Raw genomic sequence first — 72089 nt, forward strand, 5'->3', positions numbered from 1 at the left:
AACTCCCGGAGTTCACTCAAACTCATGTCCACAGAGTCGGTGATGCCATCCAGCCATCTCATTCTCCGTCGTCCCCTTCTCCTCCCGCCCCCAACCTTTCCCAGCATCAGAGTCTTTTCCAGTGAGTCAACTCGTCGCATGAGGTGGCCAAAGTATTGGAGTTTCAGCTTTAGCATCAGTCCTTCCAAAGAACACCCAGGATTGATCTCCTTTAGAATGGACTGGTTGGATCTCCTTGCAGTCCAAGGGACTCTCAAGAATCTTCTCCAACATCACAGTTCAAAAGCATCAATTCTTTGGCGATAGCTTTCTTCACAGTCCAATCTCACATCCATACATGACCACGGGAAAAACCATAGCCTTGACTAGACGGACCTTTGTTGGCAAAGTAATGTCTCTGCTTTTTAATATACTATCAAGTTTGGTCATCACTTTCCTTCCAAGGAGTAAGCGCCTTTTAATTTTATGGCTGCAATCAGCATCTGCAGTGATTTTGGAGCCCCCCAAAATAAAGTCTGACACTGTTCTGTACACTTAAAAATGGAGAAGGAACTGGCGACCCACTCCAGTATGCTTGCCTGGAGAATCCCATGGGAAGAGGACCCTGGCTAGCTACAGTCCATGGGGTCGCAAGAGTCGGACATGACGTAGTGACTAAATGACCACCACCACCACACTTAAAAATGCTTAAGATGCTGAATTTTTTTTTCTTTACTACACAGAAAAGTTTTTTGAAGACTCCTTTTATCTTATAAAATGTAGGTATTTCTGATAAGGGCAACTAATCAAGATGAAAATGTATTAGTGAAAATAAAAATAAGTTAATATGCAAGAAGTTCTTCATACAATTTCTGTTCATAAAATATAAATACTATGCCATTTTGTATTCATTAGATATCAAATGTGTGAAGTTAGTAGAAGTAGGTGTGTATAATTTAGCGAAGAGAAACTTTTGGGACCAACATGAAACTTGTAAATTCAAACACATTAAAATGGAAAACAGTGTTAAGTTATGACATTCTGATCACAAGAAGTGGTGAGCCAAGAATATAGCTGGACGTCTACAAAACAGAGCAAACATTTAGACTGTATGCCAGCTCATATGGGTTGGGAAGATCCCATGGATAAGAGAAAGGCTACCCACTCCAGTATTCTGGCCTAGAGAATTCTATGGACAGTATAATCCATGGGGTTTCAAAGGGTTGGACACGACTGAGTGACTTTCACTTTCAAGCTTATATATGCAAGCTCCATGCTTGGTTATTTGTGTTAACAAACCCTGAATTTATGCCAGTAATATCACATGAACCAATTTTTAATCAATAATAGAACAGTAAGCTTTTGGAATGACATGTATATTTGTGGATATTCCTGTTCAGTGAGATCTCAAGTGGGGTTTAAAAGTTTACAGAGAGGACAGTGGCTGAGAAGATAAAGTGGGAGAATTTGGATAAAAGACAACATAGTTAAACACTGGCTAGCCTGGAAATCTGTGTGCTTCATTAACAGGGTTTATATCTCAGAAGTATATTTAAAATGTAATAGACGCATAAATACATATATATAATTGAACATTGCAATTAACATGTGCTTTTCTTGTGACTAGTCAGTATCATAGTATATATACTATCATCAGTGCTCAGTCTATTTTTTTTCTTGGATTATGTTTCCATCTTTTCATGTGTGTACTAAGTTTTTCTTGAATTGCGTGTAAAAGTTATAGAGGTACCAGGTGATACTATCATCTGTAGAGTAGGTTTCCCTTCCATCTGCTGGAGATGGACTTGCGATCAATCACCTTAAACCCTTCCTACTGACCCTGAGTCCCAAAGTCATATTAAGGGGAAAGTTCTTCACAAGCAACAACACTATATATATATATATATAAATTATAAAATTAGTCCATAATCAACTGCTGGCCCACAGAGTAAAAGACGGAGGAAAGTGGAACAAAAGCTTAATAAATGGATGCCATTTCTAGTAGAGTCCTTCACACTGTGACAAGGAATATAACAGGGATAAATAGTAGAATCAGTTCAGTTCAGTTCAGTCGAAATATAGCTAAGACTAATTGATGGAAAGAGACTGAGTTGAACTTGGGTTATGACCTTGCCGAGATCCCTTTTTTATCTGGTTCACCTGGGCCTCCAGAGTTCTAATTAAGAGGCTTGTGTATTTCCACAACTCTTCTTTCTGATAGGTTTTACACCCTGGTATTTGCTTCTTAAGACTATTGAGTGTGATAAATAGTTTTTTGGAGGCATTCTTCTTAGGTTTTTGGCTGTATGTCTGCTTCACCCAGGCTCAGAATTCAGCAAATACCTTGAGAAAAAACTTGGCCATTTTGTTTTTTTCTCCCCATAGAAGCATAGCTCTGAGGGTGCAAAGCCTGGGATCTCAGCCTGCTAAGTGACTCCTAATGGCAAATACTCCTGTTCTGCAAATCAGAGCTGACCTATAAATTCAGCTCATCTTTTCAAAGTTCTTTGCACTCTAAAATCTTAGCCTCTACAATTACAGGCTTCTCAGCCGTGCTCAGCTGTTTTCTAAAAGATGATTTGTGTTTGTTAATACGATATGTACTACTTGCTACCCCTCATTGGCAGTGTGGTCTTGGCTTACTACTCCACCTCCTAGGGAAGTAAAAGGCCTTGCCCACTGAATTCTTCCATATACATGGTTTTAGTTAGATATATCTTGGAGTGCATTTTTTTCTCTCAGTAACCTACAGATGTCATTTTGGAATGTCGTATCTTTCACTGAAACAGATAGGAAGTTGAGACCAGTTGATTATTTATTCAAGGAAAGTAATGCTATTGTTTAATCTGGAAGTTTGTATGATTTTTTAATCTTAGCTATCAGGTGCTTTCCCAGAATGTGCCCAAATACTCAAGCTTGTTTTCGTCAATTAGTTTTAGCTATTATACTATTTATCCCTGTTATATTCCTTGTCACAGTGTGAAGGACTCTACTAGGAATGGCATCCATTTATTAAGCTTTTGTTGCATTTTCCTTGGTCTTTTACTCTGTGGGTCAGCAGTTGATTATGGACTAATTTTATAATTTATATATATATAGTGTTGTTGCTTGTGAAGAACTTTCCCCTTAATATGACTTTGGGAGTCAGGGTCAGTAGGAACAGCCTTTGGAGGAATTATGTAAAATACCCATTAGGATGTAATAGTGGTATGCTTCAGTTTTTTTTTTTTTCTTAAAAAACCTTGTAAATTATAATTTAATAACATGTTTGGGTAACATGAATATAACTTATTTCCTCCCACTGAAATAGAAAATAACGGTGGAGATTCTTTAAAAAACTAGGAATAAAACTATCATATGACCCAGCAACCCCACAACTAGGCATATACCCTGAGAAAACCATAATTGAAAAAGAAAGGGTTATCTTGCATGTGGATGACACAGCTTTACTTCATGAATTAAAGGCAAGAATAATAATGACTTTTTTTTGTCTTAGTAGGCAATTTGCTTTTCATCTATCAATTGCCAGGAAGTAAAATCTGTCTTCACTCCAATAAATCACTGAGTCTTGGCAATTTTACCTTCTGTCTCTTTAATCCATCTCCCTTGTCCAGCTCCACTGACACTAGCCTAATCTAGACCATCATTAGTTTCTTCTTGACTGCTAAGATGCTGTTGCTGCTGCTAAGTCGCTTCAGTCATGTCGGACTCTTTGCGAACCCATGGACTGTAGCCCACCAGGCTTTTCTGTCCATGGGATTCTCCAGGCAAGAAAACTGGAGTGGGTGGTCGTGTCCTTATCCAGGGGATCTTCCCAACCCAGGAATCAAACCTGTGTCTCTTATGTCTCCTTCATTGGCAGGCAGATTCTTTACCACTAGTGCCACCGGGAAAGCCTGACTTCTAAATTAAGGCCACCAGAAACTCAAAGGCGATTATACTTTCCTGCTACTTAACATATTTCAGTGGTTTTTATTGGTCTTCAGATGAAGTTCAAACCCCTTATGCGTTACAAGGTTCTGTATGAACAGGTTTCTGCCTCTGTCTTCAATTTCAACTCTGACTCTTACTTTTTGGTCCCAGTTTTGACATAGCTTCTCCCATGAAACTGGCTCTTACCTCCTTAACCAGAGTAGCATTTTCTGCCATAATATCCCATAATACTGTATATTTCACAATAAATATCACAAAAATAAAATACCAACCACATTTTATTATATGAAAGCTTGTTTCATGAATGTATCAGTTCTAAGACTACGAGTTCAAGATAAAGGGACAGGTTTTATCTACAGAAGTGTACAGAATAAAGAGAATAAAGGAAATCTAAACAAGCTCTCACGGGATGAATGAATGAATGAAGTGAGTGAGTGAAGAATTATGTGTGTTACATGTTTATCCAGGTTTTCTGAAACTGATTCCAAGGTTAACCAGATAATCAGAGGGCCAGGTATTTGGATCAGAGTGTTTTGACTCAACGTCAGTTTGCTTTTTGTGAAATCTGCTTAAATATCATACTCTCGATTTGAATGTTGCACCACTTCCTAGGAGGATGGTGTCCATCCTGTAGTCAGGAGGTGTTTGGCAACAATTCTCTCTGGTTTTGGTACAGTCACATTCATTCCTAATTAATTGGTTTGCTTTTACCAGATTTTTCAGAATCTTGTATGTGATTTACTTTCCCTCTTTCTGCTGACTCCTGGAAAGCTCAAATTCAAATAGCTACTCTGTCTTTCAAAGATTACAGAGTTTAAAAGAATCAATTTTTCTATTAACCCAAATCCAGGTTTACATTTAATTTTTCAGTTGCTCCAACTTCATGGTTAAATGATATCTCATTGTGCTGTGTTACTGGTATTCCTGGAAACAACCTTGAGTCTCTCAACTCATGGGGGAGGGTGAGAGGCAAAAGAGGTGAATAGGAACTAAAAAATGTAGAACTTCTTAGCTGTGGTAAATGGATAAACTTCAGGGGTGCCGTCTTGGGGTCGCACAGAGTCAGACACGACTGAAGCAACTTAGCAGCAGCAGCAAGGTGAAAATAAACATATAAAATAGTTCCTTTATTCACAGACTTGTGATAGCAATAGTATGTTAAAGAACATTGTTGTTTAGTTGTTCAGTTGTGTCCAACTCTGTGACCCATGGACTGTAGCACTTCAGGCCCCTCTGTCCATGGGATTTTCCAGGCAAGAATACTGTAGCGGGTTGCCATTTCCTTCTCCAGGGGATTTTCCCTACTAGGGATCTAATCCACGTCTCTTGCATTGGCAGGTGATTCTGAGCTATGAGGGAAGCATTTTAGAGAACATTAGTATGGAGTTAAAAAAATAAGATTAGAAATATAAATAAAGTATCTTTAATCTTCAGGATCCATTATATAATTAATTGAAAATTTATTCCACTGAGTTGGTGGTTTCTGCTTTAGTTTTTAGTTCTAACATCTTTGTTTAATGCCCAAGTAAATGCTAGAGACAAGAGAAGTTGCTTAAGAAATAGATATAGACAAATGCCAAGTTGATCTTTAATAATTCACAGTCACACTGAGCTCTGTTAACTACACTATATTTTAATGTGTATTATGTCAATAAAGGTAGATAAATACTTACTAATTATTTCTTCTTGTATCTCTCTTTGAATTTATTTTGCTATCAGTTCATTATTAAATTTATTTTAGCGTTGTCTAACTATGCTATTTACTTATTGTGTGACATTCATTGTCACTTATTTCTGGCCTCATTTTCTCATTTGGAAAAGAAATAGAGTGGATGGTTCCTAAGATACTTCAGTAAAGAACATATATTGTTCGCCTGCCTATCTATCTGAAAAGTGATTGATTACAGGGCACATGTTTCAGAGAATATTCCACTGAGTATTCATCAGGGCTTTTCTGCCTCAGGTGTCAAAAATCAACCACAATTGCTTTTGTACATAAGCTCTGCTGCTGCTGCTGCTGCTGTTAAGTCACTTCAGTCGTGTCCGACTCTGTGCAACCCCATAGACGGCAGCCCACCAGGCTCCCCCGTCCCTGGGATTCTCCAGACAAGAACACTGGAGAGGGTTGTCATTTCCTTCTCCAATGCATGAAAGTGAAAAGTGAAAGTGAAGTCGCTCAGTCGTGTCCGACTCTAGCGACCCCATGGACTGCAGCCCACCAGGCTCCTCCATCCATGGGATTTTCCAGGCAAGAGTACTGGAGTAGGGTGCCATTGCCTTCTCTGATATAAGCTCCACAAGTATCTAACTGAGGCTATGTTTGTCCATCTTATCAGTGGAAGGGAGATCAACAACAGGCAAAGACAGTCACATCTTATATATATTGTTGAGAGAACTCAGATGATATCATTGAAACTTCTGGATCCAGACATGTCTGAAGTCAGAGATACTCACAGACTTCTCTGTTAGTAACATGGGTCAGTAAATTCCTTATTTGCTTAAGTTAGTTTCAGTTTGATTTTTTTGGTTTGTTTTTGTTTCTTGAGTCCAGATTACTATAACCTTCATCTCTATAATAGTATGACCTTTCCACATAAATACTACTGAAGTCACTTTATAATTTGACCTTCATTTAAGTGACTAGTTACTCTCATCATTTCTTTGAGTAAAAGGAAGAGGAGGGTTCTGAGCTCATGGAGCTCACAGACTGGAAATGGAAATAATCTTTAATGACATATTATGGCACAAAAACTTTCTATTTGAATTAGATTTTTGGAGAATGAATGAGTGAATTAGCTCAATCGTGTCCTACTCTTTGCGACCCCATGGACTGTAGCCCACCAGGCTCCTCCATCATTAGGATTCTCCAGGCAACAGTACTGGAGTGGGTTGCCATTTCCTTCTCCAGGGGATCTTCCCAACAATATATATGTCCTAATTGGGGGCAGGAGGAGAAGGGGATGGCAGAGAATGAGATGGCTGGATGGCATCACTGACTCGATGGACATGAGTTTGAGTGAACTCCGGGATTTGGTGATGGACAGGGAGGCCTGGCGTGCTGTGATTCATGGGGTCACAAAGAGTCAGACGTGACTGAGCGACTGAACTGAACTGAAGTAACCAAAAACTGAAGATTAAAAAGCTGCACAAAAAGACTCACAATTTATTAAGGTAGATCTCTTTAAGTCAAGAAATGATGATTTCCTCTAATTTGGGGCCATTAAAATCTGTCGCATATCTTATACATAGGCACAGAAGTTTAATTTTATCATTCTACTGATTCAAGTCAAACCTACTCATGAATACGACTTTGTATAATTTTCTCATTGGGATCATTTCCTGGTGTTATTTGTGAACATGAAATCTTTGTGAAAGTGAGCTTTCACCAGCCGAATGAGGCTTACATCAAGTCCTAAACCTAGAGCAAACAAGTAGACTGTTCTCAGAACATTTTCTTTGGATTTGTAATCAAACAGATCTACGTCGAAACAGCCAAGTACCACTGCTCGAAAACAGAAAACTCTTATTTAAAAATAAAGAGGCACTTTTTCTTTCTCCAAGTTAAATATGTTCTACTTTTCTGACATAACTCTTTCTCAATTTACCCTGAGACAGATTAACCATATTTTAAAATTATTTGCCGTTAATATTTGGGAAATTCAAGTGTTTTAGTATTTCATAATCTAAAAGCTTGTGCAATATTTGGATGTTTAAATTGTTCCCCCTATTTCATAGGATGCCAAGGGTGGCTGAAAGGAAATTGTCTTAAAATAGTGACTTTTATGATTCTAAATAAATAAAACTCCTTTTTTACTGACTGTACCAAGTGTTAAAAATCTCATAGTGTGCAAAATTCTGTAAATTTAAATAGCAGTGTTCTCAATATACATTTAAATATAGACTTTAGACTTTTGGAATGTGGCTTATTTTATATTGTATCCATTATTATTCTGGAAATAACCGAAATAGAAAGCAATGCAGATTTGTGGTGTGTGTCTTTTGAGGCTCTGTATTCAGAAACACTTCTGAGTACTGGATCATGGAGCTTTATGAGTTTTTGACTGGGTGGATAACCATGTGAACCAAGTTGTTGAATCCTTCTAGAGGAGAAAAATCTGGAAATGCAAAGGAACATCGTGAAGTAAATTTTGTAGCATCCAAGGATATGCACCCAACATTTCCAGCACATCCTATTTCAATTTGTTTTTGGCTTGTGTAGACCAGTCTTAACGTAGAGACAAAACATGGAAAATGGTTAATCTGATTTGACATAAAATAGGAATTATGACATAGCCAAAGACATTTACACAGGCACACTTCATTAATCAAATATGGAGAGGCAGTTGTATATTCAATTAGGAACAGTGGCTCCTCTGGTTGTTAGGAGGTCATGAGAACCTCAGTTTGAATTTTCTAGACTTGTTTTTAACATTAAACTTAATGCTTCCAACTGCCTGAATGACTCTTATCCTTAATATCCTGGGTTGAGCCAAAAATCTCAACCTGCCCTACAAGCAGTTGACAAAAATAATGTAAATTTTTGAAAATTAATTTCGCAGGCAGATTTTACATTGTGTAAGATACAAATGCCCTAGGTAATACAGATATATATATATATATATATAGAAAGTTAGCCAAAACGTTTGTTTGGGCTTTTCCAAATGATCTTATGGAAAAGCCTGAAAGAACTTTTTGACCAACCCTATAAAGACTTGATTCTGTTGATAAATAACTTTAAGTGGACTTCTTTCAAGACCTAAGGCAGAATGTTTTATATATTAATTTTTGCCTTTGAAGTTATTTTATATTTGAATTAATTATCCAAAGATATTTTTTCTAAAGATAGCAATGAATGAAAGTATCACAAGATTAAAACTTCTCTGTTGAAAACTGTATTTTGTTTTGACTAACAGAAGATAGGACCTGAGGATGCTGTCATATGTGTTTTGTTCTGCTGAAACCATGCTCTGTGAAAACTAAATATGATAATGAACTTGAGAGGTTATTCCATGTCCTCGTTCAGCCAATTCAGGATAAAGTGAACAAACAATTATTTCTGCAGCAAGTCTGAACATCTTGTGATATAAAATGCATTTTAAATAAGTATGTCTTAATTTGAAATAATACTTTATGATGTTCCTATGAGCTGGCATCTTTATGGCAATAACTTGTCATATCTAAGCAAACTCACTTTCCAGAAATACTTTTTTCCCCACATCAAAAACCGAAGGAAGATGATTCCTGTTTCACAAAATCTGTTCTGACTTTGTGATGATTCTCTTTCAGTGTTCTGGACACAGACTCTGGGATACATATGGGCATTTATAGTCTCTTCTGAGCATGAGTGGGGTGCTTTGCCTAGATATATTACATCTGTTTCCGTTTCTCACTTGGATTCCCTGTCTAGATTGGGAGGTGACTCTTCATAGTACATCTGCCATGATGAATGTCTCCCGAGGGCGCACTTTAATTTAAGGCCATGCTTGTGAAGTTTTAGTGGATATCTTTGAATGTGTAGTACAGTACTCTTCTCATTTTTACAAAGTTCCAGCCATAGGATCATTCTAATAGTATGTTAGCTTTCAGCTGAGTTTTCCTACAGCACATGGTCACACTCCACTGAAGATCAGCGTAAGACAAATGGAAGTCGTGGGGAATCCAGAGCGGCATCAAATGATTCACAGCTGTGTTGGATTATGTGGTGATGTCTATAAGTGTTGGACTGAGTCTATATCACATCAAACATACAGTGAAAAAGTGCAAAATTTCGCTCGTCAGCCACATGGCTTGCATGCAACTGGGCAGACCTGTCAGCACAGGGTGAAACATCTGGGAGTCTTAACTGTGGTTTAACTGACATCATGAAAGAAGACATTCACGTGAATAGCTAATTTTAAATAACTAAATGAAAACAAAGATGCTTTTAATGCTAAGTGGTTATAGGTTTTGGCCTCGTATTTATATGAAATGGGGTGGAATGTTTAAGTCACACTGCTATGCAGATATGCAAGCGGAAAAAAGAAAACTGCTTCTTTATTTTGTCTGTGATCAAACTAGTCTTCCTTCTGAGCCCTCGGCAGTCAGCGTGGGAAAGGAGTGGAGTAAGCTGGAGAGTTAGCATTGACCTAAGAGTCTTATTGGGTTGGAACTGTTTCTTTTGGATCTGATGTGAGCTTCCTGTGCTTTTTATGATTATTTTCCTGTGTCATTGGAGGCGTGGGTAGCTAATGAGTCCTCGGCTAACAGGGGAAGGATTGAAGTCCTCAAGTATGGTGCCTTGCAGCCCGGCTCAGGGTCTTCTGTGCCTCTTCCAATCTGCCAGTGGTTGCTAAAGCTTGTCGTCAGTCTGTCTACCTCCCTCCTGGTTTAGGTTCCACAGTGCTCCCTGGTTTATGTCATTCATCTCATTTCCGGCTCTACTTCCCAGGCACTTTTCATCCTGGAGGTCTGTCCTGTAGCCTCCATGTCAGTGTTGCAGAGTCTCCGTTGACGTTCCAGTCAGATCTATCAGCTACCCTAGGTTTCAACTATGCCATCAAGGAACCAAGAGGACTGAGAAAGCTGACATGGTACCAGCTACTGTCCGGAAGTAAAGCAGGTTGTTATAAGTGAACACACAAAGTAATCCAAATTACTGTCAAATTGCAAATGAGGGCAGGAGGCTTCTCTCACCCCATTATTAAATCATTTAGCTGAAGTTTCTTCCTTTCTCTGCCTTGAAGTTTAGAATTGGAAAACTTGAACATGCATCTGAGCTACTCAATCTTTATCCAACCTGATTTACCAGCAACTCCCAGTCTGGGAAGTTGTGAGTTTTTCTTCTTTCTTCTTCTTCTTCCTAAGTGACCTCCTTCCTCCAATCTCATGAATAAGAATAAATTCCAGAGATGTTTTTGCTACACTTTCAGAAGCTTTTGATTCTAAATCATCCAGAATTAGCCATTGCTGTGTTAAAGGTTCAATAATATAACAACCACAAAAAATCCTCTTTTAATAGTGCTGTTTTGAAAGGCTGCTGTCTGGATGCCAAATCCAGACTGTCCGAACCTGCCCACACTCTGACTTTCTCTTTGTGTTCCTCCTGTGTCTGCCTTCCGCCTGCTTCCTTCCTGTTTCTCACTACATGTTTTTAGATGGATGAGACCTCAGACTTATTCGTCCTATGCATGTTCATGCATGCGTGCTAAGTCACTTCAGTTGTGTCCAACTCTTTGTGACCCTAGGGACAGTAGCCCACCAGGCTCCTCTGTCCATGAGATTCTCCATGCCCTCTTCCAGGGGATCTTCCCAACCTAGGGATTGAACCCATGTCTCTTAGGTCCCCTGTACTGGCAGGCGGGTTCTTTACCACTAGTGCCACATGGGAAGCCTATTAGTCCTACATAGATATGTAATCAAATGGTAAGCTTCACTATTAAAATAATAATTTTCAAACTTTGAAGGAAAATATTAATGGATTTGACATTAAAAGTAGGGATTTACTCCAAAAGGTTAGCATGAAAATGTTTATAGATAGATGATGGATAGGGAAAAGATGTTTGAAATGTCTCGGACTAATGAAGATTAGAACATGCAAAAAGCTCTTGCAAAATAACAAAGTCAGCTAACCTTGTAGAAATATGTCAAAGAATGTGAACAAATTATAGAAGGAAACCCTCCCAAATAAGGGCATAAGTAAGCAAATGAAACTTGCCTAAACTCATAAGTAATAATAGAAATATAATATCAGTGAGATAGATTTTTATAGCAGTTATGTTGGAGAGAATTAAGATATAGGCAAGGACAATGAAATTATAGGAGCCTTCATACTCTGATGGTCAAAAGAAGGATTACATGTACCTAGTGACCCAGAAATCCTGCCCTTTGAGTTGTATTCTAAAGAGATTCTCAAACATGTCCAACAAGATATTACTAGTTTTTCATAATCATCGCACAGATGACCACAACCTTGATGGTTTCAAACAACACACATTTATTGTCTCACAATTTATGTGGGTCAGAAGTCTGGGTTTGGCTTGGCTGGGCCCTTTGCCTAGGGTCTGACAAAGCTGTGATTTAGATGTTGTCTAGGACTGTGGTCTCATCTGAAACTTGAGGTTCTTTTCCAAGCTCATGTGGTTGTTGGCAGAATCCATTCCCTCACAGCTGGAGTACTTACGTCTGAATGGTTTTGCACAGTGAACAAGAGAATTGCTCTTCAGGAAGGATTAAGTTCCTCTTTTAGGGACTTTCATAATTAAGTCAGGCCCACCCTGGAAAATCTGTCCTTTGATTAACTTAAAACCAACTGATTCAGAACCTTAACTACAAATCCAAAATCCTTTCCCTTTTGCTAAGTAAGGGAATCTAATCACAGGGGTGAAATTCCATCCTGTTCTGAGATCCCACTCATATTCAAAGGGAAGATTATACAAGGGTTCTTGAGGTTTATCTTAGGAATCTGTCTTCCACAGGAGATATATGCATGAGAACATTCACTGGAGCATTGTTTGTCCTGGCAAGATATTGTAAGCATTCTGAAAGGCTATCACTGGGGAATGGATAGATAAGAGCTAAAAAATATATTCCAAAGAAAAATATGACATTTTTAGAATCAATAGATTTTATGTATTCAGAGCATTATGAATAAGTATGAGAAACATAGCACTGAGTGGAAAAGGTATGAAGCAGAATGAGATCTTTAGCATAATGCTATTTATGTATACCAAAAATACATGTACTTTTAAATGATAGAGATTTTTATAAGGATATAATGAAAAAAATGAAAACTACCCATGAGCATAGAATAACAGGTCAGTATGGTAAAGAGAATTAGAAGGGAGAAGAGAGTTAGAATATAATTAATTAAATCAATGTATAAAATTCTTGGTAGATACCATTCTTGGCATTCTGTTTGGTGTGCTTTTGATATTCATACCACGTTAAGGTTACGTATGATACTTTGCAAATATATAATTCACATTATACTGCATATACAATAATATACATCCAACATAAATTGGGGTTATTTTGGTACTTTAATACCATATATAACCCATAATACATATTGCATTTATAACACTTTTGTTTCCTGAATTCAAAATTATTTTATACCACTCTTTTTCTTTTTCATTACTCATATCTTTGTACTGATTTAATCTTTACCACATATAAAATTTTAGGAATATCTGTATGATCCTTAAAAATTCATTCATAAATATACATTTGTATACACATAAATTATGAATGTTCTACTGTTGAAAGTCTTCATTGTCAATGTTTTTTTGGCTTCAATTGGAACATCAGAAATAAAACTCAGGTATATAGTCTTGTGGTGGTTCTGTCTAGGGAAGGGATCTTCCTAGGAATAAGACTATACAGATTTGATCAGAGAGCATAGAGATGAGCAGAACTTCAAATTCTCTCTCCAGGAGGTGTCTTAGTTCCCTAAATAGAACTGGATGCCTAAATGATACAGTCTGTCTAGCATGTTAATAGATTCACGAAAAAAGAGTTTTAAAATTTATACTTCACCTCAGACAAGAATTGAGTCAAAAAGCTTCATAATAGTAAAACATTCAGAAAATTTTAGTTCTTTCTGATGCCATGCCATACAAAATATATTGGAATAACTCAGAATTAAAGTGTCTTTTTTTTTTTTTCCCCCAGATGAATGTAATTAGGGAGCAGGGCTTGCAGATTGTTTACCACAAGGGATGGTTTTCTTTCTGGAGTATATGTATGCTATGTTGGAATGGAATAAGAATATTTTCAAGGTGTTTTCTGTTTTTAGTTAAAATAAAATAATCAGTTCACTTTACTGATACATTAATGTATGGATTAGAAAAGAAACTTTGGTTGTTGGAGCCAGAGGATGGTAGTGTCCACCCTTTCCCCCTTCCTTCTTCTCCTCGCCCACTCCTTCACTGAACACTTTAGACATTCCAGGGTGCTGAGAATTACGGAGTCATTCACTCAGAAGCTTACATTGTAGGTAGCCAGTCCACAGGGCTTTCCATGAACCTGTAACAAGCAAGAGAAGATGCTGTCGTAGAGAATCTGGGAGAAGCCAGAAATGATTGAGGGCTCAAAATAGCCAGGAATGACTTCCCAGAAAGGAGAAACCATCAGAACTGGGTTTTGAAAGGTGGGCCTCAGCAAATGGGTCAGCTTAGAAAGACGTCTGTAAAGTGTGCTGCACCGTGAGAAGAGGGTTTTCCAAGAGAAGAAGGTGTTTTGTATCCTGGGAGGACTAGGACTGAAAGGGAGGTGGAATGAGGGTGGTGTAGACTGGTGAAGGGAGACGAGAGGAAATGGAAACCAGGGGAAGAAACGGGAGCAAGCAACTGTGCTTTAGGATATAGAAGTCAACATGAAGACCGACATTAACAGGAAGGAGCTAAGGAAGCATCTCTAGCCAGGACCCATCACTGTGCTTCTGATGGGAAGAAATCAGAATACAAAGTAGACAGTGTAGGCAGAATGGCAGTGCATGCATGCCAAGTCTTTTCAGTTTTGTCTGACTCTTTGTGACCCCATGGACTGTAGCCCACCAGGCTCCTCTGTCCCTGGGATTCTCCAGGCAAGAATACTGGAGTGGGTTGCCATGCCCTCCTCCAGGGGATCTTCCTGATGCAGGGCTTGAACACGTGTCTCTTATGTCTCCTGCATTGGCAGGCGAGTTCTTTACCACTAGCACCGCCTGGGAAGCCCAGAATGGCAGAGTGAGATGTAAATTTAAAGGAAAAGATAGCAAAGGGGAAAAAAGAATAACTGTAATGTCAACCCAGGGAAATCAAGTTGATATTGCTGCTGCTGCTAAGTCGCTTCAGTCGTGTCTGACTCTGTGTGACCCCATATACGGCAGCCCACCAGGCTCCCCCATCCCTGGGATTTCCCAGGCAAGAACACTGGAGTGGGTTGTCATTTCCTTCTCCAATGCATGAAAGGGAAAAGCTAAAGTGAAGTCGCTTAGTCATGTCCAACTCTTAGAGACCCTATGGACTGCAGCCCACCAGGCTCCTCCATCCAGGGCTTTTCCAGGCAAGAGTACCGGAGTGCGGTGCCATTGCTTTCTCCCAAGTTGATATTCAGATGAATGATATTGCTGTGTATAGAAATATACAGAATTAGGAGGAAAAGTAAACTTGGATGTTGGTATTTTAATAGGATAAAGGATGTAGAGTATTTAGAATATTTCTTCACATACATATGACTTTAATATTTTCTACTACTCATTTGACCTCACTGTTGTTTTCTTTGCATGGTTTACCATTATAGCTCATTGCAGTTTTTAAATTGCAAAGCTTATAGTTAAGCACAGCTCACTATGTGTTTTAATATGAGTTTTTCAAGATCAATTACACTTTCTGCATGGTTCACATATTTAAAATGATTTTATTCTAGTACATTTCCCTATTGTTGGGCTTTTTAACTGTCCTAAACAGATGTTATGAGCATGGTAGAACATTCCAAGGTATTTAATCCTTCTGGAGTAATTTCTGTCTCTGGTCACTTGAGATTTAATATAATTTTCTAGACATACTCTCTTTTATTTTTATTAAGCTATATGATAGCAAGCCAGCTAGATCCAAATAATTATACTGATAAGTTGTAGTTGTATGAATCTTTGTATTTTGCCAAGTCATTTCTTACACATTATGTCAACTGAAAGAAAATAGCATTTTAGATAGATACTGACATTTAGAAAGAATGCTTTATTTACACAGCTGGTTAATTTTTTTTCCTGATAGGGAGGTTTGTTATAGCCAACTATTTTTCCTGTGCATCTGGTTCACCTGCTCTTACAGAATATAGTAATTCTCTCCTTTTCAGTTTAAGTGACAGCAACATTTTTGAAATGGCAGTTTAATTTGAAAGTAAAAAAAAAATGTGTAGTTGTTTTCACAGGGTGATCACTTTTGTCCTTTTACTATAGACGTCATCTTTAACCTTTTAGTGAGAAAAATAGCAAGAAATCTGGTATCTTCTGTGGCATTCTCATGATTTTTTCACACTTCCTCAGAAAAGCATTCACTGCAAAGAACCCAGTTTCTTTTCAAGCAATAATTTTTAATGAAAAAAAATTTTATCTGGATTTTTGACTGTCTGTTGCAAAGCTGTCACCATGACAATATCCAAGATACGAGCCCTAGAAGCTTTACATTGTTTTTGAAATTTGTTTCCATAAAATACATCTGCTTCTCTTTGAAAAACCTGAGGATAATCAGATTATCCAATTCCTGATGCAATTCTCTTCTGCAGGTAAAAATACAGGTATTTTATACCCTGGTGACTAAGATGGTAAAGAATCTGCCTTCAATGTAGGAGACCTGGGTTCTATCCCTGGGTTTGGAAGATCCACTGGAGGAGGGCATGGCAACCCACTCCAGTATTCATGCCTGGAGAATCTCATGGACAGAGGAGCCTAGCAGGCTATAGTCCATGGGGTTGCAAAGAGCTGAACAGGACTGACTGACTAAGCACAGCACACACAGCACATGATGTTATTGCCTTGGTAAACAACAGAAACAGCATTTAGAATCCTTCTATCTCTTCTGCCCTCTTAGTTCACCATTTCATATTGGTGGTAAATTTAAAATCACTGTAGGGTCAGTTTTTATTGAGTTGCCTGTTCCTCACTTTAAACTTTGTGTTGACCACAAATATCCTAGTCATTTACCACTAGTAAGGCTAATACAGGGTTTCCCTGGTGGCTCAGAAACGGTAAAGAATCTACCCACAATATGGGAGACCTGGGTTCGATCCCTGGGTTGGAAAGATCTCCTGGAGAAGGGAATGACAACCCACTCCAGTGTTCTTGCCTGGTGAATCCCATGGACAGAGGAGCCTGGTGGGCTCTAGTCCATGTGGTTGCAGAGTCAGACACCACTGAGTGACTAACACTTTCATTTTCACAAGGCTAACACATTTTATAATCAGCAATGCAGAGTACAGTAAATTTCAAGTCAGACTTTCTGGGTTTTAGGCAGAAGTCCCACCATTTAGTAACTTCTCTACATTTCAATTTCTTCATCTATAAAATGGGGATAATAATATACCATGTATCATAGAGCTGCTGTGAGGAGTGAATGAGTGAATGTATAAAATGAGTATGTCCAGGGAGGGACTTCCATATATTCATTGTAAAATAAAAGCTCCCTATGGTAATCATTTTACTATTGCAAAATTTTACTGTGAAAAAAAGGCTTGCATAATAAAACTTTATGGGACACACAGTATTGATGTTAATAGAAAAAGAGGTAATAATCAGGAGGCTAAATAACTTGTCTAAGGTCTCGTGAGGATTGTTCACCCTAGCTCCAAAACTTATGTGATTTCTAATCCATACCTGTCTTATTCTTTCTTGGAAATCACATAAATCACAACTTATTTATTCTTTTCCATGGACTTTAAAAAAAATTGTGGGCGCCCATACTTTGAAGGCTGATGCAAACAAATCTCAATTCACAATAAGATTGTGTTCTATGAACCCATTTCTAAACCCATTGTTGATATTGTTTTATTCTGACAGATGAAAAAATAGTAAAGGTGTCAGTTAGGTTCCGAAGAGAACACAAAAGTTATCTGATATGTGAAACTCTTCATTTAAAAGATTTTTGGCCATTTCATTTTAGCAGTTTCCATATTTGGATCAAGTAAATATGTATGTGTGGGACAGGCCAGAGATACTAACATACTTTAAAAATATTGGTTTATGAGAAAATGCATTCTAGGGCAAATGATAAGTGTGCAGCAGAGAGGACGGAAGAAAATCCAGGCTTCCCACCGAAGCGGCACCAGCTGCTTGTTAAAAAGGGTAACCCTGCCTCTGATAGACATTGGCTGACGTACAAGCGTTGCCAGGTGTAGACTGACAAAAGACAGGGAGACCATTTGTAACTTGTTGGGACTGTTGAGGCGAATGTGTTGAATTGTGAAGTATACACATGATTATGAATTGGCTATTTTTAGGAGGAAATGCCTACATAATTCTAATTTCACAAATTGTGGGAAGGAAGCACTGGAAATACAGATAAAACCTTTGCCTGAAGTCCCAGGAATCTTTAACAAATGCCGAACATTGGGAGAAAGTTAATGGTTCTCTTTTGCTCATTCATTATCCATTCCTTTAATAAATGCAATGCCTGCCCTTGAGAAGTATATAGCCTGGCAGGAAGGTTAGTTCAAAGGCGGTGACTTAAAATGCTAGTGCTTTGGTAGTGGGGGCAGGTGACAGGATGTCAGAGGCATGTCAGGAGCAACAAGCCTGGCTGGGTTTGAGGGCGGTGGGACAGGGACAGCACTGGTCTTAATGGGGAAGATGGCTTGAGCAGAATGCTCAGGATCATTGGGTCTGCCAGTTACTGCCTTTCTGATTTGGACAGTTCCTTAACTTCACTGCTTTTTTCCCCACATTTCTCATTTTCAAATAGAGATAATAATAATAAATAGAGCTGTTATGAGAATTAAAGAAGTTAATATATGTAAAATGCTTTAGAATAAGCTTTGCACCTAGAAATTACTGCAACTACATTAAGGACAATTATTTTCTGCCTCAACTGAAAGCTGAAAAGGAAGAAAAAGATTGTTTTCTAGGCAGAAGAAACAGCCTACACAAAAGCCTTCAAAGACGAGAAAGGGATGATGCATTTTGGGAACTGAAAAAAAAATTCATTGTGGCTGTGACCTTAAGTTAGAGGCAGGAAGAGGGGAGCGAGAGAAGCCAGAGGATAAATGAATGTCAAGTAACTAAGGGTTTTATGAGTCTTGTTAATGAGTTTGGGTTTATTCGAATGTTAATGGGAGACAACGAAATGGGGTTTAAGTAAGAGAGCAATATGATCACATTTGCATTTTGGTAGATTCATTCTGTCTGCTAGGAAGTGAGAGTGAGGGGTAAGGAATGGATTTCATTGGCGTAAGACTGAGGGAAAGATGTAGTTGAAAGAGAAGGATTGTTTGGATCCAGGGGTGAGAGTAGATTTGGGAGGAAAAAAGAGATAGTTTCAAGTTGTGCCTCTGAAAATAAAGTTGATTGTACATGGTTGTTGCTTAATGTAGGCTTGAAGGAGAAGTTAGTGTTTTTGACAATGTAGAGACTGATTGGTGGATGGTGAAATTCACAAAGAAGCATGGCTGGGTGGTGGGGCATGGTTTTTATACATGCTGTGTTTTGTGCCTCTGAAACAGTCCAACAGGAGCATGCACAGGCAGTTGTATATACTAGTTTGGGTCTCAACAGAGAGTTTGGGTTGGGACATTGATTTGGGCATATATTGATATTAATATTTGATTACTGAACCCTTGGGCACAGGGTAGAACACCAAACTTAGGGTAGGACACGAAAAAGTGGATGAAAGTGAAAATGGCTTAGTTGTGTCTGACTCTTTGTGACCCCGTACACTTTACATTTCATGGAATTCTCCAGGCCAGAAAACTGGAGTGGGTAACCTTTTCCTTTACCAGGGGATCTTCCCAACCCAGGAATCAAACCAGGGTCTCCTGCATTGCAGGCAGATTCTTTACCAGCTGAGCCAGAAGGGAAGCCCAAGAATACTGGAGTGGGTAGCCTATCCCTTCTCCAGGGGATCTTCCCAACCCAGGAATCAAACCAGGGTCTCCTGCGTTGCAGGCAGATTCTTTACCAACTGAGCTACTAGGGAAGCCAAAAGTGGATGAGCAGCAGGAAATAGAGACTTGAAGGAATAGTGGAGTAAGAGAAGAAAAGCCAAGAGGCTGGATTCAGGGGGAAAAAATGTATACACATGTATACGTGCATTTTTAAAAAATTAGGGTGGGGTTATGTTGACAGTTGTTCAGAATTTAAGTGACATAAAGATTGAAAATTGTCCACTGGATTTAATTGCAAGCAATTCTGAAAAGTATAAGCTAAAAATTCATCTCCACCTTGTGTACTACGAATAAGATCATAAATAATGCTGCTGCTGCTAAGTCACTTCAGTCGTGTCCAACTCTGTGTGACCCCATAGACGGAAGCCCACCAGGCTCCTCCGTCCCTGGGATTCTCCAGGCAAGAACACTAGAGTGGGTTGCCATTTCCTTCTCCAATGTGTGAAAGTGAAAAGTGAAAGTAAAGTCGCTCAGTCCTGTCCGACCCCTAGCGACCCCATGGACTGCAGGCTACCAGGCTCCTCCATCCATGGGATTTTCCAGGCAAGAGTACTGGAGTGGCTTGCCACTTTGTCCCATATTCTGAATTCTATGAAATCTCTGGGTTTTTTGGTCAGCCAGTATCTACCCTAGAGAGATGAATATGGAATGATAAATAATACAAACTGTCTGACATCAAGTGAAAACCAAAAAAGCTTATGGCTTAAATGAAAAAAAAAATAAATGAGTAAAAGAAAATTTTATGCATAAAAATAAATTTAGATACACAAACTATTAGAATCAAAGACATTTTATAGTTTACCTAATCAAACAGCCTCATTTTCTAAATGATGGAATTAAAGTTCAGCTGAATTAGCCCAAACTTATTTCCCTTTTATTCTTTAGGATCAATTTCTTCATTCCTTTTGAATGTGGGCTGGAGTTTAAAAATTCTTTTGGTGCTTGTGAAGCCCACATACAGAACACTGGATAAAAGTAATTTGAGTCAAGCCATTCTAAGCATGTGCTAGATAATTTTTATATATAAATGAGTAGAAAGCATCCTATACATTTTAAAACCTTTGTTATACTATCACAGTGTTGTTAAATAAGACCGGTTCTTTATGAGGATTGAATAAATGAAGGAATCACTTTTCATAGGTTGAGGATGCAATATGAATAGAATCTCACATACACAAGAAATATACCTTTAAAGCACTGGTACTTTCTCTGCAGGATTTTTGTTTCCCTTTATATGTTTTTACTTTTGATGGAATGAAGCAAGCAGCAAGTAACAAACAACAGGAGAGACAGTCCAAATAAGCCTTAAGGAAACCTAATTTAAGCTCTTTCCTCATGTGATCTGTCTACGCTGCTTTAGAAAGAACTGTATATGCCAGTGGGTTAGAGCTATGCATTATGTTTGAATCAATCTTTCCTTTTTTCCAAGTTCCTAATACTTCTCATTCTACCCTAGTCAGACACTTGAATGAGGGAAGTTCTCTATTATTCATCAAATACTTCAAGCTGTTCCTGTCAAGTTTCTAAACTCATTTCCTACAGATATTCCGAAAAATAGAGCCAGAAAACTTCTCTGCCAGGTGTAAGCCCATCTGAATAAAGAACGCAGGAGCCAGACATTTTGCAAAAAAAAAAAAAACCAAAGAGACCGAAAACCTGTACTTTTTCAATATCTACAGTTTGTTTACTTTGTACCAGCCATTAAAACCTATTTTCAGCAATCTGATTATTCATATTTATCTCATTCAGCCTCCCTCACTAATAAGGAATAACTCCTTACCCGGGAAAAAAGCATACATTCATAAGGACAGCACAATTTCCTATCCTCTTTTTGGTTAGGTTAAGAGCATTTAGTTTTAAGAGTTAGCAAAATAATTTTTATAAAGCATATGCAATAAATAGCTAAAGAGTTTAGAATAAACTTTAAAATATAACAAAACAGTATATGCAAGATATTCATTACCTGGATGGAAAATTTTGTAAAAATGGTAGTTTGTATCCTAAACGTTCTGCCATTTAAATTTTTTATTTTTAAAATTCAGAATATTTAAGTTAAATAAGAGATAAGTAGAAAACCAAAATATTACTTTTCATTAAAACACTGTACTTCTATGTGTTTTATGATTAAATACCATAATTTGAAAGACTGAAGTGTGAATGAAACATACCCCAAATGCTTGCTTTTCTTGATCAGTTTTAGTCTTGTTTCCCAAGCTTTCAGTAAAAGGGTATACTTAAAGAATCTGCCTGTAGTATCACGTAACAAGGATCTGTCTCAGCAGTGAGTCTTAGTAAACACTAGACATTAACAAAACTAGAAACTTAATTTAACAATTTACAAAACTTAATATTCTAGTTTAGTTTCTAAGGCTTATCTCAGTAACCAATCTTCAGATAAAGGTCGGATGCTCCATAATGTACAACCAGGAGATTAACACCAGACTATAATCATTTAACGAATGAAGTCAGGTGACTTGGGGTATACCAGGCTTTATCAAATGAAAGTTCTTGACTTATAATTCTTATTTTACTAATAACTGCTAGCTATGGCTATATTATTTTCTATGTCACTTGTTTCATTGAGCCTGTGATATAATGCTGAACTGACAGTTCCATATGAGATCAATAATTGCAATAATGTGACTCTGGGTATGGGAAAAAGCAACAAGAGGAAATATTTTCCTGGACCAGGAGGCTAGTAAGACAGTGGTCCAGAGACTTTTGCTACTTGCAAGGCCTGGTCCAATTTTAGCACACTGAGTGGCCCATCACTTCCCTAGACCTGGGAATGAGCCTTCCCAGCACCGCGGGACACAATGGCCATGAAATGGTGTCACATGGTCAGATATGTGGCTATGAAGGGAGCCTGCTGACTGGAAGTTGGTACTTGCCAGCTGCCTCTACAAAGATTACATCATGACCATTGCAAGCTGCTGGCCTTCAACACCCCCTGCAAGAAGTTCAGGGTGAAAATCAGGAATGAGGCACTCAGTGTTCTGAAAAAAAAAAAAACAAAAAACTGGCAGAACAGGACTTCAGATAGTTAGATCTTTTCAGAAAAAGGTTTTATGAGTTCCAATTCTTGCATCTTCTCATACCTAGAAAAACACTGACGTCATGGTGAAATCTGCTTTGGCTATTAAAAAAAAAAACTTTTTTTTTTTTTTTTTACAATTAAGTCAAAATAGAGTAGCTATGGTTCAGACATCCTGGGAAATAACTATTTCCCAGATATCCTGAAAAATGATATTATGGGTGTGATTTCAGATTAGACGCTGTGACCTAACGTAGAACTTAATGCTCCTGTAATGCATTTTTGCTTCTGTACTTTGCTTGCTGCTTGTAAAACTAAAGTTACTCCATTTTAAGATAAGGTTGTTTTTAAGTAAAGATTCCTAAAATTGTTTTTGAAAAAAAAAAAGTATGAGCACAAGCAAAAAAAAAAATAGTAACAATAAACAAAAACTGTAAATTTTTCCTTCTTTTATTGGAAAAAATAGTACATCTACATACTTTACTATGTCACTTCAAAGGCAAATCCCAGAGCTCATTTAAATGTTTCATATTTTTAAATAAATTGTAAAAGAACCTATTCTTCATAAACACATATAATTAATATTTAATAAAATACACATGAATAAAAATAAATATACAGGGACCTCTCAAAGATTTGGACGAAAAGCCTACAGAGGCCTGACTGTGGATAAAATTTCTTTGTAGACTCACACTATACCCTAAAACTGTATTCAAGTTTTGCATTTGACTCTGCAGTAAATCCATTTCTCTATGGATTAAAAAAAAAATAATAATAATAATAAAAAGAATCTGCCTGTAATGTGGGAGACCTGGATTCGATCCCTGGGTTGGGAAGATCCCTGGGTTGGGAAGATCCCTGGAGAAGGGAAAGGATACTCACTCTAGTATTCTGGCCTAGAGAATTCCATGGACTGTATAGTCCATGCGGTCACAAAATTGGACGTGACTAAGAAAATTTCACTTTCACTATATGACTTGAAGAGGGCCTCAAGAAAAAACTAAATATGTTGGTTCTAAAAATAAAATTTCCAAAGAAACATTACAAAAAGAAGTGGCTCTAAAGTAACTATCATAACAAATCTCATGAATTTTACAAAGATTAAAATACCTTCAAGAAATGGCATTTGTTGTTCAGTTGCTAAGTCGTGTCCAACTCAGCGTCCCATGGACTGAAGCAGGTTGGGCTCCCCTGTCTTTTACTATCTCCCAGAATTTTCTCAGATTCACATGCCTTGGCTCTGTGATGCCATCCAAACATCTCATCCTCTGTCACCCCCTTCTCCTCGTGCCCTCAATCTTTCCTCAGTCTTTTCCAATGACTTGGCTCTTTGTATCAGGTAGCCAAAGTATTGGAGCTTTAGTGTCAGTCCTTCTGATGGATATGAAAGTGAAGTTCGCTCAGTCGTGTCCAACTCTTTGTGACCCCACGGACAATACAGTCCATGGAATTCTCCAGGCCAGAATAATGGAGTGGGTAGCCTTTACCTTCTCCAGGGGATCTTCCCAACCCAGGGATCAAACCCAGATCTCCTGCATTTCAGATGGATTCTTTACCAGCTGAGCCACAAGGGAAGCCCAAGAATACTGGAGAATAGTCAGGCTTGGTTTCCCTAAGAATCGACTGGTTTGATTTCCTTCTGTCCAAGGGACTCTCAAGAGTTTTCTCCAGCACCACAGTTTGACAGCATCAATTCTTCAGCACTCAGCCTTCTTTATGGTCCAACTCTCACATCCATACATGACTACTGGAAAAATCACAGCTTTGACTATATGGACTTTTGTTGGTGAAGTGATGGTATGCACTGAATCAAAAGTTTGATTAATATTGATACTTAAACTAATTTTGTAGGCTTCATGGAGAACAGCCTTACAACTTAGAAAGTTATATAAAGAAAAATTTGTTCTTCATTCATCCTTAATCACCAGTCAGTATGTTTCACTTAAGATATAAAATTGAGGAAAAATTTCCTGATGAAAGAAAAGCTAAATATTAGAATTTTAAAATATTATTCTATCTATAAAAATGGATAGGCCAGATGAATTCTCCAAACCAACATTTAAAGTCTTAAATTCTTGATTTTAAAGATAACCAAGCAATTTAGATATAAGCCATAACTTAGATTAAAAGATTTAGATTTAAACCATAAAAATTCATAGGTAAATATTTTTATAGTGATATATTTGTATCCTTAGATGCAGAAGAGGAAGAAATGTCAATAAAATTTTCATTTCCTCTAAGAGTATACAGTACATCATGGGGAAAAATTAGTATAAAAATAGTGAATAATATGAGACAGTGCTAGGGGAGTGCAGAATAAAGGATTGTTAATATATGTGAAGGTCAGGAAATGCTTCATGGAGGGAAATTTGAGTGAGGCAAGGCCCAAGGAAATGGGGACAAGCATACAAAAAGCAAATAAAACATTGTTTTTTTAAAAGAGAGGTGAGATAAAAATGTAGACAAATGTTGAGGTGGAAACATCTGATATCAAAGGAGCTCTTATCAGGTCATTTCAATTTTTGTAGGAAAATATGAAATTAGTTTACTGGTGGAGAATAACATTAGTAAAGGTGAGTTTATGGGCTGTAAAGCATAGTGGTTAAGAGTTTGGGCTTTGGTGTCAAGCGGTATCCTGATTCTGTAACTCATTGTTTATGTAACCCTGGGTGTAACCTTGTGTACTTCACTTTTGAAAAACTCAAGTAAAGTTACCTTCAAGTATATTAGTTTCAGGTGTACAAAAGAGTGATTTGCTATTTTTTTATACACTGTACAACATGGAAAGGCTACCCACTCCCGCATTCTGGCCTGAAGAATTCCATTGACTGTATAGTTCGTGGGGTTGAAAAGAGTTGGACACAACTTTCACTTTCACACCATACAAAGTTATTAGAAAATACATACAATATTCCTTGTGACTTATTTGTAGTTTGTAACTCTACTCCCTTCATCTATTTCACCCTTCCCCAGCCCCTTTTTTCTTTGGCAGCTACTAGTTGTGAATCTATTTCTCTTTTATTTGTTCGTTTTTAAGATTCTACATATAAGTGAAAACATAAAGCATTTGTCTTCCTCTGTTTTTCTTATTTGGCTAAGCATAATATGCTCCAGGCCCATTCATGTTGTCACAATTGGCAAAATTTTATTCTTTTTTATGACTGAGTACCTCACTTTTATTATCTGTGAAATGATATTATATTATCTGTGAAACTTGGTTAATACCAATAATTGCTAGCTGATGTTACCATTATTGTTAGAAATTCTGGTAATAGTTTGGAAAAGGCTCTTCAAAGTTTATAATCAAAATAAATTAGTAATTATTGAATTATGAAGAAACTAAGATTTTCAGTGATGTTTGGGTTGTGTGATTTCATATTTACTTAGTCTATTACATTGTATATATTTGTTCTCTTACAGTATTTTTTAAAATTTTCTGTTATACTTATATGTTAGTTCTATTTTACCTGGGATCTGTAAGATCCTAGAAAACAATGACTGAAAGTATTAATTGATTTGCAGATTTTCAGAGCATGTGGGATAGCACCTTACATATAAATAGTAGATGTTTATAGCTTTAGTTGAATGAATGAATGAATAAATTAACCAATAGTTGTTAAAATACTAAGTTTGTGTGGAATCTTTAAGCAGAGTTAAAAGGACTAATTCTTTGGACATTATCACTGTGAGAGAAGTAGGAGGGGAAAGAGCCCACCAATAAAGGCAATTAAAGACATGGCAGGAGAAATAGGATCCAATGAAACCTTGAATTCTAAGTAAGATGTGTCCTTCACAAAGATCGTTTTCTGTCCAAGTTCATTAACATTGCACTTGTACCAGACTTTTTTTTTTCCTTATTTTTTAAAAAAAAATTATTTATTTTAATTGGGGGCTAATTACTTTAAATTATTGTATTGGTTTTGCCATACATTGACATGAATCGGCCCCGGGTGTACATATGTTCCCCCTCTTGAACCCCCTCCCACCTCCCTCCCCATCCCATCCCTCTGGTTCATCCCAGTACACCAGCCCCGAGCATCCTGTAACATGCATCGAACTTGGACTGGCAATTCGTTTCACATGTGATAATGTACATGTTTTAATGCCATTCTGCCAAATCATCCCACCCTCGCCCTCTCCCACAGAGTCCAAAAGACTGTTCTATACATCTGTGTCTCTTTTGCTGTCTTGTATACAGGGTTATCATTATCATCTTTCTAAATTCCATATATATGTGTTAGTATACTGTATTGGTGTTTTTCTTTCTGGCTTACTTCACTCTGTTTAATAGGCTCCAGTTTCATCCACCTCATTAGAACTGATTCAAATGTATTCTTTTTAATTGCTGAGTAATACTCCATTGTGTATATGTACCACAGCTTTCTTATCCATTCATCTGCAGATGGACATCTAGGTTGCTTCCATGTCCTGGCTATTATAAACAGTGCAGCGATGAACACTGGAGTACATGTGTCTCTTTCAATTCTGGTTTCCTCGGTGTGTATGCCCAGCAGTGGGATTGCTGGGTCATATGGCAGTTCTATTTCCAGTTTTTTGAGGAATCTCCACACTATTCTCCATAGTGGCTGTACTAGTTTGCATTCCTACCTACAGTGTAAGAGGGTTCCCTTTTCTCCACACCCTCTTCAGCATTTATTGCTTGTAGACTTTTGGATAGCAGCCATTCTGACTGGTGTGAAATGGTACCTCATTGTGGTTTTGATTTCCATTTCTATGATTATGAGTGATATTGAGCATTTTTTCATGTGTTTGTTAGCCATCTGTATGTCTTCTTCATCGAGACAGTATGGTACTGGCATAAAGACAGAAATATAGATCAATGGAACAAAATAGAAAGCCCAGAGATAAATCCATGCACCTATGGACACCTTATCTTTGACAAGGGAGGCAAGAATATTCAATGGAGAAAAGACAATCTCTTTAACAAGTGGTGCTGGGAAAATGGTCAACCACTTGTAAAAAAATGAAACTAGAACACTCCCTAACACCATACACAAAAATAAACTCAAAATGGATTAAAGATCTAAATGTAAGACCAGAAACTATAAAACTCCTAGAGGAGAACATAGGAAAAACACTCTCCGACATAAATCACAGCAGGATCCTCCATGACCCACCTCCAAGAATATTGGAAATAAAAGCAAAAATAAACAAATGGGACCTAATTAAAATTAAAAGCTTCTGCACAGCAAAGGAAACTATAAGCAAGGTGAAAAGACAGCCTTCAGAATGGGAGAAAATAATAGCAAATGTTGCAACTGACAAAGGATTAATCTGAAAAACATACAAGCAACTCCTGCAGCTCAATTCCACAAAAATAAACGACCCAATCAAAAAATGGGCCAAAGAACTAAACAGACTTTTCTCCAAAGAAGACATACAGATGGCTAACAAACACATGTACCAGACTTTATATTACTCTGAAGATAGCAACAAATAGTTCTTTAATAGTAACTCAAATGTATATCTATTATTTTTATTGGGCAAAAGAAAGCTCATCAGCACTGTGAAATCAGCATGGACTTTGAATGCATATAGAACAAAGTAAAGAATTTTCCTTGAATTGATTTTCCTAGTCTTGGAAATATGAACCCTCCTTGCTGTTCCTGAAAGATTTTAAAGGCCATAATGTGGTAGTTAATACTTTCAAAGAAAAATTAATGTCTTCTACTTATCTAATATTGATAGATTCATTGTGTTAGAAATTCATCCAAATCCTAGGAAGAGAGGTTTTTTAAAGGCTTCTTGGTCTTGCAGTCAAAATTCTCTTTTAGTCCTATGGGGAATTTGTATTAGTTGTGTTTGTGAAAAAACAAGACTTAAACTATGTCCGTAATGATTTTACCACATGTAAAATATGGTACTAATGAAAGACTTTAACAATAAAAAATTATGTGCCCCAAACAAAACATTAAAAACATTTTGCTTTATATTTTAGAAAATATACATCATATTTATATTACTTGCACATTTGCTGTTACATGATAATAACATTTGAATATGTGTAGGTGTGGTGAGCAGGATGGATCAGAATAATTAAAAATAAATATGATAATTTAGAACAGTCCTTTTATTTCCTCCCTCCCTCCCTATATTTTTTTTTCTTACTTTCTTCCTTTCTTTCAATTAAAGCCATTCAGGGGTAGCTTCTTTCTTCTTTTATGAGATGTCATCAGAAACTCTCAATCTGAAGGCTAGAATCCTTCTTGCATGTTTATACTATATACATAAACCTACTCCTGCATACATAAGTCTGCTGCTGCTGCTGCTGAGTCACTTCAGTCGTGTCCGACTCTGTGTGACCCCATAGACGGATGCCCACCAGGCTCCCCTGTCCCTGGGATTCTCCAGGCAGGAACACTGGAGTGGGTTGCCATTTCCTTCTCCAATGTGTGAAAGTGAAAAGTGAAAATGAAGTCGCTTAGTCGTGTCCGACCCTTAGTGACCCCACGGACTGCAGCCTACCAGGCTCCTCCATCCATGGGATTTTCCAGGCAATAGTACTGGAGTGGCTTGCCACTGCCTTCTCCGATACATAAGTCTACTTACAGCTAACTAGACCGGGGATGGCAACTGACTGACAGAGCATCGAAAGAGAAGCTGGCAGAGCCAATCAAGGTCCCTCTCCCAGGAATTTGAATCACATATAGAGACTAAGTCAACTATCCGCGGAAACTGGACTTGTAAATTCACATATTTCAGTGATTAAGGTACTTGGTGAAGTCAGGTCAGATTTTGTCTAATTAGAGAATAACGACTGGGCTTCCCTGGCAGCCCAGTTGGTAAAGAATCCTCCTGCAATGTAGAAGACCCTGGTTGGATTCCTGGGTTGGGAAGATCCCCTGGAGAAGGAATAAGATATCCACCCCCGTATTCTTGGACTTCCCTGGTGACTCAGATGGTAATGAATCTGCCATGCAGGAGACCTGGCTTGGATCCCTGGGTTGGGGAGATCCTCTAGAGGAGGGCATGGCAACTACTTCAGGATTCGTGCCTGGAAAATCCCATTGACAGAGGAGCCTTGCGGGTGGCGGTTCATGGGGTCACAAAGAGTCGGACAGGACTGAGCAACTAAGCACACACGCACACACAGACTAACAGCCTTCTGTTCCCTGTTCCTCTCAGGAGACCTGGAAGCATTTCCTGCCCTTAAGCTTTGCAAGATCCTCTGAACCTTTCAACACATTCTCTTTCTGCTCAAGCTAGTTGCAGAGAGTTTCTGGTTTTTGAAATCAAACCATTCCTAAGTTATAGAACTATAAATTTAAGTGAAAAGCAACCGGAAGAAAGAAAGCCAGTACTATGTGGAACAGCTGCAAAAGATTTAGTGGTCCTTACTGATGACACAGGTCAAGTTCAATGTAGCTAAATCTTCTTTCCCAAACTAGTAGCTTTCCTGCCAGAGAACCAGTGAATCTCTAAATCTTAATGTTAGTTTTACTCTTTTCTCTATTCCTCCTCTTCAGTCAACAAGCTTTATTATTTTAATTTATAGTTGGTGAAACTGAAGGCCAAGGAGGGAAGTCATATAGCTCATAGCCATGGGTCTAGTTTCCAGCAGATGCAGGGTTAGATGGCTTAGGTCCAGGACCCGCCCTATAGCCCTTCCTATCACCTCTTTATTTCTATGTCTATAATCCTATAACACAATAAAACAGAATGAAAAATTCTGTATAACAGGCACATTGAGAAAAATCTGTCCTTAAATAGAAGTAATTTGGATACATTTCAGAGTTCAGTCTTTGGCCTTTTCTGTAAACATGCATTAACTACTTGACCTGATCCAGTCATATTGGCTTTAAATATCTTCTATATGCTCATGACTCTCAAATTATATTTCTAGCTGTCATCTTTCACTTGGACTCTAGAGTTTTATTTCCTACTGTTTATTTGACATTTCCCCCTGGATGTTTAATAGCTATCTCAAACTTGACAGGTAAAGAGCCAAACCTAAAAAGAGTTTAGTTTCTCTCCCATAAACTATTCTTTCCTGATGTTCCCATTTCTGAAATATGGCACATCCATTCATCAGTTATTCAGACCCCAAACCTGGGAATTATCCTTGACTTTCACATTCCACATTCAGACTAGAGGCACAGTATGTCAGTTCTGCCTTCAAAGTATCCTCTGAACCTGACTACTTTCTCCCACTCAGTCACTCCCACTGCCGTCCAAGCCACTGCCTCTGGCTTCTACTCCCCTTGTATAGGCTTTGACAAAATAAGTTTCTACACTCAGGAATATGATGCCTGTGACTTTCCTCCTTACAGTATCCCAGTGGTTTCCAATCACATGTGGAAAACAATCCCAACATCTACAAGGCCTTCATAATGAAGCTCTGATTACTTCTCTGCCCTGATTTCTTGTCCAAAATCATCTCCTCTGATTCCTTGCCCATCTACATGAGCCTCTTTGTTCTTCCTCTAACAAAATAAATTTTTCCTTTCCTTGGGCTTTTGTATTGGGGGATTCTTCTGCCTGAATGGCTCTCCTCTCTGTTCAAATGTCCCATCTCCAGGTAGTCTTTCTTTGATCTCCTTTCCTAACATAGTAATCCCATGCCCTTCACCTTGATCTCCTTACACTGGCATCTCTTTCATAGCACTTAATCCCGTGTGGCATTAAATGATATACTTTTCATTCATTATTGTTAATCTCTCCTATTAGAATTAAGCTCCAAACAAGAGAAAATATTTATTTTGTTCACTGAAGCATCTCCAGAATCTAGAACCATATCTGACATTTCATTGGTACTAAAGAAATACATATTGAATGTATCTAATCTTTTTAATATATATAATTGTTTTTCTTCTTAAACATTTTTTTCAAAATGTGACTTCAGATTTGGGAACATGGGTAAAACTTTTTAAATCGGATATTTGACATATTTAAAATGTATAATTTATAAAATTTGTTTATGAAAACCTGTTTAGAATATACAGGTTGTACATGTTTAAGTGTATAAATGACTATTTAAAGTGTACGACTTGAGTAGTTTTGACAAATGTATATGCCTATGAAATAGCCAAAACTGAAACTGTCCTTCATCCTCAAACTCCTCTTTCCCTGCTTGCTCATGCACATCACTCCATCACCAGGTAACCATTTATCTCCTCCTGTTGCTGCAGGTTCATTTACATTTTCTAGAATTTTATATAAATGGAACCATACAGGATGTGCACATTTAATTGTCTTTTTCTCACTTTTTATTTTGTTAATTTGGATTTTCTCTCTCTTCTTCTTGGTGAGTCTGACCAGAGGGTTTTTTTTTTTTTAATTTATATATTTTTAATTGGAGAATAATTTCTTTACAATTTTGTGTTGGTTTCTGTCATACATCAACATGAATCAGCCATCGGCATATATATGTCTCCTCCCTCTGAATCTCCCGCCCACCTCCCACCCCATCCCACCCCACTAGGTTGTCACAGAGCACTGCGCTGAGCTCCCTGTGTCGTACAGCAAATTCCCACTATCTGTTTTACATGGGTGATGTGTATGTTTCAATGCAACTGTCAGTTTGTCCCACGCTGTCCTTCCCCCACTGTGCACAGTCTGTTCGCTATGCCTGCATCTCTATTGCTATCCTGCAGATAGGTTCATCAGTACCATTTTTTTAGATTCTATATATATGCGTTAATATAGAATATTTGTTTTTCTCTTTCTGACTTCTTGTTCAGTCACTAGTCGTGTCTGACTCTTTGTGACCCCATGGACTGCAGTACACCAGGCTTCCCTGTCCTTCACTGTCTCTCAGAGTTTGCTCAATTCTTGTACCTTGCATCAGTGATGCTGTATAACCATTTCATCCTCTGCTGCCCACTTCTCTTCTGGCCCTCAATCTTTCCCAGCATCGGGGTCTTTTCCAACGAGTCAGCTTTTTGCATCAGTTGGCCAAAGTAATCCATTTTGTTTATACTTTCAAAGAACCAGCTCTTGGGCTTCACTTTTTTCTGTTGTTGTTCAATCACTTCGTTAATATACTTTTTCTGTTAATTCTAACTTTCTGGTTTTAACTCTATTTCTTTTTTTACTTCCTGTTTCTCTCATAATGTCTATTTTCCAGGAGTGTTTTCTTGCTGTCGTAGTTGTTGTTTAGTGGCCAACTAGTCTAAGACTGTTTGCTACCCCCATGAACTGCAGCACACTGGGATTCCTTGTCCTTCACTATCTCCTGGAGTTTGCTCAAATTCATATCCATTGAGTCGATGATGCCATCCAGCCATTTCATCATCTGTCGCTCCCTTCTCCTCCTACCCTCAATCTTTCCTAACATCAGGGTCTTTTCCAATGAGTCAGCTCTTCACATCAGGTGGCCAAAGTATTGGAGCTTTAACTTCAGCATCAGTCCTTCCAATGAACATTCAGGACTGATTTCCTATAGGATTGAATGGCTTGATCTCCTTGCAGTCCAAGGGACTCTCAAGAGTCTTCTCCAACACCACAGTTGAAAAACATCAGTTCTTCAGCACTCAGCTTTCTTTATCGTTCAACTCTCACGTCCATAGGTGACTACTGGAAAAACCATAGCTTTGACTATATGGATCTTTGTCAGCAAAGTGATGTCTCTGCTTTTTAACATACTACCTAGGTTTGTCATAGCTTTTCTTCCAAGGAGCAAGTGTCTTTTAATTTCGTGGCTGCAATCACCATCTGCAGTGATTTGGGAGCCCAAGAAAATAAAATCTGCCACTGTTTCCATTGTTTCCCCATCTATTTGCCATGAGGTGATAGGACCAGATTCCATGATCGTATTTTTTTGAATGTTGAGTTTTAAGGCAGCTTTTTCACTCATGACATCTTCATGATCCTTACCTCATCAAGAAGCTCTTTAATTCATCTTCTGTTTTTGCCATTAGGGTGGTATGATCTGCAAATCTGAGGCTGTTGATATTTCTCCTGGCAATCTTGATTCCAGCTTGTGTTTCATCCAGCCTGGTATTTCGTATGATGTACACTGCATATAGTTAAATAAGTAAGTAGTGTGACAGTATAGAGCCTTGACATACTCCTTTCTCAATTTGCACCCAGTCCATTGTTCCATGTCTGGTTCTGACTGTTGCTTCTTGATCTGCATACAATTTTCTCAGGAGGCAGGTAAGGCGGTCTGGTATTTTTATCCCTTTAAGAATTTTCCAGTTTGTTGTGATCTACAGAAAGGCTTTAGCATAGTCAGTGAAGCAGAAGTAGACATTTTTCTGGAATTCTCTTGCTTTTACTATGATCCAACGGATATTGGTAATTTGATCTCTTGTTCTTCTGCCTTTTATAAATCCAGCTTTTATATATGGAAGTTCTCAGTTCATGTGTTGTTGATGCCTAGCTTGAAGGATTTTGAACATTACCAGGCTAACATGTGAAAAGAGCACAACTTTATTGTAGTTTGAACATTCTTTGGCATTGCCTTTCTTTGGAATTGGAATGAAAACTGACCTTTTCCAGTTCTGTGGTTATTGCTGAGTTTTCCAAATTTGCTGGCAATTTGAGTGCAGCACTTTCACAGCATCATCTTTTAGGATTTGAAATAGCTCAGCTGGAATTCCATCACCTCCATTAGCTTTGTTTGTAGTAATGCTTCCTAAGGCCTACTTGACTTCACACTCCAGGATGTCTGATCCTAGATCAGTGACCACATCACTGTGGTTATTCAGGTCATTTAAACCTATTTTGTAAAGTTCTGTATATCCTTGCCACCTCTTCTTAATCTCTTCTGCTTCTATTAGATCCTTGCCATTTCTGTCCTATTGTGCCCATCTTTACACGAAATATTCCCTTGGTGTCTCTAATTTTCTCGAAGTGATCTCTAATCTTTCCCATTCTGTTGTCACTTTTTATATGGTTTTCTTAATCTCTTGTATGTGTTTCCTCTTTAATCTTTATTATTTCCTTCCTTCTGGATGTATTTTTTTCAGTTCTTTTTGGTGTGGAATGAGAGGAGTGGAATGTTTTGTCATGTGACATGGATTAAACTTTATATAAAATTTAAAGCATTTTTTCCAATGTGGCTGTACTATTTATATTTCCACTAACTGTTCCACATTCTCACCAACATTTGGGATTGTGAGTCCTTTTAGTTTTGGACTTTTTAATAAGTGTGTATTGAAATGTAGTGGTTTTAACTTGTATTTTTTTAATGATCACTGATGTTGAGTGTTTTTCATGTGTTCATTAGAATCCTTACATCTTTTTGGTAAAGTATCCTTTCAGATTTTTAATTTCTTTTTTGATTTATTTAGCTAAGTGTGCTGGGCATTAGTTGCAGCATGCAGGATCTTTAGTTGAGGTATGTGGAATCTTTAGTTGCAGCCTGCAAACTGTTAGTTGTGGCATGTGGGATCGAGTTCCCTGACCAGGGATTTAACCTGGGCCCCTGCATAGAGAGTGTGGAGTCTTAGCTATTGGACTACCATCAAAGGCCCTTCTTTCAAATTTTTGCCCATTTTCAAAATTAATGTATTTTGTTTTTTACCGAGATTTGAGATTTATTTACATAATATAAAGTAGTTTGTCAGTAATTTGCAAGTTTTTTTTCCCAGTATGTGGCTTGAATTTTTAATTCACTTAATATTATCTTTCAAAGACCATTGTGAAATTTTTTTTCTCTTTTATGGGTTGTGCTTTTGTTGGCATATCTAAGAAGTCTTTGCCTAACCCAAGTTGGAAGGATCTTGTTCTGCTGGCTTTATAGATTTAGGTCTGTAAGGGGCTTCCCTGGTGGCTCAGAGGTTAAAGCATCTGCCTCCAATGCGGGAGACCCGGGTTCGATCCCTGGGTCGGGAAGATCCCCTGGAGAAGGAAACGGTAAACCACTCCAGTATTCTTGCCTGGAGAATCGCATGGACGGAGAAGCCTGGTAGGCTACAGTCCACAGGGTCGCAAAGAGTCGGACACGACTGAGCGACGGAACGGAATAAGTATTGAGTTAATTTCTGCACATATGTTAAGGCATAAATTAAAGTTTGTATATAGATCCAATTGTTCCAGGAACATTTGTTGAAAACAGTTTTTTTCTTCACCAAATTACCTTTCTACCATTGCAAAAAAAAAAAAATAATAATCAGTTGACTGTGTGTGTCCACACACACACACACACACACACACATTCTGTGCTTTCTACTCTTTTATCAGTCACTGTCATTTTCTGCTAGGTCTTTAAGTCAGGCACTATAAGTATAACTTTACTCTTTCAAATTCTTCTACATCTTTGGCTTTTCTCTGTTAATTTTAGAATCAGCTTGTTAATTTCTACAAACACCTGCAGGAATTTTTATTTGGATGTCATTGAATGTACAGATCAATTGAAGAAGAAGTGACTGTTTAATAATACTGTATTTCACAGTCCATGAACATGCTATGTCACTTCGTTTAAGCCTTCTTTATTTTCTCTGAGAGATATTTTGCAGTTTTCAATGTATAAAACCACCACACTTTTGACAGTTTTGAATATTTTGATAAAGAATATTGTTTATGTTACTCTGAAGAAGGTTTTGACTAAAAATTTCATTGTATCATCTTTGCATCTTCCATATCCCCGCAACACACCCTTGTCATTTTGTTAATTGAATTTATTAAGTGCTGTCATGGTAGAGAATTCCTAAAAACAATTCTAATCCAAATATTTACATAAAAGCACTTTGGAATTATGAAGAAATGGGGGGAAAAATAAGTCTCAGAAATGTTAAATAAAAGATAGTCATTGTCACCTGAAGAAATTTTAAGGAACACTGAGATTTAACATTATTGGAATTTTCAATTAAGTACAGTTTAATTTAAAAAAAAATTTACATTGAATTATGCCTGTCATTTTAACCATAATCAGTACTCAAAGAAGACTGCGCAATTATTTGTACTCATATTCATGGCCTTATTAAAAATAGTTCACCAGTTTCCTTGGTGAATTCCAATCTTATTTCAACAAAAATGGAACAAGAGGATTTTCTCTCACATTTGCCAGGGTGCCTTGAGGTTCTGACCAGCTATCATTATAGAACACCAACTCAGAGCAATAAAACCAGGGATCTATGAAAGGATTGTTTAAGACACTACATTTTCCTGTAATAAACTTGGAAACACTAGTGTTTAAAATAGGAGTATTTTAACTTTATTATCATTTTCCCCAAAAGATAAAAATCCTAATTCACAATTAGTTCATTACATTTTAGATTTTTTTTTGGCACTTACTAGGAAAATCAGGAAAGAATTATCTGGAGGGGTTCTGAGATGATGAAACTTGGGAAAATTAGGAACTATTCTGAATTTGAATTTATAAAACAAGTATTACATACAAATCTTAATTTCCTTTTAATGTTGTTCATGGCTGCTATATATTAATAGGACAATGGATTTTTGTGTGTTGATCTTGTACTCTGCAATTTTGCTGAATTTATTTATTAGCTCTGGCCTTCTTGTGGATTCTTTGGGATTTTCTATGCATAGAATGATAACATCTGCAAGAGAGATAGTTTTTATTTCTCCCTTTTCAATTTGGATGCCTTTATCACTTTTTCTTATATAATTGCCTTAGCTGGATCTGCCAGTAATGTTCAACAATAGTAGTGAAGGCAGACATACCTGTTTTGTTACTGATCTTAGAGGAAGGCTTTTATAACATAGAGTATGACATTGTGTTATTCATCATGCCCCTTTTCATATTGATAAGTTACCTTTGATTCATAATTTTGCATGGTTTTATCATAAAAATATGTTAAATTTCATCAAACGCCTTTGCTACATCAGTTAAGATTATCATGTAGGTTTTTTTTCTTCATTCTATGGTGTATACATTGAGTCAATAGTATTTTGTACACTAATAGTGGATAATCTAAAAAGAAAACTTTAAAAATACCATTTAAAATAGCATCAGAAAGAACAAAATACTTAGAAATAAACCTAAACCAAGGAAATGAAAGATTTGTACACTGAAAAGTACAAAACACTTCCAAAAGAAATTAAGAAGACAAACAAATGGAAGGACACTTTCCACTTATGACTCAGTTCAGCTCAGTCGCTCGGTCATGATTGACACTTTGCGACCCCATGGACTGCAGCACACCAGGCTTCCCTGTCCATCACCAACTCCTGGATCTTGCTCAAACTCATGTCCATCGAGTTGGTGATGCCATCCAACCATCTCATCCTCTGTTGTCCCCTCCTCCTCCTGCTTTCGATCTTTCCCAGCATCAGGGTCTTGGCCAAAGTATTGGAGCTTCAGCTTCAGCATCAGTCCTTCCAATGAATATTCAGGACTGATTTCCTTTAGGATGGACTGGTTGGATCGCCTTGCAGCCCAAGGGACTCTCAAGAGTCTTCTCCAACAACACAGTTCAAAAGCATCATTTCTTCGGCGCTCAGTTTTCTTCGTGGTCCAGCTCTTACATCCATACATGATTACTGGAAAAACCGTAGCTTTGACTAGACAGACCTTTGTCGGCAAAGTGATGCCTCTGCTTTGTAATATTCTGTCTAGGTTAGTCATAGCTTTTCTTCCAAGGAGTAAATGTCTTTTAATTTCATGGCTGCAGTCACCATCTGCAGTGGTTTTGGAGCCCAGGGAAATAAAGTCTGTCACTATTTCCATTGTTTCCCCATCTATTTGCCATGAAGTGATGGGACTTTTTTAAGATGCCATGATCTTAGTTTTCTGAATGTTGAGTTTTAAGCCAGCTTTTTCACTCTCCTCTTTCACTTTCATCAAGAGTCTCTTTAGTTTCTCTTTGTTTTTTGCCATAAAAGTGGTGTCATCTGCATATCTGATGTTATTGACATTTCTCCCGGCAATCTTGATTCTAGTTTGTGCTTCATCCAGCTCGGCATTTCGCATGATTTACTCTTCATTTGTTAAATAAGTAGGGTGACAATACACAGTGCTGTCATACTCCTTTCTCAATTTGGAACCAGTCCATTGTTCCATGTCCTATTCTAACTGTTGCTTCTTGACCAGCATAGAGATTTGCAGTTATGATTGGAAGATTTAATATTGTCAAGATGTCAGTACTACTCAAAGTGATCCAGAGATTCACTGCAATTCCTATCAGTGTTCTGACAGCCTTTTATTTAATTAATTATTTATTGAACAAATGGAAAAGCCTATTCTCAAAATAATTAGAAATTGCAAAGGGTTCTAAATAATAAAAAAAAAAAATTGAAAAAGAAGAACACATTTGGAAAGCTCATACTTCCTCCTTTCAAAACACTACAAAGCTACAGTAATCAAAACAGATATTGGCATATTTTAGGATATACAAACCAGTGGACTAGAGTTGCAAGCCTAGGAAAAAAAATCCTCGCATATATGATCAGTTTATTTTCAGCAAAAACACCAGCTCCTTTTAGTGGGGGAAAGAATAGTCTCTTCAACAGATAGTGCTGGGAAAACTGGATTTCCACATAAAAAAAACTTATGTTGGACACCTCCCTCACATATAACAAAAAGTTAACTCAAAGTGGATCAGTGCCATAAATCTAAAATCTAAAACTAAAAAACTCTTAGAAGAAAGCTTAGGGGCCTTCCCTGGTTGTTCAGTGGCTAAGAATTAGCCTGCCAATTAGGAGACATGGGTTTGATCTCTGGTCTGGGAAGATCCCACATGCCACAAAGCAACTAAACCTATGTGCCAGAACTACTGAGCTTGCACTCTAGAGCCTGGGAGCCGCAACCAGTGAGCCAATGTGCTGCAGCTACTGAAGTCCACGTGACCTAGAGCCCGTGCTCCACAGCAAGAAAAGCCACCGCAATGAGAAGCCTACAAACACAACTATGAAGCACACAAAACAGAATATGCTTTGTAGCACAAAGCCTACAAAGTACAACCTGCTCACCACAGCCAGAGAAAAGCCTGTGCTCCAATGAAGACCCAGCACAGCCAAAAATAAAAAGAAATAAATTTAAAAAAACCGAAAGAAAGCTTAGGAGAAAATCTTCATGACCTTGAATTTGGCAAAAGAATATGATGTCAAGATAACAGATTAATAACAGCAAAATAGATAAATTGCAAGTAAATTTAAATTTTTTGTGCAGTAAAGAACATTACCAAGAAGATAAAGAGACAACCTACAGATTGGAATAAAATGCTGAAAATCATATATCTGCTAAGGTTTTAATACCAAGAATATATAAAGAATACCTACAACTCAACAACAACAGTCAAATTTCAAAGTGAGCAAAGGATTTAAAGAGATATTTACTCAAAGAAGATATACCAATGGTCAGAAAACACATTGAAATAATTAGTTTCTCTTATTTATGGCGGCATTATTCACAAGAGCCAAAAACTGGAAATAATCCAAGTGTCCATTAACAAATGAATGGATACTTGAACTATGTAGGTATAGCCATAAGAAGGAATGAAGTTTTGATATATGCTGAAACATGGATGAACCTGGAAAACATTATTCAGTGAAATAAGATACAAAATGGCAAATAGTATATGATTCCTCTTATATGAATTATCTAGAATAGGCAAATTTATAGAGACCAAAAGTAGATGGAGGTTACCAGGGGGTAGAGAGAGTGGAAGATCGGTAATTATTGCTAAATAAATGGTTACAGAGTTGTGTTTGGGGCAATTAAGAATATTCTGAAATAGTTATTTTTAAAATAGTAATTGTGGTACAACACTGTGAATTAATGCTGTTGAACTGAATACCCTAAAATGTCTAAAGTGTAAAATGTTATGTACTTTTTACCACAATAAAAAAATCATTTTTCAGGTATTCCATCTTTGATTAGTTAATCATTTAGAATTAAGGTTTTCTTATGCTAAGTTGATTTATTTACATAGATCACCCTTTGTGAAATTATGCTTTCCCTAGAGATGTGTGTGAGACTGATTTTTGTCTAATAACTTACTATATAAAGATCTTTATGGTTAATAACAGCTACTTACCAGGGACGATCAACAAAGGCACAAATTTGATTACTTTTAGAATTCACTGTTTTAAAAGTATAGAGGTTTTTAATTTATGTAAATGAGAGTTTATTTGAGGGCTTTATTGTTAAGGCAGAATAGGGACATTCACAATGTGATCCAATTATAAATGAGGTCTCTTTTATAAAAAGAAATATTCTCTTCCTTAAGCAAATGTTATACAATATTTTTATCAATATGTGAACACAGTATCTAGAGAAAATGAATTAATTCATCTTATTGGTACTATACTAACTACATATATTTTAAATATGTAATATGAGAGATTTTGTATTCTAGCACTGTGTTTTTGCTAACTGGTTAGTTTAGTTTATCTGTATTTCAGAACAAACATTAATTTTACTTGATAATAAAGATTGCTTTAAATGAAACTTTTATGTGATATGACTTGAGGTTGAGACTAAGTCACTCACTAGAAATCCCCACTGGAGCCCACATTATCATGATCAGTCCATCCAACAATATAACTGAGTCGACACTTTTTCCAAAGAAGATACACAAATGGCCTAGAGACACATGAAAAGGTACTCAACACCACTAATTATCAGGGAAATGCAAATCAAAACCACAATAACATATCACCTTACACATGTTAGCATGGGTATCATCAAAAAGACAAGAAACAAAATAATGTTGTTGAGGATGTGGAGGAAAGGGAGACCTTGGTAAGAATGTAAATGGTATACCTACTATGGAAAACAGTATGGAGATTTCACAAAATATTAAAAATAGAACTACCATATGATTGAGCAATGCCACGTTGGGGTATATGTCCAAAAAAATGAAAATAGAAGCCCCAAGAGCTATCTGTACCTCCATTTTCTTTGCAGCATCATTCACAATAGCCAAGATGCAGAACCAACGTAATTGTTCATTGATGGATGAATGGATAAATAAGATGTATATGTACATATACACACACAAAATGGATATTATTCTCCCATGAGAAAGAAGGAAATCCTACCACTTGTGACAACAGGGATGGGTTTTGAGGGCATTATGCTAAATGAAACTTGCCAGAAAGAGACAAATAATGCATGATATCACTTATATGTAGAGTCTAAAAAAATTATTTTTTTCAGAACAGAAAGAAGGAAAGTAGTTGCCTGGAGCCTGGAGGTGTGGGAAATAGAAGGAGGTTGGTAAAAGGGTATAAACTTTGAGCTATAAGGTCTGAGGATCTAATGTAAAGCATGGTGACTATAGTTGACACACTATTGGGAAACTGAAATTTACTGAGAAAGTAGAGCTTCTTCAACCAAGAAGATAAATCTTCTTGCCAGATATATATAGATATACGTATGTGTGTGTGTGTGTGAGGTGATGAATGTATTAATTAATTAAACTGGAGGATACCTTTCACAATATATACATCTATCAAATCAAAACTATGTACATTTTAAATATCTTACAATTTGTCCATTTTACCATAATAAAGCTGAAAAATAGACAAAATGCAATTGATGTTTTCTTAAGCATAGTCTTCTTTGTTGTAACGAGTACATTGTATGTTCCTAAATTAATTAAAAGAATATATCAAACTGTTTATGAAGCAGTTGGGCAATTTAGTGTGTGTGTGCATGAGTGTTTATGTGTGTTTAATTTTCTGAAAGAGAAAAGCAGTTCTTTTTCAAAGCACTAAAATATGCAAGCAAGTAACCTCAGATCTAAACAATTGGGAGATGTGTAATAAAACCTGTGCAGCATATTTCTAGAAATGTTTTATTCATTTTTAAAATAATTATATATGTTTTGGGAGAATAGTATATGCATTGTTACAAACGTTAGATGACTTCTTCCTGTAATGTAATACCGATGCACTCATATACCTAATCAGCATTCATATACCTAATCAGCCCATTGCAATCCCTACATAAACATTTTAACAATTGATAATTTTGATTTGCTGTTGACATGGTATATATATTCACATGTACAACTGCTTTCACATTTAAAATAAATCACCCATTTAAAATAAATTAGGTAAAATCAGTAACTGGCACATTCATTCCAGAAAAAGCCAAATCAGTTATCCAGTGTTACGTATTAAAGTTCCTAGGGATAAATCAATGTACTTATAAATAGGCACTTAAAAAAATCCTGTTGTCATTCCAGTTTTACAATAAAGGAAATAATTTTTAGTGTTTGCAACTTCCTTCATGGTTTTCCTTGGGATGAAAGCCCAAAGATCAAAAATGTTCCCTAACACCAAGTTACTCTATAAACAAGGCTCTCAGTCACCCTCCTGCTACTTCTTTTTGCCAGAAGAAACAAATGCCAGTCGCTTTCCAGCCGCCAACACTGAATTTTGAAAAGGAGGCAAAATGATACAAGGCCAACAAATGCCAGAAGAATAACGCAAGGAATTTCACCTCAAACTGAGAGCACGTAGTCAAGCAGTGGCCATAGGAGACCTGACTCTAACCTCAATTTTATTAATCTCCCTTAGGTTTCAAAGCATAACTAAAAAACAATTCATTCTTTTCCATACACTGACCTTAGGAATGAGTCATATAGATGACTTATCAACCAAAATGGATATGTTGAGTTTTAACCCTTCTCCTCCTTTTACTTTTAGGTATTTATCTTTATTCTAGTAGCTTCTCCAGTGTCCCAAACTGCTGAAATCTGTTTTTGTGTGTGGGGATTATCAGTAAACCAGCTCTCCGTTACCACACAAAGTTATACAACCATGATATTAGTAATAAATATACAAATATAACAACAAAAATCTTTTTACAATGCTTGCTAAATTTCAGATATTGTGCTAACGACTTTACATATATGATCCCTTTTACTTTTCACAACAACTCTATGAAGTATTAGAATCTCTGTTGAGCAGATGAACAGATTAAAAGTGAAAAAAAAGTTGCCTCGTAATTCAAGACTAATAAGTGGAAGAGCTTTTCCTCAAACCTATATGTATCTAATGTTGAAGCTGCTTTTACTATTATGTTCCACTGTGTTCTAATAAAATAAATAGCATTTTTTGTCACTTGAGGGCTCCAAGAAAGGCCTATTTTAGCACTAAATATTAGAAGACATGGTTTACTTTAAGTAGTTTGAAGGATGCTTCATATGAGTGATCTGGATTTTGTTATTTACAAACCATATGCTGATTACTGCAAGAATTCCTAATGGGTGGAGAAAATCCTGGGCCCCCAAAGTTGACTTCTCAGTTACAAGATGACTTCTCACCATGTGTCCACACCACCACTTCCTTTCTTCTAAAGATCCGACTGGGGCCTTCTCATTCAGAAAAGTCTTTACATTGCCTTCCACTGGTTTAGAATATCCAATTCTAGGTCAAAATGGATTATGTTTTTGGGTGAAAATATGAATGTGGTATCTATGTGTTAAGCAAACCATTATTAAGAGACACAATAAATGAATTAGCTTGTGCTATGTAATGCCTATCATCCACTTATTAATTTCAGACAGATATTAGCCCTTTTAATGTAAAATTGGATTTGGTGGTCTTTTCAGATCAAAGTAAATGAACATAATGAAAAGGCTGGAGAATAAAATTTACAAAGAAAAGTTTAAAATGTAAGCTTATATAAAATTTGAGAAGACAAAGCTGTTAAGGCAAGACCCTAGCTTATAAATTATTTAAAGAAGAATAGAACAAGAGATTTATATAGTAATACTACAATAAGAATGTAGATATTGCACAAAAGAAAAAAACTTTCTCAATTGTAAAGGGACTTGGGCTCTGAAGTGTCTAAAATGGAGATTAAAAAAAAAATAAGATGTTACAGGCTAACTCTGTTGAATAGTTTAATTGTTTAAGACAAAAAACTAGGCCACATCACTTGAGGTTGCTGTGTTTATGCTTTGAGATCTGATTATTCATAATCATAGAGAGGCCATATTAGTCAGTGGTACATTATTGATACAGTGTTCAAATCGGCATTATTTCTATGAAACATTTAACTACTCTTTAAAATAAATTTGACATACTTTCCTGAGTACCACTTTTATGCTGGCTCTAATGCAGAATATTTTTTATTTGCTTAATAAATATTAACCTATTGAGGAAAGTGGTTTTTTTTAAAAACAACTTCCAGCCAAGTTAAACAAAGAAATGACAGCATTTCCTTTTCCATTTTCCAAAAGTACTTAACATTTTGGGGAATGTGTTCAAAATCTAGAATATTCCAGCCCACATTCCAGGAAATTCTTTGGCAGCATATAAATCATAAGCCTCAGGCACCAAACACCTCAGTAAAAATGCTTTGTCCTGCTCATTGTGTAGACATGTGAATGTTTTTGAACTGCATTCATTTTGTCAGATCCCAAATACTTTGAAATGTTCATAAGTAATATTTAACCAAGGCAAGTGTATTGAAAGGCTTTACTTTTTAAAGTGGTTTAGATGATGAGAGAGAGATTTTATAGATAGAACATTTAGGTATATAAATGTATATACATTCATTTATACACACACATATAATATTAATCATAATTTTGGTAGATGTTCCTTTACAAAAAGGGATTTTTTTCTCTTATTTTGTCACATCTGAAAGTCAGGAGTAATTAGAAATACTTTCTAAGTTTTGAAATGACCTTACATTCTTGCTAAAGGTAACTTTTGACACGTAAGAGTATGGAAATTGTCATCATTTAAGAGAATTATAAATGGATAAAAGAATTCCAAAAATATTACATTAGAGTTGGAAATTTGACATTTCTTCACCCTCCTCTAAAAAAAAAAAAAAAACCCTTAAACTAGGGTATTTTTCAGAACTAGAATTAAAGTTAAATTCTTGTTTAGCTCTTAACTAGTTTTATATCATTGAAAGTCAGTAAATTGCTTAGGACTCTTTATCTGCAAATTGAGGGAAATGGGCATTGTAGGACCCTTTACCACTTATATCTGTATCATTCTTTGCCTCTGTTTCTTTTCTAAACTATCTCTTGTATTTTCCCCAAAAGGGGGAGTAATACCCACTAAAAGTTTAGTTATTCCAGTTATACAGGGTTTATTAGTTAGTGGCAGTTCACACTTGGGAAGATTTAGACATGCTTCTATCAAAAACATGTGATACTAACAAAGCTTTCACATTCTACAAACTGCTGTTACATGTCTTATCTCACAAAGAGACATCCCACAGACAGTGTCATTAGGGTTCAGTTCAGTTCAGTTCAGTCGCTCAGTCGTGTCCAACTCTTTGCAACCCCATGAATCACAGCACGCCAGGACTCCCTGTCTATCACCAACTCCAGGAGTTCACTCAAACTCATGTCCACCGAGTCAGTGATGCCATCCAGCCATCTCATTCTCTGTCGTCCCCATCTCCTCCTGCCCCCAATCCCTCCCAGAATCAGAGTCTTTTCCAGTGAGTTAACTCTTCACATGAGGTGGCCAAAGTATTGGAGTTTCAGCTTTAGCATCGGTCCTTCCAATGAACACCCAGGACTGATCTCCTTTAGGATGGACTGGTTGGATCTCCTTGCAGTCCAAGGGACTCTCAAGAGTCTTCTCCAGCACCACAGTTCAAAAGCATCAATTCTTCGGAGATCAGCTTTCTTCACAGTCCAACTCTCACATCCATACTTGACCACTGGAAAAACCATAGCCTTGACTAGACAGACCTTTGTTGGCAAAGTACTGTCTCTGCTTTATAATATGCTATCTAGGTTGGTCATAACTTTCCTTCCAAGGAGTAAGTGTCTTTTAATTTCATGGCTGCAGAAGTCTGACATTGTTTCCACTGTTTCCCCATCTATTTCCCATGAAGTGATGGGACCAGATGCCATGATCTTAGTTTTCTGAATGTTGAGCTTCAAGCAACCTTTTCACTCTCCTCTTTCACTTTCATCAAGAGGCTTGTTAGTTCCTCTTCACTTTCTGCCATAAGGGTGGTGTCATCTGCATATCTGAGGTGATTGATATTTCTCCCGGCAATCTTGATTCCAGCTTGTGCTTCTTCCAGCCCAGCATTCCTCATGATGTACTCTGATATAAGTTAAATAAGCAGGGTGACAATATATAACCTTGACATATTCCTTTTCCTATTTGGAACCAGTCTGTTGTACCATGTCCAGTCATTAGGGTTAGACTTAAGCTAATGACTGAAAGAGGGATTGACCTTTGGTTCTTATGAAATGACTTTCATATCTTCAGGAAGTGAGAAGAGGCCACAGATTGTGTATCAGAGGAGTGATGGTAGTGTGCCCATCTTGGTTCTGAGAAGAAAGTTTATTGATGTAAATCTCATAGTGAATACCAGTGATTAAATGCCAGTGGTTATATATAGCTCTTACTTCTGAAAAAATGATATTTTTGTCAGAATTGTGGAAGCTTTGAACTTGCTATAAACAGAATACTTGGATCAAAGTAAATTGTTTTGTAATTTTTCCCTTGTTCGCAAGGTAAAAAGAGAGAGTGGTTATTTAGTCTTGGATAGAATTTAAGAACCAGAGGTGTTATCATGTCCTTGGAATTGATAGTAAGGTAAGAACTAGACAACATCTCCAGGTAGGACAGGTTTTAAACTCTAGCAACATGATACAAAGTGATGGGAAGCTTAAACCGGAGCTGATATTCTGTCATTTGTATTTCTCTTTTTCTTCTCTTCCCTGATGGCACACATTATTTGAATGCATACTTATCTATGGTTAAATGGCAAAGGAAAGGCGAAAATTGACATGTAATTAGAAAATGTGGGTGGAGAATGTTGGGATGGTTTTATTTCATTGAGATCACTCCGTGGTTGTATCAGTCCTAACAACCAAAAGCTGACATTTTCTAGGACCCAACAAGATGCATCAAAACAATTTTATAATGGAAATCCACTAAAAGGACCTCTCTGAAATTTGATACCCATTACTACCTCTCACCCCTCATTTCTTACCTGATTTTGCTTACATTTCATCTTAAATACCTTGTGCCTTTAAATTCATTTCCCAGACATTTCTGATCCCCTCCTCAACTTCCACTGCAAATCTTTAAATATCATGTGCACCATTCCTTGCCATCTTTTCAGAAAAATTTGAGATTAATTTATCTAATCAGGTATCATGTGTTAATATGGTCATGGAATAAAGAACAATATCTCGCTCATGTAAACATTAAGTCATTTTGAAAGAATGAATATACAGAGCAGTCTGCCATTGTAGAAACATTTTATATTAATATGTGTTCCCTTGGACATAATAGCTTAATCTGAGATCTTTAAGTGGTTGCGAGAAAGATTTTCTGGACAGGAGCGATTTTAAATTATGTGAAATCAGTGTGAGGTCAGCCACTTTTCCACTTACGTGTATATCAAGATGTTTATACACCCTCATTTACTCTAGGAAGGGGGAAGTAAGCTACAAGAGGGAATTTTGTTTCACTGAAAGAAAAGTGGAAGTCTTGCCAAGTGTTTCAACAGATTGCTAAGGAAAACAAAATTGGAATCTTTTCTGAAGATCTTTTTAATTGACTTATTTCTAATGATTTTTATACAATCTTTCTTGGAGACAAAGCAAAAAAAAGAGGTGAGGGATCAAGGATATTACATATTTGGGGACTGGAGTTCATTTAGAACAGTTAATACAGATCATAAAATTATTTTTATTTAATCTTATATTGGAGTATAGTTGATTAACAACGTTATATTAGTTTCAGGGGTACAGCAAAGTGATTCAATTATACATACACATGCATGTATTCTTTTCTCAAGTTCTTTCCCCATTTAGGTTATTGTAGAATACTGAGCAGAGTTCTAATGCTATACAGAAGGTTCTTGTTGGTTATCTATTTCAAATAGAGCAATGTATTCATGTCAATCTCCATCTCCCAATCTATCCCCCCAACCTCTCCCACCTGATAACTATAGTTTGTTCTGAGTATATTTTTGTTTCATAAATAAGTTCATTTGTACCTTTTTTTTTTTTGATTTGGCATATAAGTGATGTCATACAATATTTGTCTTTCCATGTTGCTGCAAATGACATTACTTAGTCATTTAATGGCTGAGTAATATTTCATTGTATATATGTACCACATCTTTTGTTTCCATTTCTCTGTCAATGGACATTAAGATTGCTTCTATGTTTTGGCTATTGTAAATAGTGCTACAATGAATATTGGGGTGCATGTATACTTTCAGAGCATGTTTTCACTGCAGAATAGTCTGTCATTGTTTCCATTATTTCCCCATCTATTTGCCATGAAGTGATGGCACCAGATGCCATGATCTTAGTTTTCTGAATGTTGAGTTTTAAGCAAACTTTCACTCTCCTCTTTTACTTTCATAAGTTCAGTTCAGTTCATTTCAGTCGCTCAGTCGTGTCCGACTCTTTGCGACCCCATGAATCACAGCACGCCAGGCCTCCCTGTCCATCACCAACTCCCGGAGTTCACTCAAACTCATGTCCACAGAGTCGGTGATGCCATCCATCCATCTCATTCTCTGTCGTCCCCTTCTCCTCCCACCCCCAATCCTTCCCAGCATCAGAGTCTTTTCCAGTGAGTCAACTTGTCGCATGAGGTGGCCAAATTTAATTCCTCTTTGCTTTCTGACATAAGGGTGATGTCACCTGCATATCTGAAGTTATTGATGTTTTGCCTCACAATCTTGATTCCAGGTGTTAGTGTATAGGAATGCAAAAAAAATTCTGTGCATTAATTTTGTATCCTCTGTATTAATTTTGTATACAAAATTCATTGATGAACAAATGGCAACCCACTCCAGTGTTCTTGCCTGGAGAATCCCAGGGGCGGGGGAGCCTGATGGGCTTCCGTCTAAGGGGTCACACAGAGTCGGACACGACTGAAGTGACTTAGCAGCAGCAGCAGCAGTAGTTTCCTGGTAGCATCTTTTAAGATTTTCTACATATAGTGTCATGTCATCTGCAAACAGTGATAGTTTTACTTCTTTTAAAATTTGAATTCCTTTTCTTTCTTTTCATTCTCTGATTGCCATGACTAGGACATCCAAAAGTATGTTGAATAAAAGTGGAAAGAGTGGACATCTTTGTCTTTGTCCTGATCTGAGAGGAAATGCTTTCAGCTTTTCACCTTTGAGTATGATGCTACCTGTACGTCTTTCATCATGCTTCTGCTCAGTTGCTCAGTAGTGTCTGACTCTCTGCAACCCCATGTGGCCTCTATTTTGTTGAACTGGAGAGCTTTTTCTTTAATACCCATTAATGGGTGTTAACTTTGTCAAAAGTTCTTACCGCATCTATGGAGGTGATCGTATGGTTTTTATATTAAATTTGTTAATGAGTGTATCACACTTATTTGCAGATATTGAAAAATTCTTGCATTCCTGGGATAAGTCCCACTTGTTCACTGTGTATGATCATTTTAGTGTACTGCTGAATTTAGTTTGTTATCTAATATTTTGTTCAGGATTCTTGCATCTATATTTCTGTGATATTGGCATGCAATTTTTTGTTTTTGTGCTATCTATGTCTGTTTTTTTGGTATCAGGGTGAAGGCGGTCTTGCAGAATGAGTTTAGGAATGTTCCTTCTGCAATTTTTTTGGAAGAGTTTCAGAAAGGTAGGTGTTAACTCTTCTCTAAATGTTTGATAGAATTCGCCAGTGAAGCCATCTTGTCCTGGACTTTTGTTTGTTAGGAGTTTTGAAAAATCACAGTTCAACTTCAATACTTGTGATTGGTCTCTTCATATTTTCTATTTCTTCCTAGTTCAGTCTTGGGAGACTGTATCTTTCTAATAATTTGTCCATTTCTTCTAGGTTGTCCATTTTATTATCATATCATTGCTTATAGTCGTCTCTTATGAGTCTTCGTATTTCTTTTGTGTGTTGTAACATCTCCTTTTCATTTCTAATTTTTTTTAATTTAGCCAGACACATTCATAAAAAGGAAAAGACACAATATATATCATTTTGTTGATCTTTTCAAAGAATCCACTTTTAGTTTCATTGGTCTTTTCTCTTCTTTTCTTCGTTTCTATTTCATTTATTTCTACTCTGATCTTTATGATTTCTTTCCTTCTATTGACTTTGGATTTTGTTTGTTCTTCTTTCTCTAGTTACTATAGGTGTAAAGTTAGATTATTTATTTGAGATTTTTCTTGTTTCCTGAGGTAAGACTGTATTACTATAAACTGTACTTTCAGAGCTTCTTTTGATAAATCCCATAGGTTTTGGAGCATTGTTTTTTCATTTGTTTCTAAGTATTTTTGATTTCCTCTTTGATTTCTTCAGTGATCCATTAGTTATTTAGTAGCATATTGTTTCAGAGAAAGCAATGGCACCCCACTCCAGTACTCTTGCCTGGAGAATCCCATGGATGGAGGAGCCTGGTAGGCTGCAGTCCATGGGGTCGCTAAGAGTCGGACACGACTGAGAGACTTCACTTTCACTTTTTGCTTTCATGCATTGGAGAAGGAAATAGCAACCCACTCCAGTACTTGCCTGGAGAATCCCAGGAAGCGGGGAGCATGGTGGGCTGCCATCTATGGGATTGCACAGAGTAGGCCATGACTGAAGCGACTTAGCAGCAGCAGCAGCATATTGTTTAGCTTCCATGTGTTTTTGTTTTTTAGAATTTTTTTCTTGTAGTGTTCCAATTTCATAGTATTGTAGTCAGAAAAGATGCTTGATAAAATTTCAGTTTTCTTAAATTTACTGAGACTCACTTTGTGGCCCAGCATATGATCAGGCCTGGAGAATATACATAGGCACTTTAGAAGAATGTGTATTCTTCTGTTTTTGGATGAAATGCTCTATAAATATCAATTAAGTCCATCTGTTCTAATAGGCTTGTGTTTCCTTATTCATTTTCTGTGTGATCTGTCCATCAATGAAAGTGAGGTTAAAGTCTGAGATATTATTGTCTTACTGTCAGTTTCTTTTTTTTTAATGGCTGTTAGTATTTGCCTTATATATTGAGGTGCTCCTATGTTGGGTGCATATATTTACACTTGTTATATCTTATTCTTGGATTGATCCTTTGATCATTATGTAATGTCCTTTGTCTCTTGTAATAGTGTTTATTTTAAAACTTATTTTGGCTGATATTAGTACTGCTATTCCAGCTTTCTTTTTGATTTCCATTTGCAAGGAACACCTTTTTCTATCCCTTAACTTCTAGTCTGTATGTGTCCCTCAATCTGAAGTTATTAGATTTTCTTATGGCAATGTATTTTTAATTAAATTATTATCACTTTAATTTTTGAGTATTTTGTCTTTTAATTTGTTTGCTTAATATCCATCTGACCATAAATTAGAAATATTTCAATGCTATGAAAAGGAAAATTTGCCACAGCCAAAAGTGAAATCTTTATTGTAAAGGTTAAAAGTTACAGCAAGAGAATCATACTTCATTCCTGGTTTGAAATTTAAAGATTATATTAAAAACAGATATGAAAATTCCACAAACAGCTGAGATAATATTTCTGTCTGAATGCCTTATACTTTTATATCTTGAGAAGTAAATTTTCTTGAATTACAGTGTAGGTTATCATCATATAAGGCAAACTAACTAATTTTCCATTCTCAAATACTCTACAAGATCCTCGATAGGGAGAATATATAATTTCCATCAGGAAAAACATATATAAGTGATCCACTTTTTGTTTCAAACTCAGAAACCATTGCATGCTATTTTCCTGCATCAATTTAGTATGAATTATGAAAAAACAGAAAAAGTGCCTCTCCTACTGACTATTGTATCTTGCAAACAGAAGATGAATACCTTTTATATTATGATACTCAATAAATACCATAAACAAATATCCATAAACCATGTCTGATATTGGAATTTGATAGAACCACAAACATCTGCTTAGGCTTCATGTGTCTAGTTTTCCCATGGGGAGACTTCCTTGTCAATACTTCTGTGTTTGGTGAGTCTAACACAAATGAAGCAGCATAGCTTGTGGTCCTGAATAATATACTAGTGTTTGGAGATAGGAATTTATCTATCTAATACCTAAAGTTATTAAGAAAGATGGGGAGACAGGTAAGATATGAAGAGGGACAGAATTAACAGTATGCATTCTATAGTGAACACTCTAGCTGTCTATCTTTTTATTACTCTTAATGCCTAGCACTTAGCAGGTACTCTACAATTTTTTTGAGAAGCATTGATTGAACTTATAAAACATTTTCTCATCACTAAAAACTGAGATAGAATTAATTTTCTCCTTCCTTTCAGAGATGGAAGAACTAAGCTAAAAGTATAAATAGCTTCTGTAAAATTATACAATTAGTGAATGGCAGAACATGACTCAAGGTGAGATTTGTCAGATCCTCCAACCTATCTTCTTTAGTTGCATTTTAAGGGAGGCAATCTATTTGTATAAGAAACAAGGAGAAAATACAGAAGTTGAAAGAATAAAAGATGCATTGTCATGTAATTACTGAACTGGAAGGAATCCTGACTGTTGTGTACTTGAATCACCTTATTTTAAAGATGAGAACATAAATCAAGAAACAGGTTAATAAGATACAAGTCAAAAGTACAATAATAGAATACGCTCATATTTAAGTAATCACAAATTCTATAGAGAGCTGCAGTTCTTTGAGTTTTACAATTATGTTTTTGAAAACAGGTTTTCTATTTCCTGGGTAAATTTACATTCATTATAATTAGCCTTGATATTTTGATCCTCTAATCAGAAACCAAAATAGAAAGCCTTAGAAAAGTTCTCAGTGTTATCACTGTCAAAAATGTGGTCTTTAGAATGCCATTCTTTGAAATGTATTTGTATTTCTTTTCCATCTAATGTGTGGTTAACTTTTGTTAAGGTTCCATGTATGCTTTAAAAACCACACATTTTGTATTTGTGGAATTCAAATTTCTCTATTTATATGAATAATTTATTTTTGCTGGTTTTTAATGTCACATTGTCTGTATCTTTGTGGACTTTTTTCCTACATGTTTTATCATCATCTGAGAGAGAGGTTTTGCCATGTTCCTATTTCCTTGTAAGTTCTCATGATTTTTAAAAACACTTATTCATGATTTTAGGTACACACAAATTCAAAATTATTATATGTTCTCACCAGCCTCTTCCTTTGTCTCATTATATAATACCCCTTCTTTTCCTTTCTAGTGTTTTATACTTAATAAATTCCATATCAAGATAGAGATTTATTTCTTATGCTATTCAGCAATAGATAGAAATTTTCAACCAAAACCTCATGTTATTCTTTACATCTGGAAAATTCTCAGTCATTCTTAAAATAGTTTTTATGCCACTCAATTCTTTCTCTTGTAGTAAACATACTGTGGCACTTCTGATCTGTTTTCTGTGTTTAAAATATTTCATTTAAAATTTTTTAAAAATTATTTCATTAAAAATGATTTATTGTGTGCTACATGAGTTATCATTTATTATTTTAAACTTACTGCTTTCCATTTGACTGATTTAAGATACATTTAATTATATGCAATTAATTTTGTTTTCATTTTAATAATTACAGTCTTTGTTTCCTGGTTTTCTGAGAGAATTTTTTTTTTTAATCCACTTCATCCTGGTTAATATGTGTCTGTTGTTTGTTTCACAATTTATCATTTTTTAAACAAGTATTATTAATGTTTTACTTTGGAATCATACCTTTCATATTTGAAAGACAGTTTCTAATTGCTCTTATCTTCCATTTTGTCAGTGAATTAATTTTTCCACTGGCAATTTTGTTGGTCTTTTTTCTTTTAGTTTTTCTTCTTCCACGGGGAGTATTCTTGTAGGGTACTTCTGTTGGATACAATACTCCCTATGCTTCAAGTCCAGTTGTTGCTGTTCAGTTGCCAAGTTATGACTGACTCTTCATGACCCCATGGACTGTGGCATGCCAGGCTTCCCTGTCCCTCACTGTCGCCCAGAGTTTGCCCAAGTTCATGTCCATTGGATCAGTGATGCCATCCAACCATCTTATCTTTTGTTGCCCTCTTCTCTTTCTGCCTTCAATCTTTCCCAGCGTCAGGGTCTTTTTCAATGAGTCTGTTCTTTGCACCAGGTGGCCAAAGTGTTGGAGCTGCAGCGTCAGTCCTTCCAATGAACATTCAGGACTGATTTCCTTTAGGATTGACTGGCTGGATCTCCTTGCTGTCCGAGGGACTCTCAAGTTTTCCCCAGCACCACAGTTCAAAAGCATCAAAGTTAATATAGATTCCAAGTTGTTCACTGAGGGCTCCTTCCCTCTCATGAAGTTGGTAAAAGATTAATTTGAATCAAGTTCACTCCAGGTAACTTTTCATGCTTTCTTCAGGTATAAATACCTGTGTAAAAGCTGAAGTTCCAGTCAGCCGGGCAGCTGCGTTCAGGCTTTTTCCATGAAACAGTGAGATTCTTTGGCCGCCCGTGTACATCAGTGGATCTGGCCGTACTCCAGCATCACACTCATGGTTCTTCTTTTCCTCATTACTCCAAAAGTCACTCTCTTGCTTTTTGCATTTTACTGAAGTAAAGTTGACTTACAGTATAGTTGCAGGTGTATGACAGAATAACTCAACATTTTTATACACTATGCACCATACAAAATTATTACAGTATTACTGGCTATGTTCTGTGTGCTGTACATCCCTGTGACTTATTTATTTCATAATTGGTAGTTGTTACCTCTTAACTCCTGTACCTATTTCGCTCCCCTCTGGCAGCTTCAAGTTTGCTGTCTGTATTGCTGAGTCTGTTTCAGTTTTGTCATATATGCTCATTTGTTTTTTAGATTTCACATATAAGTGAAAATATACAATATTTGTTTTCTGTGACTTATTTCAGTAAATGAAATAACTCTTCTTGCTTTTGAATCAAAATATTAGTGGACTGAAGCTTAATGTCAGAGTTCTCACCACTCTGGGTTTTTGTTGATTTTCTGATCCATTGAGTATTGCCTTTTCTTTGAAATTGGCTACATTTGATATTCATTATTTAATTTTATAATTTCTGCACTGTATTTGGGGTGGATGTGAAAGTTCAAAGCATAAATTCAAAGCAATGTTTTCCCAGAATAGTTTATCAAATGTTTCACATAATTCTCCATACTACTGCCATGTTATATTTCTAAAAATCAGATTCAATTTTATCTCTGTTCTGTTTAACACTTCTGGCTTTCTCATCTCAATATTTAAGTTCCCCTACTTTCCCAAGCAAAATCTAATCTATTTGTCTAAGCATCTCCTACTATACCACTCTGACTCCTTAGGCACAAAAAGACTTCGTTCAGTTCAGTTCAGTCGCTCAGTCGTGTCCGACTCTCCGCGACCCCATGAATCAAAGCACGCCAGGCCTCCCTGTCCATCACCAACTCCCGGAGTTCACTCAAACTCATGTCCACAGAGTCGGTGGTGTCATCCAGCCATCTCATTATCTGTTGTCCCCGTCTCCTCCCGCCCCCAACCTTTCCCAGCATCAGAGTCTTTTCCAGTGAGTCAACTCATTGCATGAGGTGGCCAAAGTATTGCAGTTTCAGCTTTAGCATCAGTCCTTCCAATGTTACCCAACCCATATTTCCCCTTTCCAAAATTATACACATCTTTCACTCCAAAATTTCATGCAAATTTTTTAAAAAAAGCTTTAAATAGTGTCCATGCATTTATTCAGCACTTTCTATACCCTACATTTTTATTACTTTCCATCATGAGATTATAATGTCCTTTATGGTAAAAGCCATGGCTTATTTCTGTAAATATTTTATATAATTATTATAGGTAAACTGACCAAATTAACTGACATTTGAAATCAGTTCCACCAATTTCTAATCCATATTCCAATTCAGTATTACAACAGCTATCACTGGGGAATATTTACTATCCATATTTCGAGGACTGATTTTTGAGTCACTGAGATCTAGGGAGCACATGTTATCACAGCAATGGAAACTGATACTTCCACAAAACTTCTCATGTACCAGCTTTTCTGTGAGCACTTAATATATGATAACTTCTTTCATCCATGCAACAACCCTAGAAGGCAGGGATTATTAGCATCCTCATTTTATAGATGTAGAAACAGCCCTGGAGGCTGGTAATGCGCAGAGAAGCGTTGTCTGAAATTACACAGGTAATAAATTATACGCTGGGGTTTGCACAGAGGCAGTCTGTCTCCTGGGTCTGTGCTTTTTGCCACCATATTTTACCACCTCTCAATACACATATGTCACCTCTTAATGGACTAAACAAATGACAGGTAGGAAGAGCACCTCACATGGCTTTCAGCAAGCAAACCAAACCGCCATGTGTAGGATTCTTCAATCGATTGTGTGTTCCATGGAGAACTGTAGTTAATGGTTTTATTCTGCCATGATAATTACAACTCCATAGATGTGACATGTGCTCTGTACTTTCTCTTATAAATGTTTGTGGTTGCATGACTTAAGAAAAATAATTTTCTCAACTACCTTGTTCTGTAGGGGAAAAAAAATGTTCTTCAAACACAAAATCTAATTTAATTCGGGTATAGAGAGATGGAAAATGAATTAATGGTTGTCATCTCTCCATGTCCTATGTGTAACTACATACTAGTGATAAGAAATATTTATTTTCTGAAGGGTCATTTCACATGTTTTCAGACTGGAGAAGAAAGGAGAAGCAAATATTAAGTATATAAATTATTTAATAAGGTTTTTTAATAGTACCTGTTATACATTTAACATTTTGATAATGTTTATTTGAGCTTGTTGCCAATAAGAATATATGTTTCTAGAGATTGGTCAAATCTTTCAACACTAAAGTTATCCTGAAGTATGTTGAGAGCCCTTGGTGAGTTTTTCATGTTTTAGTTGACTGGTGAAAACATCATCATCTGTTGATCCATTGCAGAAGGGAGATAAAAATAATCCCTGGCTTCCTTCTACATTGAGTGGCTAGAAGAATTACAATGGCTTGGCCTTTGCTAAATGGTTTTAAAAGTAAACCACACACAAGCATGACATTTACTCTTGTCTTAATATTGACGGAAGGATTACCAAAGGAATGTCACAGCTGGAGTGATCTTTTAGATAGACTGGTACTATCAACCCATTCATTAATATTATGAAAAGATGACACCTGTGAATGCAGTGACGCTTCTCACATCTATGAATTTAATAATTAGTCATGCTCTCTTTGAGAGTTTTCATCATGGCTAAACTTACCACTGTTGTGGCAGAACAACTTTCTTTATAAACTTTACCCCCATATAATAGATACTCACTTAAAATATGCAAGCAGGACATACCCACTAATTATAACTATAGCAGAGCAAATTAATTCACTCAAAATTATGGTGACATTAGCTCTGTCTCTAAGTGTAAACCAACATACTTGTTTTTCTCAAGGGAGCTCACTGTTATTAAATAGGCCAAACATTCCAAACCAAATTGTCAGTGATTCTTTGCTGTCGGAATAGTCGATGTTTCCCATGAAATACCTGTGTACATTGCTTTTAGGAAAGAGGAATTTGATTATAGTTTTGTCCTAAATTCTCTGTTCTTTTAAAAATAACTCTTCTACCATTGTTGGTATTATTCCAAGCATATTTTAAAGACCTGGCTTTAACTCCTAAAAGGAATGATCTTTTCCAGTTACATTTAAGCAAAAATGAAGTATGCTTCTAGTACATTTTCTTTCTTATTATATTTTCTTGTATGACACATTCTTTCTAAGCTGAATTCTACATTCACTCTTTTCTTTCTTTGAAGAGCCAATATTCCAGCTTCTTCTCAATTTCTTTTAAGATGTCATACAGCATCAACTTTAACCCCAATAGGAAACTAAGCATAGGGGCAAAAACAAACACAAAATAAAGCAGCCTGAGGCTTGAGAAAATCTCCAAGTTTTATTATTATCTTTGGCCTATCCTTCCTAACTTCTTTGCTAAATGGCACCAGAAAATATCGATAGATTTTGGCTCTTTTGTTGGGAAGGTGTCATTAAGTCATCCAGCTCCTCATTTGTGGTACCTCTCTCTACAACTGGTTTAGCTCTTGGAGCTTGAACAATCCAATCTAGGCTGTTTAAGAGTCCCTTTATTTAAATTGAAGAATTCAAAAATACAGGATTTTCAGTTTAGTGATTCTCACATCATTGTGACTGAGCATCAGAGATCAGAAGAGGGAAGGTCTCCTATAGGACATTTCTTCCCAACATCAATGAACATTTTACTAAATCAATATTCATACCCTTCTATATGTGACCAAAATGTTCACTAGTCTAGTGTAGCCGATGAAAAACCCTGTATAATCAACTGATAATGGTATCTAATAGGTCCAGAGAGAAGCATGAGTAAGGGTGATTGGAAATCTTTCTGGAGCAAGTGATACCTGCTTTGGAATTTACCAGATGGAAAATGGATGTAGAGTTAGTCTATGCAGAAAGATTAGGGAGATTTAAACCAGCATGAACTCTCGGATATGATAATAACAAATAGTAGAAATATTTGGTAGCTAATACACAAACTGTATGAGCTAACAGAAATAATATTAGTAAGATGTTAGTACAACATTGAGGCTCATTGATAATTTGCTGCTGGGTTACTCTATAAGCAAATATCTTGATTATAGTTTCTATCCTTTACTAGAAAATGAAATGAAACTGTAGCCAAGTCAGGTCTCTGATTTATCTTTAAAATTGTGAGCTATGAATCACAGAAAAGAGAATCTATATTCACAAGTAAGTCTAATATAAAGCCCATAATATTTTATGGTTCTAGCTATATCTGAATCAATGGGCATGAATTTGAGCAAACACTGGGAGACAGTGAAAGACAGCAAAACCTGGTGTGCTGCAGTCCATGGGGTTGCAAAGAGTTGGACTTGCCTTAGTGACTGAACAACAACAGTGTCTAAAGCTCAGAATTGCCTGTGATATCTTAGATTTTGGGTATGGTAACCAGAAACAAATCAGTCCTTAGTCACAACGGAGCTAATAACATCTTGATTATTTTCAAGAAAAGTGAGAGAGAAAAGCAGTTTATTATATAGTATTTCACTATGATAAATGTGTTTGGCTACCTTAGACTCTTGGTACATAATGTCTTCTCAGTTCATAATGTAGTCCCTCCTTTTGCCAGAAAAGCTTCCTTCTTTCACATTCCTTAGGATTCAGTTCAAATCTCATTTATTAATACCTTCCTCAGTTGTATGTCACAGCCTCCACTCCTCACTGTCTTCAAATTCCTGGACTTTAATTACCTTGTTTGTTTATGTGCATCCTGATTCTGGAATAGAAGTCCCACAGAAGCAAGAACAGTTCTTCCTTGTATGTTCGTTTATACCTAAGACATAGGCAGCAATTCAATAAGGATTTGTGGGAGGACGTGAGGAAGGAAAGAAAAATTGTTCAGAATCATTGTAGGGAGATGAATGGTAGTAAATTTCTGATTGCTTTCCTTCCTCCCACATTCCTTTCTTCTTTTTTTCCCTTCATTTATTCATTCATGGGTCAATGGGCCAGAATGCCTTTCACACTGTTTTCAATACATAATAATATTACCCCTGAAAATTGTGTGGAAATTAATTTTTGTATGCATTATTTGTAATTATCTTGGCAATTAACTTGCTCTGCAGCATCACAGCTGCTCAATCTCAATTTCTAGTTGATCCTTGGCTGGCAGCAGTCACTAATGCTGTAGCTACACTATCTTTGTTTATCTATCACATTTAACAATCTGTTGGCAAATATTTTTAGGTGCCCAGGAGAATTTGCCATTTAAATGAAAATTTTTATTAAGTTCTTAATAATGTAATCTTTAGTTTATTTTACACATTCTCACTTGCATTAATTGATGATATTCACCATGGAGCCTGAGAAATAGCAATAGGAAGAGAAATACTCTTTCCAATGTTAATTTTACAGATTGTTCTGTTAACCACTCTATTAGTGCTTTCTTATTTATATATAAGAGCTGGAAACATTGATTTGGTAGTGCTTATTCTGTGGGCTTCCCCAATGGCTCCTGCGGTAAAGAATCTGCCTTCAACGCAGGAGATTCTGGAGACACAGGTTCGATCCCTGGGTTAAGAATATCTCCTGCAGTAGAAAATGGCAATCCACTCCAGAATTCTTGCCTGGAAAAATCCCATGGACAGAGCAGCCTGGTGGGCTGCAGTCCATGGGGTCACAGAGAGTCGGACATGACTGAGCACGCACACACGTACTGCTGTTCTGTGCCCTCTGGAGTTCTACTAAACAAATCTACGCATAGAAATAGATAAAAATTATGCTCTGAGTACTCATTATATTCGTGCATATAACATTCAGATTGCCAGATGAGTTTGGTTCCATAACAATATGCACACTGTATTCATGAAGACATTTTAAAGTATTTAGAGAAAGTTATCAGATATCCAGAAAAGTGTTACTATTTAAATTTACCACACTATCATGTACGCTCTATGATTCTAAATGGCAAAAAAAAAAAAAAGGAAATACAGTCAGCCCTCTGTATTTGCAGGTTTTGCATCTTTGGATTTAGCCAACCATGAATGGAAAATATTTGGAAAAAACAATGCCAGAGAGTTCCAAAAACAATTTGAATTTGCCACAAATTGGAAACCATGCACACAGTATTTACACTATATTTCCTACTACTTTAACATAGCAGTTACATTGTATTAGGTATTGTAGGTAATCTAGAGATGATTTAAAGTACATAGGGTGTATGTGGCGGGGTGCATGAAAATCCTACTATATATAAGGGGCTTGAGTATCCATGGATTCTTGGAAACAATCCCCACAGACACTAGAGGACAAGTGTATACACAGAATAAAGGCCTTTAGTAACTGTTTGTGAACTCTAGAAATGGAATGAATACATATAAATTCATACATTTATACATACATATGTATATATTGAACATATAAATGTATATATTCTGCAGATACTGTATCAGTTCTTTAAAAAAAAAAAGCACTATTTGTTACTATAGAAACTGAAGTATAAATTTCCAGAAATTCATTATGTTTACATAATCCCTTTATTGGTTTCCAGAATTCCGATTAGCCAGAGAAACTTGAACTTCTCTTTGTCTCAGTTATTACTTTTTTTCTTGGTTCAATAACTCTGTTGTAAGGAATAATTAGGTTTATTCACCATAGCTACTTAGGAAAACTCCTATCAAAATTGTCATTAACTTTTTGATGTGAAAGATGTGCATGTATGTGTGTGTACATTTGTATTAGGTTTTCCAAGGACAAGAGTCAATCTCCTTTACTTAAGTTTTTTTAAAAGAATGATGATATTGATTCATTTATGACAGAAAGTGAAGAGGAACTCAAAAGCCTCTTGATGAAAGTAAAAGAGGAGAGTGAAAAGTTTGGCTTGAAGCCCAACATTCAGAAAACGAAGATCATGGCATCTGGTCCCATCACTTCATGGGAAATAGATGGGGAAACAGTGTCAGACTTTACTTTTTGGGCTCCAAAATCACTGCAGATTCTGATTGCAGCCAGGAAATTAAAAGATGCTTACTCCTTGGAAGGAAAGTTATGACCAACCTAGATAGCATATTAAAAAGCAGAGACATTACTTTGCCAACCAAGGTCCGTCTAGTCAAGTCTATGGTTTTTCCCGTGATCATGTGTGGATGTGAGAGTTGGACTGTGAAGAAAGCTGATCTCCGAAGAATTGATGCTTTTGAACTGTGGTGTTGGAGAAGACTCTTGAGAGTCCCTTGGACTGCAAGGAGATCCAACCAGTCCATTCTAGAGGAGACAAATCCTGGGTGTTCATTGGAAGGACTGATGCTAAAGCTGAAACTCCAATACTTTGGCCACCTCATGTGACGAGTTGACTCACTGGAAAAGAGTCTGATGCTGGGAGGGATTGGGGGTGGGAGGAGACGGGGATGACAGAGAATGAGATGGCTGGATGGCATCACCGATTCGATGGACATGAGTTTGGGTGAACTCCGGGAGTTGGTGATGGACAGGGAGGCCTGGCGTGCTGTGATTCATGGGGTCGCAAAGAGTCAGACACGACTGAGCCACTGAACTAAACTGAATGTGTATATACAGACTAAAATCAATCCTGTGGTAAATTTAAAAAATGTTCCTTCAGGACATGGAAGCAACCTAGATGTTCATCTGCAAATGAATGGATAAGAAAGCTGTGGTACATTTACACAATGGAGTATTACTCAGCAATTAAAAAGAATACATTTGAATCAGTTCTAATGAGGTGGATGAAACTGGAGCCTATTATACAGAGTGAAGTGAGCCAGAAAGAAAAACACCAATACAGTACACTAACGCATATATATGGAGTTTAGAAAGATGATAATGATAACCCTGTATATGAGAAAGCAAAAGAGACACAGATGTATAGAACAGTCTTTTGGACTCTGTGGGAGAAGGCGAGGGTGGTATGATTTGAGAGAATGGCATTGAAACATGTATATTATCATATGTGAGATGAATCGCCAGTCCATGTTCGATGCATGATATAGGATGCTCGGGGCTGGTGTACTGGGATGAACCAGAGGGATGGGATGGGGAGGGTTGTGGGAAGGGGGTTCAAAATGGGGAACACATGTACACCCGGGGCAGATTCATGTCAATGTATAGCAAAACCAATACAATAATGTAAAGTAATTAGCCTCCAATTAAAATAAATAAAAACAAACAAAAAAGATCTATGGTTAAAATAATTTCACTTCTAACTTGATTAAATAACATTTTAAGTCTGAATATATTTTCATGGTGTTTTCTGCTTATTTATCACCTTTCTGGTGATTTGTTGCTGTTATTTAAAGGCAATCATAATCAATATTTTGACAAAGTGTGTTTTACATGGAGAGTGTGTGGATTTTCTAAGAGGTCATAATCTGGAATCTAGATTCTGGACTAGAGTCTGAACTCAAGATCATGGTGATATTTTCAGAAAACATCCCCCTGACTTTAAGGTAATATGCACTCTCATTGATATTAAGTTTTATGAAGTATCTGATAAGCAAAATCTCAGAAATAAACTAGAAGTAATCACTTGACAAGAGCACTTTGAGATTTAGGTAGTAGAATACAGTGACATTAAGTGAATTATAAGTTAAATTAAGACATTGTAGCAATGATTAACAAATATTTTGCTGATAAAAATTTGAGTTATTAGGAATTTTGGACAGGTAGATTTAAAGGATATTTAGTAACTATATTTCTAGAAAAGTAGAAAGAAAATTGTACTACACATACAACTATGTTAATTAATATACTTTTAATAAAGACAGAAAATTTGTAGCTTGGGGATGTAAAACAGATTGCTTAACTTTGCCAGTCCAGGTTCGATGCATGATAGAGGATGCTTGGGGCTGGTGCATGGGAATGACCTGGAGGGAGGATATGGGGAAGAGGGAGGTGGGAGGTGCATTCAAGAAAGGGAACACATGTACACACGGGGCGGCTTCATGTCAATATATGGCAAAACCAACCAATATATTAATGTAAAGTAATTTGCCTCTAATAAAATAAAAAATAGCTTAACTTTGTTCACTGACTTGACTTTTAACTGTCAACTTCCTAATTTTAAAATTAGTATGCAGCAGAGGTTATTTTCTATAAAGAAATAGCTTACTAACACTTGTGTTTTGAAGCACTTGGCATTAATATTTCTAAAAATAATGAACAAGCTGTCTGATTTATGAATTTGTCATTACAGTTTTAGTTAATCTGTATCTTCTGTTGGAGACCAGTTACTTCTGGGTCAACTGATAAATTAATGTTTTGAATTTGTATTTTTTAAAAAAAATAAAGCCTTAGCTCTCTGGTGATTCCACAAAACTTCACAGAGAAGTAGCTGTCATCCATATGTGGTGGGTTTAAAAAATACACGGAATAGTAAAACCCATAGATGTACTCCAGGAAAGAAGGATCATTGCTAATACAGCCTGGGAAATAATGTAGAGTCAATGTTTCATTTTCCCCTAAATGATGCTCAAATTAGAGGCTGCTTTTTTCTAACTAAATTATCAGGCTAGTCCAGGTAACCTCTCCCAGCTTTGAGGCATAGTTGGGAAAGAGAGAGGGAGAGTGAGAGAGAAAGGAGTGCGGAAGGAGAAGAGGGGGATGGATGGGTGGTATTTATACACACACATGAGAATTACACTTGCATGTCCTAGTATTTCATATTTTGAAACAAAGGCAAATAGGTAGGAAGGATTAAAGTGCTTTTAAAATTATTGATCAGATTTTCTACTTTGTTATTTTGAGTGAACGCAGACAGAAAAAAGAACTGGTGATACTGAGTATAACAAGTTGAATACTATCACCTTATTTAAATTGACCTACATAGCATGCAGACAAGTATCAGTGGCAAAACTCAAATTAATCAAGGTAGAGGATGCCAGTGAGGCCAGAATAGTCATGATTCCTTCCCCAGTCTTTTGGATACACAAATTCCTTCGTGGGGTGGGATTGGAACTAATATCAGGACAGAATGTCTTTGGAATTAATGTCACATGCATTAAGTACACATTAGTTGATTCATAAAAAATACGAGTCAGTCCATAATGTAAATCTAGTTTCATATTTACCCTTAACAAAGACCCAGATTGAAATAACTTTTAAAGAACTGTTGTTCTGAACCTGTTGCACATGAGCAGGGAGCAGATTGTGAACAGATCATTTCAGTAGTGCTTCTTAGAAAAATAATACCTTTAAAAGCCTGATTCATGTGTAGGAATCCACACATTAAAACCACACCATAAGATATAACCTAAAATAGTCAATAAGTGGAAACATCCTTTATAAAACATGTATAATATCATTAAAAACCTGAGAGTAAAAATTGTTAAAATAATTATTAACAAATAAGGCAGGTTATTTGAACAAAATATTCATGAAGATTTAGTTTGTTTACATTCATGTCAACATATGACTGGAAAATCTGCACTTTCAGTGTTGTGTTACAACCTTCAGGTGTTGCTTCATACACATGAAAGTAATTTAAACATCCCAGTAGTTCAATAAATTTGCGATATCCTGTAGCCTTAAGGATGTATTAACAGACATATTTTTAAATGTACCATTCCCAAAGAAATCTTATTCAGTAGCTCAAGCTTTTATTCAGTGGTGGTGCTGAGCACTATGATAAGTGCTGGATGTACAGAAAGTCAAGGACATAATCCTTATCCCAGAGCCCTATAGAGGTGAATGGCAAAGGTTCAACATATATAATTCTGTGAATTTCCAGAAAAGGGGAATCTATTCTCTGGAGGAACAAAGGAAAAAATGGTCAAGCCCAAGTGTGTCAGGGAAGAACTAGTAAAAGAATGACCTTTGAGTGAGGCATTTACCAAATCGCAAAGTTGGTGCTAAACTTTCCCAGTTTCTATGTAAAAGACAGAGGATTATAACAAAGGAGAGTCAGGGAAGGGAACTGCGAGGGTCCTACTGTGTAGTCTCTGTGACTAAAATGCATATCACGATGGAAAATCTAGATTTCAGTTGAGAAATTGATAGAGTATAATTTTTACAATTAAAGCTTTTTTTCCATAGCTAGAAAATTACTATTTGTGTGTATGTGTTAGTTGCTCAGTCTTGTCCAATTCTTCATGACCCCATGAACTGTAGCCCACCAGTCTCATCTGTCCATGGGAATTTTTAGGCAAGAATGCTGGAGTGGGTTGCCATTCCCTTCTCCAGGGGATCTTCTGGGCCCAGAGATGGAGCCCAGGTCTCCAGCACGGCAGGCGGATTCTTTACCATCTGAACTAGAAAATTAGTATTTATAGGTATGATAAAATTTGGAAAATATGGAAGAGTAAAAAGATGATTAAAATGTCACTGAATATCTGCCTATTCTGTTAAACAATGATGGTAAGAGATAGCAGTGCTGGCCTCCACACTCCCACCCCAAATGCCTGTTCTAATCCCCAGAACTCGTGAATGTGTCAATTTAGAGGGCAAAAAAGACTGATGTGATTAAAATGAGGATTTTGTGACGTGGGAGAATATCCTGGATTTCCTGGACAGGTGTCCTGATGAGAGTTAGAGACAGAGAAGATGTGCCTATGGAGGCCCAGGTGAGTGTCTATGTGTGTAAGCGAGAGAGATTTAAAAATGCTACACCACTGTCTTTGCATATGGAGAAAGGAATCCGGAGCCAAAAATTGCAGGCGGCCTCTGGAGGCTGGGAAAGCAAGGGAATGTATTGTCCCCCAGAGCCTCCAGGAAGAAGGCAGTCCTTCTAACACCTTGTTCACAGGACTTCTGACGTCCAGAATTATAAGATAATAAATCTGCCCTGTTTTAAGCCACTACACTTCTTGTAACCATTACAGCAGCAATAGGAAACTAATGACCAGGTAAACCACAAGTGGGCAGGGAATACATCTCTTTCACACAGTGATGAATCCCTGTTGGGCTTGCCACACAGAACATGCTGAAAACTGATTTGATGAGGAATGAGAATTTCATTAAGAACACTCAAACTCACAGTTTTAAGAAACTGATGTCAAAGAAAGTTTTTCAAAGCAGGGGCATGATATGATCAGATTTGTGTTTTAGAACTGTAATTCTTGTGGATATCACCTAAATGAATGGGTGTGGCAGGAAAAGAACACAGCTAAAAGCCTATCCAAAAAATACAGGCAAGAAGTTATGAGATCTGTACCAAGACGGAGGCTGAGAGGAGAGACAGGAAGGAGGCAGGCACATGAAGTTGTACATGAAGCTCTGTAATAGGCATCAGGACTTGGTGATGGATTAGTTGGACAACAGATTCTAGCCTGATGATGGTTATTTTTTAAGTCTCCAAGTGTGACCCGTAAGAAGGCATTAAGTGATTGCTAGTGCTAGTTTTCTAGATTACTTTAGGGGAAAAAAAGACAAGGATCTATTGATAAAACATATTAAAATTGATTCACAGTTGACTTATTTGTGGTGAAAATTATCTGCAGAATTGTGCTACTTGGCTTTTCTTCAATGCCGAGTACTTATTTATTGGTCACTATTTTATGCTTCTTTTGCCATTTACCTCTTTGTTACTTGAGGAAAATTACACTTTATGCTTTTTTACTCTCTTCTGTGAAATGCCATTATTTCCTGAAATGGCTTAGTTGTACTTAATAGTGAAGCCTAATAAAGAGCTCTGTTTTCTTTGTTTCAAACTGTCTTATATAAAACACAAGAGCTGCAGGACAAGAACATAAATGAATGATATTACTCAGTTCACAGCCTTCAAATACTGTGACTCATTAAAAACCCTGATGGGTAAATTGCCTGGTATCTCCTTTTCAAGATAAAGAAATGGAAGACAAAGGAAGTATATGGCAATGTCCTTTCAGCCTAGACAAAACTTTTACAATGTCACATAAATAAGTTAATTTTGTCTTTGTCAGTGCCGCCAAGGGGCAACTTTATTTTAAATTATTATTATTTTTAGTATATTTGAACTTTCCATATCAATATAAATTCTGCCTAACTAAAGATAAGGATTCTCCTTTAAAAGAAATGATTCAAAATTTTTCATTATCAAATTAACAAATTTTGAAAGTCTTTTACTTAGGAAAAGCAAAAATCTTCCGATGGTAATCAGATCTTTCAATATGTCTCTCTTTTGTAGTCCCAAACCTGTAACATTGAGCTTGTCTCCTTTCTGTACTACATTGGGCCAAATTCAAGAATAAAACAGAAGATAAAGAGAAGGTACTACCTGGAAAAGTACAGAGTACAAAGATAGATGTATAAGGTAGGTGCATTAGGTGCTAAGTTTCTTCAGTCACATCTGACTTCTTGCGACCCTATAGACTGTAGCCCACCAGGTTCCTCTGTCCATGGGATTCTACAGGCAAGAATACTGGAGTAGATTGCCATGCTCTCCTCTAGGAGATGTTTCCGACCCAGGGGGTGGAACCTGCATCTCATATGTCTCCTGCATTGGCAGGTGTGTTCTTTCCTATTAGCACTACCTGGGAAGCCCATTATAAGGCAGGAGACTAATCTAATTCTGATCAGGTGGAGGTGGTTTCACAGTCTGGGAATTCCAGGAAGATGGGATCTATGTATTATTCAACTTTGGACAACTCACACTTATGCAATGTCAGAAACCTGAAAAGCTTTTCAGAATTTACCTTCAATACAGAATGTGACTTTTTTTTTTTTTTCGAGCTGCTACAATTCTTTTTTTTTTGTCTTTTTTGTGACTTTTAAATCACTCTTTAAAAAATACACAGAAGCTATCAGTTAGGCAAGAAGGAAAGGTGCCTCAAGTAAAGGTATAAGATACTTGCAAGGTGTGGGTTGTTAGAGACCTAAAAGACTGTATTTGCCATGCTGGGTAGAGGTGATATGGCTAGAGAAAGTTGAAGGGGGTTAACCCATGAACGCCTTTGTTTGACATGTGAAAAATGTAGGAATTTTTTCCTTGGGCCTTTAAAAGCCACTGGAGTATCTCTGAAAGATAAACTTTGAGATCAAGGAACACTGTTGTAAAGAGAGAATGTGAAAGGGCTTGCTAGGCAATTAATCTGGTGGCTAGAAAACCAGTTTGTAAATCATTGTAGTTTTCTCAAGAAAACTTATGTCTTGATAAGACAAAGCATGGAGGGATAAATTTTGTATATTGCAAAATAAGATTTGTGATTTCCTTAATTATTTGGTGAATTTCATTCTAACAACTAAAAATACAGGAAAATCATAGGACACATCTGAAAATTTTAGTAGAAAAATCCTTTTTGTACATGTTCAATTATTTTTTCAGAATTTATTATGAAGAAAGTGAACTTTAACTTCAGAAATATATTTCTCTCCTGCTCAATAAGCAGAAATTCCCAGAAACTTTACAAACAAACTGGGGAGGAGGGGAATGCAATAAAAAAAAACTCTAGCAGCTCTTAGAGTAATGCTTCCATCTGCAATTAGGAGATTATAAATTCACAAAGAAACAGAAGTGAGCATAAGAATTAAATCCTACCATTAAAACTCATAAGCTGATAATAAGTATTAAAGAAAATGTATATTTCATTCAGAAGTAATATGTGGTTCTAAATTCTTGCAACATTTCTTTTTCCTATTATTTTTCTATATTATAGGAAAGAGTATTTTAATGGAAAATCTCTATTTCTAGCAATTTGTTTAAAAGAAGATAGACATTTCAATGTAATAGGGATATAATAATAACAAGCTCTGAATGCACAGACTTTTAATGAGAATGATCGTTACTTGTTTTCCATTATAGTTAGGTGCTAATTTAAGTGCATGCTTCCTTGGGGGACAAAAAAAGGTGATACACAAAAGAGCTGAAACATTATGTGTTAAATATGTACCTTTGATTTGATCTTTCCTGTATTTGGCAGGGGATAAATTAACCAGAAAAAAGTTCTAATTGTGATAATAAGTATTTTTGATCAATTTAAAATTAATCAACAAATACTTACTGAACATTTACATGTTCTAGGCACTGGAGCTTATCTTCCATGGAGAAAATCAGAAAGCAATGAATAAACAAACTACTATATGTGAATTGGTGATAACAACTATGAAGAAAAATTAGGGTGAATGAGATTAAGAAAATTATATTGGGAGGGTACTGAACTAGGCTAGGTGATTGGAGAAGTTCTCTCTTATAAAGTAACATTTGAGCAGAGAACTGAACAAAAAATAGTCAAGATATCTGGGATAGGAACTTTCTATATGCTTACAGCAATAATTGTGCAGGTCCTAGGCATGTATTGTATTTGACCTGTCCATTGATCTGTAGTGAGGCCAGTTTGGTAGCACAGTATGAGCAAGGTGGATGGTAGTAGGGGTTGAGGCAGAACTTTGTACATTACTGTGAGTGAAATGCAGTGACTTTGGGAATTTTTAAACAGAGGACTTGTTTTCCATCTTAGAATGATCACTCAAGCACTTGTGGGACTAGACTCAAGGAATAGAAAAGAAGGTTGGAAACAAGAAACCTGGAGGTTATTGCAGTGGTCCAGGTGCAAAAGAGCAATATTGCATAGGAATCTGGAATGTTAGGTCCATGAATCAAGGAAAATTGGAAGTGGTCAAACAGGAGATGACAAGAGTGAACATCAACGTTCTAGGAATCAGTGAACTAAATGGCATGGAATGGGTGAATTTAACTCAAATGACCGTTCTGTCTACTACTGTGGGCAGGAATCACTTAGAAGAAATGGGGTAGCCATAATAATTAACAAAAGAGTCCGAAATGCAGTACTTGGATGCAGTCTCAAAAACGACAGAATGATCTTTGTTCGTTTCCAAGGCAAACCATTCAATATTACGGTAATCCAAGTCTATGTCCTGACCAGTAACACTGAAGAAGCTGAAGTTGAAAAGTTCTATGAAGACCTACAAGACCTTCTAGAACTAACACCCAAAAAAGATGTCCTTTTCATTATAGGAGACTGGAATGCAAAAGTAGGAAGTCAGGAAACACCTGGAGTAACAGGCAAATTTGGCCTTGGAGTACAGAATGAAGCAGGGCAAAGGCTAACAGAGTTCTGCCAAGAGAACGCACTGGTCATAGCAAACACCCTCTTCCAACAACACAAGAGAAGACTCTACACATGGACATCACCAAATGGTCAACACCAAAATCAGATTGATTATATTCTTTGCAACCAAAGATGGAGAAGCTCTATACAGTTACCAAAAACAAGACCGGAGCTGACTGTGATTCAGATCATGAACTCCTTATTGCTAAAGTCAGATTTAAACTGAAGAAAGTGGAGAAAACCACTAGACCATTTAGTTCAGTTCAGTTCAGTTCGGTCACTCAGTCGTGTCCGACTCTTTGCGACCCCATAAATCACAGCACACCAGGCCTCCCTGTCCATCACCAACTCCCAGAGTTCACTCAAACTCATGTCTACAGAGTCGGTGATGCCATCCAGCCATCTCATTCTCTGTCATCCTTTTCTCCTCCCGCCCCCAATCCTTCCCAGCATCAGAGTCTTTTCCAGTGAGTCAACTCATCGCATGAGGTGGCCAAAGTATTGGAGTTTCAGCTTTAGCATCAGTCCTTCCAATGAACACCCAGGATTGATCTCCTTTAGAATGGACTGGTTGGATCTCCTTGCAGTCCAAGGGACTCTCAAGAGTCTTTTCCAGCACCACAGTTCAAAAGCATCAATTCTTCGGTGCTCAGCTTTCTTCACAGTCCAATTCTCAAATCCCTATGACTATACAGTAGAAGTGAGGAATAGATTTAAGGGACTTGTTATGATAGACAGAGTGCCTGATGAACTATGGACAGAGGTTTGTGACATTGTACAGGAGACAGGAATCAAGACCATACCCAAGAAAAAGAAATGTAAAAAAGCAAAATGGCTGTCTGAGGATGCCTTACAAATAGCTGTGAAAAGAAGGGAGGTGAAAAGCAAAGGAGAAAAGGAAAGATATACCCATTTGAAAGCAGAGTTCCAAAGAATAGCAAGGAGGGATAAGAAAGTCTTCCTAGCGATCAATGCAAAGAAATAGAGGAAAACAATAGAATAGGAAAGACTAGAGATCTCTTCAAGAAAATTAGAGATACCAAGGGAACATTTTATGTAAAGATGGGCTCAATAAAGGACAGAAATGGGAGGGAAGCAGAAGATATTAAGAACAGGTGGCAAGAATACACAGACGAACTATAAAAAAAGATCTTCAAGATCCAGATAATCACAATGGTGTGATCACTGACTTAGAGCCAGGAATGTGAAGTCAGGTGGGCCTTAGGAAGCATCACTACGAACAAAGCAAGTGGAGG

Source organism: Moschus berezovskii, chromosome 13 (assembly GCF_049115385.1).
Source record: "Moschus berezovskii isolate FMDL1 chromosome 13, NW_MosBer_1.0, whole genome shotgun sequence".
Classification (NCBI taxonomy): Eukaryota; Metazoa; Chordata; class Mammalia; order Artiodactyla; family Moschidae; genus Moschus; species Moschus berezovskii.